Source organism: Erinaceus europaeus, unplaced genomic scaffold (genome assembly GCF_950295315.1).
Source record: "Erinaceus europaeus unplaced genomic scaffold, mEriEur2.1 scaffold_816, whole genome shotgun sequence".
Classification (NCBI taxonomy): Eukaryota; Metazoa; Chordata; class Mammalia; order Eulipotyphla; family Erinaceidae; genus Erinaceus; species Erinaceus europaeus.
Genome location: NW_026647481.1, coordinates 1 through 58024, shown reverse-complemented (window position 1 = coordinate 58024; position 58024 = coordinate 1). Strand labels below are relative to the sequence as shown.

General features: G+C 42.4%; 2 protein-coding genes across 2 annotated transcripts; both read right to left on the bottom strand.

Annotated features, from left to right (window-relative positions):
- Window positions 1–8840: 8840 nt before the first annotated feature.
- Window positions 8841–43190, bottom strand: ASB11 (ankyrin repeat and SOCS box containing 11). Its single transcript, XM_060184049.1, is given in 7 exon segments — window positions 8841–9295; window positions 12965–13099; window positions 16535–16682; window positions 25260–25367; window positions 32536–32615; window positions 42768–42839; window positions 43142–43190. Coding segments are annotated over 7 exon segments (819 nt in total). The 3' UTR covers window positions 8841–9068.
- Window positions 43191–48374: 5184 nt separating this feature from the next.
- LOC103128185 (phosphatidylinositol N-acetylglucosaminyltransferase subunit A) lies at window positions 48375–57634 on the bottom strand (the record flags this gene model as incomplete). Its single annotated transcript, XM_060184050.1, has 4 exons — window positions 48375–50962; window positions 55769–55975; window positions 56147–56279; window positions 57480–57634. Coding segments are annotated over 4 exons (759 nt in total), but the record flags the coding sequence as incomplete, so codon positions are not given.
- Window positions 57635–58024: the final 390 nt, after the last annotated feature.

The following is a 58024-nucleotide window of genomic DNA, read 5'->3' as shown; positions in this document are numbered from 1 at the left end:
GGGGCAAGGCCACAGGAGATCTCTGTCTCATTGCTGGCCACTGCTGTGAGGCCACAGTGACATCAATACAAATTTCAAGTTTTGAAAAAGGGGCTGTTCACTGAAAATCGAGATGAATGCCGTCAAATTGGCTGCATCTCTGTTTGCAAGAAGGCCGCGAACAGTCATACTTGTTTGTTCATGACTCCATCAAGAAAGATTTGGAAAGCAGTAAAACTTGCATTCAGCAGAGAGGGTGAAAGGTACTCCCAGCAAAGCTGGGCTGACAAGGAACAGAAAGCACCATGGAGCGGCTAGGTGCCATCCACCATTCTGCACCCACAGAACTGTCACAGCACAGCTCCTTTATTTACTTTAATTAAATTCTAAGAAGATTAGGTCTTTCCACAGTTCAATTTAAGAGTATTGTCTAAAATGACAATAAAGAAGATTTCTAGTTGTTGTCTTAGTATGGGGGGGGGGGATTAATCAGCTGTTAATCTCCTCATTGTATTTATAATGTGGATTAACACTTGTGAACTGGAAGAAGGGAAGTGTTTTTTTTTTTTTTTTTTTTTAACTACTGAAGGACAGTTCCAGTTGGGACTCAGAAAACCATCACAAGAGGAGTTTATACATTTGTAAGAATCTGTATGAGGATCTTGCCTAGTTTTTTTCTTTTCTGTTTGTTTGTTTGCCTCTAGGGTTATTGCTGGGGCTCAGTATCTGCACCATGAATCCACTGATCCTGGAGGCCACCCCCCCCTTGTTGCCCTTGTTGCCCTTGTTAAAGCCTTGTTGTGGTTATTATTGTTGTTGTCGTTCGTTGTTGGATAGGACAGAGAACTGGAGAGAGAACGGGAAGACAGAGAGGGGGAGAGAAAGAAAGACACCTGCAGACCTACTTCACCACCTGTGAAGCGACTCCCCTGCAGGTGGGGAGCCAGGGGCTCGAACAGGGATCCTTATGCCGGTCCTTGCGCCACGTGTGCTTAACCCGCTGCGCTACCGCCTGACCCCCCGGATATTGCCTAGTTTTATGTATATGAGCTGTGATTACAGATAAGAGAAGCAGGCTGGCTGACTTAGCATGATACTCAGAGACAATACTCAGAGCAATCTCAGCGACTCATAGGCAGTCTTGCATGTGTCTGTGTGTTCCAGAAACGTGGTCCAGTTTAAGGTAAGAAAAAGAATCATGTCCTGATGCAACCACAATCACTCAGTGCCTCTCTTCCACAGCTCACCTGGATGTTCACGAGTGATATCACTGATAGATCATGAGTCTCTTTCTCCCGAGGCCTTGTAGAGGCTTGAAAGTCACCTTGCATCAGTCAACACTGGACCCAGAAGCTGAAACTCCTTGCTATTCCAGCCAGCTATTTTTCCAGCACCAGATGCAGAAAACCTAGAAAATACAAATCCGTTCTGATCACATGGGATGGTCTACTTTTCCTACACAATTCTTCCCTGTGGCACTTGTTCACGCATAACTGGCTCTGTGTACTGAGGTAGCGGATGGGACTCCTTTGGAAAGCACTCATCTCACCCAGACAGTTGTGTGATAAAATTCAAACAAAAATATCTGGCACCGTGCAGGATTCTTTATCTGGCAAATCAAAATCAAAACTGAGAGGTGGCCTCCATCTACAAGGAGCTAAACTCTTTCCAAAAGATGTCTGTGGCATGCAAGACAGAAGTCTAGAGGGGATGACTTTCTAGAATAAAGGAGAATAAAGAAGGTTGGTAACTAAAAATGCTGGGTGAACCTTTATTGGATTCTGAACCAGATGGAGTGGGAGAAGAAAAGAAGACATGTATGTTATTTCTGCATGAAATCTTGACTGTGGATGGATATGGAAAATCATGTTACGTCCAAGTCCAGCTTCCGGCATGTGGTCACTATTCTCAGGAGATACACATGGATGTCCTTAGTTCAGAGCTAAATAAGAACAGGAAGTAAAGTGAGGAGAATGTGTCTCTATTATACATTTGGAACAACTAGAAGTTCATGTGGACTCACCAGTCAAAACACATGAGTTCTGATTGACATAATGCTAGAATTGCCTATCTGCTCACAAGTCATTACCATTCCTCATATACCCAACACGAACCTGGTTGCAAGCACTGTTCTCATTCTGCAAGAATGCAGGCTCGAGAAACCAACGACAATAGCCCATCTTGATGAGAACTGTGGAGAGTCTGGTCATCACAGACTTCTTCCCTCAGCCTTGCATTTTTAAATTATCACACTAGAGCATTTCTCCTGGTGCCTTCTCATAATTTTGGTCGCACTTGTCTCATTCTAACCCTAGTCCTGATGACAACCCAGAATGTTTGCCATTTACTCACAAGTGGTTCACTTGAAAAACCTCTGTGTGGGGGCTAGGCAGTGGCGCATCTGGTTAAGCGCATGCATTACAGTGCTCAAGGATACAGGTTCAAGCCCCTGGTCCCCACCTGCAGGGGGAAAGCCTCACAAGTGGTAAAGCTCCTGGTGTCTCTCTGTCTCCCTCCTTCTCTGTCTTCCCAGACCCCTTAATTTCTCTTTGTCTCTACCCAATAATAAATAAATAAATAAATAATGTTTTCAAAACCAGAAAGAAGGAAAAACCTGTGTGTTGAAGGGCCAGGTGGTGGCTCACCCACTTAAGTGCACATAGTACTAAGTGCAAAGAAGCACACAAGGATCCAGGTTTGAGCCCCTGGATCCCCACCTGTGGGGAAGATACTAGCACAGAGCCTCAGTTATAACCCTAGAGGCTAATAAACAAACAACCTGTGTGTTGACTAATCACACACACACACACACACACACACACACACACACTTCTCACATAAGTGTGTAGACACACATGCGTACACATGTTTACATACCTGTTCACACACACAAGTATGGCCAAATGCTGATAACTGAGGTGATGAATGTATACTTTTAAACTTTTTAAAATTTTAATTATCTTTATTTATTTGATAAAGGCAGCCAGAAACTAAGAGGGAAGGGGGTGACAGAGAGGGAGAGAGACAGAGAGACACCTGCATCATTGCTTCACCACTCGCGAAGCTTTCCCCCTGCAGGTGGGGACCGGGGGCTCGAACCTCGTCCTTGCGCACTGTTAATAAGTGCCTCAACCAGGTGCACCACCACCTGGCCCCGAACGTACACTTTTTCATAGTATTACCTTGCAACTTTTGTGTAAGCTGGAAAAACTTTGAATTATAACAGTGAGCAGGAAATAAAAATGAGATAAAAATAGAAAGCTGCTATAGCATTTTTACAAGCAAAGCTTGCATTAAAGTAGAAAGCTGCTACTGGGAGTGTGAATCATGTTTCTGCCCAAGTAGAGCTTCTGCTAAAGGAAGGAGTCGGTGGATTCCATATGCCACCTCTGTCTGGTGTAGCAGCAGCCCCTTGCTGAGATTTGCAAGGGGAGGGAATGCCAGGCCCTGCAGTCAATGCAGAGAGCAACCTCCCCCTGGCAACAGTCCCCCCACACCATGACAGCTGTAGGCTATGTTTCTGCTTTGTGCTAGGTGCATAGAATCTTCTCAGCAGTGAACACTGTGACTGGACAAAATTTTTTTTTAAAAAAGAATCATCTGAACAACTCAGGTGTGTTTGACATGGCAAAGTCAGCAGTGTCAGGGAGGAAGATTTCTTTTGGAGAAATGATTCTTTAATTAAATATGAACAAAAAAAAAACATGGAATGGTGAATGGCATACCTGGCCTCTTATATAGTTGAAAGGATTGTGACAGTTATAGTGGAAAGCTTCAAGCAACACAGGCAAACTTTTTTTTCCCCAATAATGAAGGTAGAGGATGGGTAGTCAGATAAATGATGGAAAGTTTTGATAGATAATAGATGACGGTCAGGAGATAACTACCTGGTAAAATGCACTGATCACGATGCTCAATAACTCAGGTTCTAGCACCACATAAGAGCACTGTGCACAGAGTAATCTTCATAAGTGGTAGAGCAGTACTGTGGTGTTGCTTTTTCTTTTGCCTCCAGGGTTATCACTGGGGTTTCGTGGTGGCACTATGAACCCACCGCTCCCCGCGGTAGTTTATTTTTTTATTTGATAGGACAGAGAGAAATTGAGAGGGCAGCAGGAGATACAGAGAGAAAGACTTCTGTAGACCTGCTTCACACTGGTGAAGCGTCCCCGCTGCTGGTGGGGAGCAGAGGTTCCAACCTGAGCCCTTGCACACAACCTTGTAATACTTTACACTCGCCCTCACACACATGCCACTTCCCAATAGGCCCTACTCACACAAGGGCAGTTATCTCATCTATCTTTTTCACAGTCTTGAACAGTGACTGGTCCAGAATAAACAGTGAGTAAAAATGCACTGAATGAATTAATCGAAAAGTTATCCGAGAACATGTTATATATGGCTGAAACTGAAAGGACAATATGCAGGGAGGGTCAGGTGGTAGCATACCTGGTTGAGTACATGTTACAGTGCACGAGGACCCGGGTTCAAGCCCCTGGCCCCCACCTGGAGGAGGGAAGCTTCACGAGTGGTGAAGCAGGGCAGCAGGTGTCTCTCTGTCTCTCTATCACCCCCTTCCTCTCAATTTCTGGCTATCTCTAGTAAATACAATAGTGGGAGAAAAAAGAAACACATTTTGAAAGAACAATATGCCAATTTGAAAATAAAATATCCCACACATTCTGTGAAGAAAAGAAATGATCTATTAGCGCTAAGAACCCTTGCCCCCAAGCAAGCAAGATAATCTCATATAAACCAGATGATTCGCCTGATGGGCTAATTATAGCTGGATGAAATGGAGGACTCGAAAGGAATTGAAATACTATCACGTGTCCAATCCCTACATCCACAAATCATAAGACATATGCCCAACATTCAGAATGTTGCCTCTTGTTCTACATCGTGATCCCACTTTCTCCTCTTTGATCTTTTTTTCCATGCTTCATACTGATTTAAAAGACGCCTTAGCCTTTTTAAAACCCATTCTTGGGTGGGGGAGATAGCATAATAGTTGTGCAAAGAAACTTTCATACCTAAAGTTCCAAGGTCCCAGGTTGAATCCCCTGCACCAGCATAAACCAGAGCTGAGCACTACTCTGGCTAAAAATTATATATATAAAGTAAATCCATTCTTTCTCCAAGTCACTGTCATTTTTCATCTTTCATATGACCATTTGTTTGTTTTTCTAATTATATTTCTTTATTTATTGGATAGAGACAGCCAGATATAGAGAGGGAAGGGGAAGGGAGAGAGGGACAGAAACAGACACCTGCAGCACTGCTTCACAACTCGTAAAGCTTTCCCCCTACAGGTGGGGACTGGGGCCTTGAACCTGGATCCTTGCACATTGTAACACATGCGCTCAACCAGGTGCGCCACCACCCGACCCCACGGTCTATTTGTATATTAACTTGCATAAGGCTTGGTTCTGGTGAGTGGTTTCTGGGGATCAGCATACTCCTAGCCCTACTCCCACCCACAAGCACACTTACCAGAGTTTCAAGGTCCGTACACTTGATTTGAGAAGTCCAGGCTCTGCAGTTTCAGAAAGAGGATGGAACAGCAGGACGGTCAAGTTCTTTGGGGGCATGGGCTGACTGAATATTCTAGGCCAGCCTGGGGCTTAACACAGACTACTCATTCAAAAGAACACTTGGAAGACAGAAAACCTTCAATTTCCTGAAAGTTCTTTTTTTTTGGGGGGGGGCGTTCCAGGGTTATCACTGGGATAGACACCTGCATATCTGCTTTATCACTTCTGAAGTGTCCCCACTGCAGGTGGGTAGTGGGGGCTCAAACCCAGGTCCTTGTACATCCTTGCACTTACTACTATACTCAGTACTATGTGCACTTAACCAGGTGCGCTACCACCAAGTCCTCCAAATCCTGAAAGTTCTATGCAAGGGAAAGGTACCTCCACTCTCTCCTCTGATTTTTCCATGTTTACTGACTGCAAAAGATGCCTGAGTCTTTTTCAACTCTATCCTTTCTTTCATTTCATTGTCCATTTTTAATAATTTTCTTATGGCTATTTACTTGCATGTCACTTTTTGGTACGTTTGCTACTCATTCTTCTTCCTAACTTTTCTATTTGTGACCCAATGTCACTCGTATTGATCTACAGATCAACTCTTCACATACTTAAATATGTCAACAGAGATTAATATTTGAGGAAGAATGAACTGTACCTTCTTCCATAAATTTAATTCCATGCCTTTCCCAAGATCTGTGAAAAAATGTCTTCCCAGGAAATCCATGAAAAACATAAAATCATCAGTTTATGTCATTCTGATCAGAACATCTCACCTAAAAACAGGTTAGCTGGGGAGTTGGGCGGTAGCGCAGCGGGTTAAGCGCACGTGGCGTGAAGTGCAAGGACCCGCTTAAGGATTCCAATTCGAGCCCCCAGTTCCCCACCTGCAGGGGAGTCGCTTCACAGGCAGTGAAGCAGGTCTGCAGGTATCTATCTTTCTCTCCCCCTCTCTGTCTTCCCCTCCTCTCTCTGTTTCTCTCTTTCCTATCTAATGACGACGACAACAACAATAATAACTACAACAACAATGAAAAAACAAGGGCAAAAAAAAGGGAAGTAAATAAATATAAAAACAGGTTAGCTTACTGTTTTGCTGCTACGTAATATAATCCACATCCTCTAGCATGTAGACACTGATTAATAATATAGACTTTTCCCTTCATATCGTCTTAAAATTCACAGGTTTCATATTATTTTAGACTTTATTGAGAGTTTGGGTAATGTTCATATTTTGCAAGCTATGACTCACACAACTGAAAATTGAATATTAAAATCCCTTTTTACTGAAAGAAAACTCAACAATTGTTCTCCGCCCTCTACTGGGAAAAGAGAAGCAACTGGGTTGTGAGTATCTCCATGGTCCTGGTGACACAGCTGGAATATTAATCGTCCACCCGCCCCTACATGTCACATTCTTCTATCCATTTTGCTTTGCCCTTTTGTTTCACGTACAGCTTTTTAGGAACAAAATTTTAATGTATTTAACTTTGTTCAATCCCCAGCACCACCAAAAGCCAGAGGTAAGTAGTGCTCTCGTCTGTATCTCTCTCCCTTTATTTCTATCACTCTCTGTATAACTCTCTCATTAAAATGAAATAAATCGGGGCCGGGTGGTGGCGCACCTGGTTGAGCACACACATTACAGTGTGCAAGGACCCGGGTTCGAGACCCTGCAGGGGGAAAGTTTTGCAAGTGGTGAATCAGTGTTTCAGGTGTCTCTCTACCTCTCTCCCTCTCTATCACCCTCTTCCCTCTTGATTTCTGGCTGTCTTTATCAAGTAAAGATAATAAAAAATTTAAAAAATGAAATAAAATAAAAAATATTTTTAAAAAGAGTGAATGTTCTGGGTTGGAGTGCTTAGCTCAAATCCTAGTTCTTCACAGAAGTCATATGAATATTTCCAAGCCAATCAATCTCCTTTTTAAAAACTTTATTTATTTATTCATGAGAAAGACCGGAGGAGAGAGAGAAAGAACTATACATCACTCTGGTACATGTACTGCTGAGGATGGAACTCAGGACCTCATGCTTGAGAGTCTAATGCTTTATCCACCATGCTACCTCCTGGACCACTCAATCAATCTCCTTATACTTATTTTTTTTTTATTTTTAAAATATTTATTTATTTTCCCTTTTGTTGCCCTTGTTATTTTTATTGTTGTTCAGTTATTATTGTTGTTGTTATTGATGTTGTTGTTAGATAGGACAGAGAGAAATGGAGAGGGGAGGGGGAGAGAAAGATAGACACCTGCAGACCTGCTTCACCACCTGTGAAGCACCCCCCCACACACAGGTGGGAAGCCAGGGCCTCGAACCAGGATCCTTATGCCGGTCCTTGCACTTCGCGCCATGTGCACTTAACCCACTGCACTACCGCCTGACTCCCTCTCCTTACGCTTATTCTGGTCAATTTACATAGGAGAAAGCACCAGACATTCTAAAGTTTTCACAACATTCAAGTTTTTAAGAATTTAGTGGGATGATTTATGTTTCAAATTCAGGCCAGCAGATGACACATGAAAAGCTGAATCATTCCTATTAACCCTTAACAGTCTCCCCAGCACATGAGTGACAACAGAAGCTGAGGGAACGTTCTCTTGCCTCCAGGGTTATCGCTGGGGTTGGGGCTCGGTGCCTGCACTACGAATCCACTGCTCCTGGAGGCTATTTTTTCCCTTTTATTGCCCTTGTTTATTGGTGTTGTTGTTATTGCTGTCATTCTTGTTGGATAGGACAGAGAGAAATGGAGAGAGGAGGCTAAGACAGAGAGGGGGAGAGAAAAATAGACACCTGCCCACCTGCTTCACCACCTGTGAAGCCACCCTGCCGCAGGTGGGGGCTGGGGGCGCGAACCAGGATCCTTGCGCCGGTCCTTGCGCTTCACATTATGTGCACTTCACCTGCCACTGCACTACCGCCTGGCCCCGGAACAGTAGCTTTCTGTGTGGACATAGCATGTTTCTCTTGTGAATGTGGAATGGGAGTATTCTAAAAGCCCACCTCTCCTTTCCCAGCATCTGCAGATGCTGGCAGTGGGAGTAAAGATGAGCAGCGCAGACTAGCCATAGGACAAACAGTTCATAGTACAAAACAGACTTTGATCTGCTCGATCCTGTGCTCACACCAGGACAGGAGTAATGCAAAGAGAGCTCTCTGATTGGTTTCTTGTTATGGAAAAAACGAAGCAACAGGCAGTTACGTGTGTGTGCTCTTTGGTTAAAAGTGACTGTACAGCAGCCTGGCAGGTAGTACAATGGATGAAAATGTCAGACTTTCAGACATGAGGTTCCAAGCTTAATCTCTGGCATCGTATCACATGTGCCAGAGTGATGCCTCGGCTATTGCTCCCTCTCTCTGCCATACATACATAAATAAATAAATAAATAAATAAATAAATCTTTTCCTAAAAAAAGTGTACAAAATCCCGTCTCAGTGAGGCTAGGTCTTGCTGCCTCCACAGTGGCATTCCCCAGTTAAAAAAAAAAATAATAATATAATATAACAAAGGTAGGGACGTCTGGGTAAGAGACAGGAAAGAGAACTAGCAGATGGGCTTATGGGAGAGAAACGGGTCCTGAGTCTTCCTTACCTTCCCGGAGCAGGAGTGCCTGCTCCACACTGCTTTCTGGAGCCGCCAGTTCAAGTGCACGTTTGCCCTGAGCATTTTTGCACTTGAGGTTAGCCCCGTAGTCCCTGAGCGGGTGGACGATTTCCACATTGGACTGTCTGGCCGCAGCATGAAGGGGGGTGTCCAGCCAGAGGCCATGGTCAACATTAGCTCCTAAACAAAGCAGATGGTCATAATATGACACTATGTGTCGATGCTGAAGCATCATGAGTCTAAAGTTCAGTGCCTGTGATAAAGACATCATAGGCGCCAGGAGAGAGCTCACCCCAGTAGACCTTGCCCCTTACTGTGCACGACACCCTGGGTTTCAGCCCCACATCACATGGAAGCAGCCTGGATGGCATCACCGAAAAGGGCCAAGAATAGTAGAGCGGTGCTATGATGTCTCTTCTCTAGCTGTTGATCTCTCTCTTCCACCTTTCCCTCCCTTTAAGTAAGTTCAAAAAATTTGTAATGGCCACAGAGGCTACTCAGCAGTGATACCCCACAGGCAGGAAGCCCTGAGTTCATTACCTGGAACTGAATAAGAAAAAAGGGGGGGGGGTATCTTAAAAACGCAGACTGTGGTTGGAAAATCTTTGAAACCATGTATTTTGAGCCTAGGACCTCAGTAACACCTACGAATACTGTTAAAAATATTTGAGGTCGGGGGTCGGCTGGTGGCGCAGTGGGTTAAGCGCATGTGGCACAAAGCGCAGGAACCGGCGTAAGGATCCCGGTTCGAGCCCCCGGCTCCCCACCTGCAGGGGAGTCGCTTCACAGGCGGTGAAGCAGGTCTGCAGGTGTCTATCTTTCTCTCCTCCTCTCTGTCTTCCCCTCCTCTCTCCATTTCTCTCTGTCCTGTCCAGCAACGAATTGCATCAACAAGGGTAATAATATTAACCACAACGAAGCTACAACAAGGGCAACAAAAGGGGGAAAAAATGGCCTCCAGGAGTGGTGGATTCATGGTGCAGGCACCAAGCCCAGCAATAACCCTGGAGGAAAAAAAAAAAAAAATATATATATATATATATATATATATATATATATATATATATATATACACATTTGAGGGCTGGCGGCCAAATAGCTCACTTAGATTATGCACTGCTTTGCCATGTGCATGCCCCAGGTTAGAGCCTGGTCCCACCACACTGAAGTAAGTTTCACTGCGGTGGTCTCTTTTACTCTCTGTTTCGATAAAAAACACTTTGATGAGAAAAATGAATAATGTTCAGCCATTTTAAATACTTGCCTTGCTTTCCCATTTGAAGTATGGGAAAGACAAAATGAAATCTTAGTAGTTCCTTTTTCATAGAGCTCTTTTGATTTTTTTTGTAAAAGATAAAGCTATGTTTATTGAGAAATTTATATTATTTCAGTTAAAAAATTTTCTGAACCACCACAGGGAGCAATGAATAATAGGAAATAAATGAGATAAAAACTTCCTGCAGCTGAACATTTTCATTTAAAGGTTCTCACTATAATCTCCTCCTCTATGTTAGCAGCTAGGTTTAAGGGCTCTTCAGCCAGATAAATTTCAAGGTATTTTACTGTTCCCTAAATTCTATATATGGCTTTTATAATAAAGATAAAATATAAATAGATGGTCAGGGATGATTCAATGTAAGCTCTGACTATTACAGTATTGTTTATCATAACTCAAGTTTGTCCTATTGAGAGATGATTGGATAAAGAAAGTGGGGTATTTGTTCTTCGTTTGTTTGTTGTAGCATTCAAGGCTTCACTGTTCTGGCTGACTTGCTTTTTTCTTTCCTTTTTTTTTTTATTTTCAAAGAGAAAGACAGACAGAAAGAAGGGAAGTGAAAAGCACCACATCGCTGAAGCTTTTCCAGCATAGAGGGGGTTGGCCTCGAACCTGAATCACAGACATGCAAAGCAGGCAGACTCCCAAGTGAGCTATTGTGCCAGTTGGTGCAGTCGTGCAGTGCATTCTTTCGTATAATTTAAAAAATATTTATTTATTTACTTTCCCTTTGGTTGCCCTTGTTTTTTTTTTATTGTTGTTGTAGTTATTATTGTTTTGCTGTCGTCATTGTTAGATAGGACAGAGAGAAATGGAGAGAGAAGGGGAAGACAGAGAAGGGAGAGAAAGACAGACACCTGCAGACCTGCTTCACCGCCTGTGAAGCGACTCCCCTGCAGGTGGGGAGCCGGGGGCTTGAACTGGGATCCTTAAGCCAGTCCTTGCGCTTTGTGCCACCTGCGCTTAACCCGCTGCGCTACTGCCCGACTCTCCATTTTTTTTTTTCTGCAATGAAATGCTATTCAACTGGGGTGAGAGTGTTTTGCAGAAAACTGAGTAGTTTTACACATGTGGCAACAACTGTATTTACTGTAAACCATTAATAGTCCCCAATAAAACAAAACAAACAAAAACTGAAAAAGCTCGAGAATTCTGTAGGGACAACGGAGACAGCATAACGGTGATGCGAGAAGCCTGAGGCTCTGAAGTCCCAGGTTCAGTACCCTACACCATGAGCCAGAGCTGAGCAGTGTTCTGGGAAAACAAACAAGGTGGTTTGCACCTAGGTGGTGGCGCACCTAGTTGAGCGCACATGTTATAACGTGCAAGGACCTAGGTTTGAGCCCCTGGTCCCCATCTGCAGGGGGGAAAGCTTTGTAAATGGTGAAGTCGGACTGCAGGCATCTCTCTTTCTCCCTATCTCCCCCTACCCTCTTGATTTCTGACTGTCTCTAACCAATAAATGAAGATAATAATAATAATAATAAACACAAAACAAAGAGGCTTCTGCAAAGGACAATAAGCTATCAAGGAAAAGACAAGTATTGGACAATTTCACCCATAGGTGCAACATAAGGGTAGATAATTGATAGACAAAACAAAGACAAACCAGTAGATGCTGAAAACAGAACTGAGGTTACCTGAGGAGGAGAGAGGACACAAGGTGGGAATATAAAAAAAATTGCAAGCTACAAAAACACATGAAAGCTACTTACATCTGACTATACCAGTCGCCTATATAGCAAAGAATATATGACACGTAAAGCTGTCCACGACAAATGTCTGTTGTCTTTACTATCCAGTGTCTTCCCAGTAGCCACGCTTAGATTTCTCTCTGAGAAACATCCCCTGGCTGCTAAATCAGGTGTTTCCAGAGAAGTCCACAACAGAAGTGTGTGCTGAAATCTAGCTCAATCAGTGCATTGCATTCCTCTGCTGGCTATGACTGAGATGAACGTGAACTCACAGTCAGTGAGACACAGCGCCCTAGCCCCTCATGGCTCATGGAAAAGAGATTTTTGGTTTCTCTTGTGACCATGAAGTCTATATCAAAGGATGTCAAAGAGAAATACACTTATGGGGGGGGGGGAATCAGGCAGTGGTGCACTTGGTAGAGCACATTATAGAGTATAAAGACTTAGTTTCCACCACCCCCCATCATTCTGGCCTAGGGAGAGAAGCTTCATGAACAGTGAAGCAGTGCTACAGCTATTTATCTGCCTCTCTCCTTCTCAATCTCCCCTTCCTTTCCCTCTCAATTTCTCTCTGTCTCTAGGAACAAAAAAAAGAAAAAGAAAAAAATTAAAAGAAAGAAAGAAAAAGAATACAAAATGAAAGGGGGGAATATGGCCACCAGGAGTAGTGGATTTGTGCAGGCACCAAACCCCAGTGATAAACCTGGTGGCAATTTTAAAATAAATGAAATATACTCATTTTCCTGGAGAGGTTCTGTGTTAAGCAAGCATCAAATACAGTCAGAATTTTCTTCATCCTGACAAGAACTTTGTCTTTGAAACCATGAGAAACCAATGCATTTGGTGGCTTCTTCTCATGATACGATTTCTGGAAGTTACCTAATTCTAGAAGTTTCTTCACACAGTCTACTCTCTGGTAGGTACAGGCCACATACAGAGGAGTTCCAAGCTGAGGCACTTCTTGGTCAATGTTGATGTTATTTGCCAGCAGAATCTCCATGCATTCTCTATAACCTGGTGGAACACGAGATAACCTCATTCAAGAGAGGGAAAAAATGGACTATTTGCAGCTGATCAGAACTGAACTTTAGAAATGACCTAGTTTTTGTTCAACAATTTGTTTGGCTTTGTATGTTAACTCTCTTTTTCCTTATAAGTAACATAGGAGGAAGTTACATCTCAGACCTGCTTGATGTATGACACAGTCTGAAATACGTAAAATAAGCATAACAGTCTACAAATAAGGATTCTGTAGGTTCAAGACATTTGTTCACATAAGTAAAGTTATACCTGGATTATAGCGCCAATATGTTATTGTTTTGACTCAAACTGACCTTGTTTGTCCACAGAGGCTGAAAGTTAGAAAATTCAGAAAATATGTCTATTCAGTATCTAAAACTCCCTGGTAAAGTAGGCATTTAATAAACATTTTTAAATAATTCTGATGACCTGGGAGATGGCACAGTGAACACAGCATTAAACTTAAAAGCATGATGTCCTGGGGCCAGGTGGTGGTGGACCTGGTTGAACACACATGTTACAATGTGCAAGGACCCAGGTTCGAGCCCTCGGTCCCCACATGCAGGTGGAAAGCTTTGTGAGTAGTAAGGCAGAGCTGCAGGTGTCTCTCTGTTTCTCTCCCTCTCTATCTCCCCCTTCCCTTTAGATTTCTGGCTGTCTCTATCCAATAAATAAAGATAATAAAAAACTTAAAAAAAAAAGCATGATGCCCTGAGTTCAATCCCCAGCATCGCATGTGCTAAAGTGGTACTTGGATGTGTTCTCTCTCCCTTTCTCTCTCTCTCTCCCTTTCTCTCTCTCTCTCTCTCTATATATATTTTTTTGTTTGTTTGTTTTTTATTTTTCTTTAATTTTTTAATATTTATTTATTTTTATTTTCCATTTTGTTGCCCTTGTTATTTAACATTGTTGTGGTTATTGATGCCGTTGTTATTGGATAGGACAGAAATGGAGAGAGGAGGGGAAGACAGAGAGGGGGAGAGAAAGACAGATAGCTGCAGACCTGCTTTGCAGACCTGCTTCACCGCTTGTGAAGCGACTCCCCTGCAGGTGGGGAGCCAGGGTCTTGATCCGAGATCCTTACCCCGGTCTTTGTGCTTTGCACCACGTGCGCTTAACCTGCTGCGCCACCACCCAACTCCCTGTTTTATTTTTTAACCAGAGAATTGCTCATCTCTGGTTTATGATAATGCAGGGGATTGAACATGGGACCTTAGAGCCTCAAGTATGAGAGTTTCTTTGCATAGCCACTATGCTATCTCTCCTACTCAAAAAATAAATAAATATCAGCATCCAGGAAAATTACTCCAGCTAGCTGAGTGGAGGGCCTGCATGCCTGAGGCTCTTGCCCTGCTTTGATTTCTGGTGCCATAGGTGCTGGAGTAGTGCTCTAGTCGGTCTATCTGTCTGTCTGTCTGTCTGTCTTTATCTGTCCTATGAATCTCTCTATCTCACAAATAATTTCTTTATTAGTGATTTAATATTGATTTACAGAATTATAAGACAATAGGGGTGTAATTCCACACCACTCCCACCACCAGATTTCTGGGTCCCCATTCCCTCTATTGGAAACTACAGTACTTCTGCCAACGTCACAGATATAACTTCAATTTATATCTATAACTATATATCTATAGCCCATTCTTTCTACAGTCCTACATTCATCATCTTTCTTTCTTTCTTTTCTTTTTCTTTTTTTCTTTTCTTTTTTTTTTTTTTTGCCTCCAGGGTTATAGCTGGGGGCTTGGTGCCAGCACTACAAATCCACTGCTCCTGTGGTCATTTTTTTTCTCCCTGTTTTATTGTACAGAACAGAGAGAAATTGAGAAGGGAGGGGAAGATAGAGAGGGAGAAAGAAAGATAGACACCTGCAGACCACCTTCATTACTCATTAAGCTTTCTCCCTGCAGATGGGGAATGGGAGCTTGAACCCAGATGGTTGCACTTCGTACTATGTGAGCTTTACCGGGTGCACCGCTGCCTGCCCCTCTCCACTTCCTTTATTTTCTTTCTTTATTTTTATTTATTTTACCAGAGTACTGCTCAGCTCTGGCTTATGGTAGTGCAGGGGATTGAACCTGGGATTTGGGAGCCTCAGGCATGAGAGTCTGTTCGCATAGCTATTATCCTATCTACCCCCACCCCTCCATTTCTAAGCCATACCAACACCTATTACGACCCTATTACAACTTCTACTCAGAAGTCACAGAAGAATGTCTGTGGACATTACCCCCTAAAATACTTTAATGATGCAGAAGAAAGATACAGACATACGAATTCACATACTTAAGATAACTTATTTACCATTCAAGCACTGAAGAATTACTTCAATTATTCAAACCAATTCTAGTATTTCTCCATTTTAGATGTTCCGATGAAAATACAAATAGATTAATTTCTACTTCATGTCAATAGTAAAATAATTTAAAGACATAACATTTCTGCACAACTTAAAGAATTTACATAAAGTTTAGGCACCAATTAACATCACTTATTAACCAACAATGTTTATTAAATTTGCACAGGAAATCAGGGGCTGGGGGAGATACATAACAATAACCCACAGGATTTGAATGCAAGAGGTCCCAAGTTCAATCCCCAGTACCAGCAATAGACAAAGCTGAGAAGTACTCTGGTCAAAACATGTATAGGAAATCAAAAACATAGATACAGTGAGATTTGGGTCTTTGGTATCACTTAAAGGAACCCATTGCAAAAAAAAATTTTTAAAAATTACCAAGTGAAATGTTCAATCAGCTAAGGTAAATCTTTTGACCTCTGACAAATAGCCTCGGCCTTTCAATAGTATCTGGTTCATGTGCAGCTTATGACTACAGTTTTCAAATTCCTTAAATATATACTTTCCTCCCATTTCAAAATTAACCGAGGACATAAGAGTCAAGAGTCAACTATAGCATTTCCACCACCAGGCTTTTAAAAATTGCAGTGCTTTCTTTTTCAGTAACTTTTAACCTTGAAGTCACCTAAAGTCAGTTACATTTAATTTTCTGTTGATGATACGATCAGTCTTCGTTTGAGCAATTCCTTTTATATTAGTGATGGGTGCTTCATGGGCTGTGGGGGAAGAGCTCTGTTGTTTGTCTAGGATAGTATGGCTTAGTCATCCCCATGGTCTGACTGAACCAGCCATCATGATGAAAACAACAGCAGAGGGCCTCAAGTAAGGCTTGCCAAGAGATTGTCCCCAAGCAAGGGACACGAGAGACAGAAAGCCACTTCCAGGTTAGAGGGAGCTTATTTGTGCTCCAGTGGACATTTTCTGAAGACTCTGGCAGAGCGGAGTGCTGCTGAACTATGGGCTACTTGAGCCCACACAGTCCACACAGGTGGAGGAGCTGGGGGATCCTTGTGGTCAGCCCACGGGAGGGAGCCCACTCCTGTTTCTGAGCAGTGGACCAGCTCACTCACCTCTCTTTGCTGCCTCGTGGATGGGGGAAGCCAGGTGCGCCTCAACCTGGGCCCTAGCCCCGAACTCCAACACATTGACACAGGCGGTACTGCCTCTGCAGCAGGCGTTGTAGAGGGGCGTGGCCCCGTGAACCATCACCCCATTGACCTGAAGAGGAGCAAGAGACACCCTGAGGATTTGCTGTTCTTCCTGTTATCTCCAAGTACGTATTCCTATTGCTAAAGAGCCCCAGACTGTCAAAGGTATCAGCCTGAAACCACTATCTTGGGCAACTGTGGGGGCCATGATGTCAGAGCCTGAGCTCCCACAGACCCTCCTACCCGCTCTCATAAATAAACTCAACTAGCAATCGAAGTGTTTTCTGGTATGGGCTTACTAAGAACCTCCTGTTTGAGTAACGGTTCTGTATGGTAGGTTAGAACATGACCTCTCAAATCATCAGCTTGGGTTCAAATCCCAACTCCCTTTTATCTGTTCAGAGGCCTTAACTGGGATACGAAGTGTTTGTGCTTCTCTCTCCTTATCTGTAAAATAAGGATCATAAAATAATTTACTTCGCAAGTTGTGGGGTGGATCAAGTCAGTTGCCATCTGTTAAACATTTAAAACACTGCCTGGTGTTCAAGAAACATTTGTGGGGAGTCGGGCTGTAGCGCAGCGTGTTAAGCGCAGGTGGCGCAAAGCACAAGGACCGACATAAGGATCCCGGTTCAAACCCCGGCTCCCCACCTGCAGGGGAGTCGCTTCACAGGCGGTGAAGCAGGTCTGCAGGTGTCTATCTTTCTCTCCCCCTCTGTCTTCCCCTCCTCTCTCCATTTCTCTCTGTCCTATCCAACAACGACAACAACAATAATAGCTACAACAGTAAAACAACAAGGGCAACAAAAGGGAATAAATAAAATAAATATTTTTAAAAAATTAAAAAAAAAGAAACATTTGCAACAATGATTATTTCCATTCTCTGTGAATGTGGAGTGAGCTTTCCTTCCCAATCACAGTAAACATGATAGGAAACAAAGGCACCAGAGAAACCAGCTAGGCTAAGGTCCCAAAGTTGGATCGCAAAAATTCTTTCCAGCAATTCTCCGAGTTTTTTTCTTTCTTATCATAAATTTTCTCTCTTCTTTTTCCTTCCTTCCTTCTTCCCTCCCTCCCTTCCTTCCTTTGTTATTCTTATTTTTTAATTAATTATTATTATTATTTTATTTTTACCAGAGCACTGCTCAGCTCTGGCTTATGGTGGTGCAGGGAATTGAACCTGGGACTTTGGAGCTCTTCTTCCTTTTGCCACCAGGATTATCATGGGGGCTCGGTGCCTGCACTACTGCTCCTGGTGGCCTTGTTTTGTTTGTCTGTTTTTATTTCATAGGACAGAGCGGAGCTGAGAGAGATGGGAAAGGCAGAGAGCAAGGGAGGCAGAGAGATGCCTGTAGTACCTGCTTCATTGTTCATCAAGCTCCCCCCCCCTTTGCAAATGCCCTTAACCAGGTATACTACTGCCCAGCCCCATCACAATTTTTTTGGTCTACTACAGCCCAAACAAATCACCTATGCTGGGAGTCAGGCGGTTGCGCAGTGGGTTAAGCACACGTGGCACAAAGCGCAAGGACCGGAGTAAGGATCCCAGTTCGAGCCCCGGCTCCCCACCTGCAGGGGAGTCGCTTCACAAGCAGTGAAGCAGGTCCGCAGGTGTCTATCTTTCTCTCCCCCTCTCTGTCTTCCCCTCTTCTCTCCATTTCTCTCTGTCCTATCCAACAACAACGACATCAATAACAACAATAACTACAACAACAATAAAAAACAGCAAGGGCAACAAAAGGAAAATAAATAAAAAATAAACCAAATTGCCTATGCCAGCAATGACAGTGAGATGATGAACAAGCCAAAGATATGCAGCAGTTAGACTGACAGGTCCCTGCAGTCCCGTAACAGAGAGTGATCTTGTTAATTCCACCACCCCCCCTTTTGGTGTAACTTCCCTTATTCCTTCCCCCTCCCGGTAAGCCAAATCTTTCATTTGTACTGCAGCCTGGAACTCCTTTCTGTCTGCTCTTCATAGATTCAGTGGTGCCCAAATGCCAAATCAGTGAACACACCCAGTAAAACTTCTTTAAAGTCGGTCAGGAGATGGCTCACCCGGTAGAGCATACACCTTGCCACACATGAGGGGCTGGGCTTGAGCTCTGCCACTGTGAGAACCCTGTGGACAGCACCTACTGGGAGAAGGGAATCATGTAGGTGTGAAGTGCCAGCACCAAGTGAAAAAAATGTTTTAAAAAATGGTCTAGGCAGTGGCACACCCAGCTGAACAGACATACTGCAGTGCTCAACGATCTGGGTTCAAGTCCCTGATCCCCACCTGCGGGGGGAAGCTTCACAAGTGGTGAAGCAGTGCTGCCGGTGTCTTTCTGTCTCTCCCTCCCTATATCCCTCTCCCTTTTTAATTTCTCTCTATCTCTCTCCCAAACACCTAATTCTGGTTGGGAACAACAAATGATACTCAACGCTGAAACAACTGGGAGAAAGTCTAAGGTCATCAGATAAAGAGAGGACTACGATAGTTGAATAAAGGCAAGAGACTGGCTCACATAATGGCCTTTTTGATCAGCACCATACTACCCCATCATCTGGGGCCCTAGTCAGGGAGTCTTTGGATTCCCACACAAATATAGTGGCCCTAGACCTCTAATGGATCCCTCTCTCCACCATCAATGGTCACTTCCATCAGGGACATCATCATAAGCCCTCTTACAGGCCTTCCCAGGACCTTGACCTCAACATAAAGCAGCAATGGCGGAGACAGCCCCAGTCTCTGAAAGGAGGCTGGGGTATCCTGCCCTGTCACTCTTGGAAGACTGGTCCTGAAATGAGTGCAGCCTGCAATGTTCCCAGCTGTGACCGTGAGCTGCAAGCGCAGACCAATAGGGACACACAAGTTACACAGGCTCTGGTGTTAAACATAAATATATATGGGCCCTGGATCGGGTGGATGGAGATAAGTAGTTAATTTTATTCATAGATATTTTTTTCCAGAATGGGAGCTACTCTCTGCCCTAATAGAACTTTTTAGCCCTTTCCTCTACTCTGACATCATCTTCTCAGAGAATATTTGTGTCCAACTCCATGTTAGCTATCAAACTCAAGCAAAACTACAATAGTTGTGGGCCCTTTGGAACACGCCTAGAATATTCCTAGCTTCTTTCCACCTGAAGATCCCTCTTCTCATCTGCTGTACTCCTACTTATTGTTTCCTGTTCATAAATCATTCTGTTGCACTTTGTATCTTGCTGCCCTTCAGTCACCAACTTGGAGACAGACAGATTCCATCCTGAATTCCCTGGGCAGGCGACCTCACCGATGTGTCTTGGAAACTCACTGATTCAGAGCCCTGCCCCACTAGGGAAAGACAGAAGCAGGCAGAGGGGATGAATCTACCTACCAACACTCACATCCAGCACAGAAGCAATTACAGAAGCCACAACTCCCACCTTCTGCACCCCCAAAATAATTTTGATCCATACTCTCAGTGGGGGAGAAATGATAGGGGAAAGATGGTCAGAGGGGGCTCTGAACTCCAACTCCATCAGGACCCGGAGAGAGAGGAGGGGAGATGAAGGGACATTTGGATGTAGTAATAGGTGTATGTGCGACTTGGGAGAGGAAGAGGAGATGGCTCCTATATAAAAAATTCAAATATATACAAATACAGAGAGTTATAGAAATAATAGTTAACCTCTATTTGCAACCTTGGGAGAACTGCTGTAGCTTACAACGGAGGAATTGGGGATCCAGAACTCTGGTGGTGGGAACATTATCTTGTAATTTTGTCAATCAATATTAACTCACTAATATAAAAATTCGCCCACAACATCTAGATATGGACGAGGGCCCAAGAGACAGAGAACATGTACACACATGCACACGAATCTATAAGTTAGGGGAAAATATAGACCTTTAAGCAAAAGTGCACAATAGCTTACAGTGACCCATTAAGTGCAGCAAGCAAGTAGAAAGACCTAAAAAGACAATATAAAGTAGTTAATCAAATAGGTTCTATTTAGACCTAGATTCTCTCCTCACCTACTTCCTCTTTTACCTCCCTTAATCACTCCAAGACTAACCTTGTCAGACAAAGTAAGGACTACAAAAGCTGGATAAGGGCAGGAGACCAACATGCTTTAATGATGGCTCTTTTGGTTACTACCAGGCCACCTCATCTCCCAGGGCCCTAGTCAGAGAATCCTGGGACTCCCACACAGACATGGTGGGCCTAGACTTCTAACAGATTCCTCTTACCACTGTCAATGGTCATCTCCATCAGGAACAACAGAATGGACCCTTTGTGGACCCTTAAGAGGACCTTGACCTTAATGTGGATCAACAATGGTAGGGACTCCCTTGCCCCCATTCTCTGAACGGAGGATGGGTCAACATACTCTTAACACTCAAGGAAGATGGGTCCAGCAATGGGTGCAGCCTAGAATATTCCTAGCTATGACCACAGACTGTGAGCTCAAACCTACAGGGATGCAAAGGTTACACAGGCTCCTGCATTGAACATAGGCCCCAGATCAAATCGATGGGGTTTATAGTTAACAGTATCTATATGCTTTTCTCATATTTGGGAGCTACTCTCTGTCCTGATCCAGCTTTCTAAGCCTATTTCTAACTCTGACACCATCTCCCCAGACCATACCTTTGGTCCACCTGCATGTTAGCTGTCAGGCTCAGGCAAAAATTAGTAAAGTCACGGGCCCATTAGGATATACCTAAAATAGACCTACTAGCTTTTTCCAAAATGGAGACCCCAAATCTCATCTGCTATATTCTTGCCTTTAGGTTCCTGAATATTTAACAATTTGTTCTGCTTTATATCTTAATGCTTTTTCAGACATCAGTTTGCAGATGCTACGATGATGCCAACCTGACTTCCCTGAGCAGACAACCCCACCAATGTACCCTGGAACCCCACCTCTCCAGAGCCCTGCCTCACTAGGGAAAAAGAGAGACAGGTTGGGAGTATGGATCGACCTGCCAACGCCCATGTTCAGTGGAGAAGCAATTCCAGAAACCAGACCTTCCACCTTCTGCGCCCTATAAAGACCCTGGGTCCATGATCCCAGAGGGATAAAGAATAGGAAAGCATTCAAGGGAGGGGGTGGGATACAGAACTCTGGTAGTGGGAACTGTGTGGAACTGTACCCTTCTTATGTTATTGTCTTTTAGATACTTTTATATTTTTAACATATATATATATATATATATATATATATATATATATATATATATGTAGTAAAGTTGCAGCACTATCAGAGGGGAGAATAGTATTGTACTTATTTACAATGCATATTTTTATTTCTCAAAAAATTCATATTTTAAGTTATTTTTATTGTAGCTAAGGGACTCCTCACACGTGATTTCACCACTTCTGCCTTGTTTTTGTTTCTAGCTAGAGAGCGAGAGAAAGAGAGAGAGAAGGGGGGAGAGAGAGAGAGAGATTAGAATGCCAAAGCTTTCTCTGACTCCATGGCACCTTTCACTTAGTGCATGACAAGTCATGCTCCCTCCCTAGTAAACGAACTCCCCAGCCTCTTAGATTTGGTTTTTTCCCAAGGGTACAAGTTACTAAAAAGCATGATGACCATGATAATGTTTACTCTCTGACTCTCATGGTTTAGAATTAGGATGAAAGAGGATGGTCCATAGAAGAGGTTAAGAAAACACTTATATTTTTAGTAATAGACAGCATAGCCTTGGAAGAATATGGGATCAGACCAATGTCAAAAAGACTTCAGTTTAAATTTGGTAGAATTTATCATTTTGTTGACTAAATAGAAAACTTGGTAGAGGGGGATTTAAAAGATAAATCAGGGCAGGGGTAGACAGCATAATAGTTATGCAAACAGACTCCCATGCCTGAGGCTCCAAAGTCCCAGGTTCAATCCCCTGCACCACCATGAACCAGAGCTGAGCAGTATTCTGGTTAAAAAAAAAAAAAAACAAGATAAATCACAGGTTACTTACACTTGGGGTTATTAATAAGGTGGGGGGACAACTGTGAATGATAGAATTCCTTTTATCTTGGGTTTTTTCACAGTTAGGTTACTAGAGATTTTTCCCAAACAGTAACGCTGAGATTAACCCAACTACATTATCCAAGAATTGATAAAAGTCGTTCATCTTTTTTATGTTACAACTGTAAGATGTTTTTGTGATCTCCAGACACTGCTTCAATCTTTCTCTCAAGATTCTTTTCTGCAGCCCATAGTGCTTGTCTTTCACGACTTAGTTCTGCTTCACTGACTTTTCACGTATCAATGAATCCAGACAACTTTATAACAACCAAAAGGTAACTTATAAAAATGTTCAAGAGATCTAATCTGAAAGTCAACAAGCTGAAAAAGAAAAAAGTACAAGGAAGGCCTTCTTTATTATATCTTGCTATCCTCTTTCAAACTCTCCTTTTTCTTCTTACTTCCTCTTTTGCCATTTTAGAAAGATAAAATGACTTTTCCCATGGTATTCAAATACTGATTTAGGGTAAATTTTAAAGAGTGAAAGAAAAGCAGAATGATATTTCAATATTTTTTAATCTTGGAAGCCTTGGATAACTATTAACACAGAGTGAGCAGACACTAATATTCTCCAAAAAAGCACTTTGATAATTGTGTGCCTTTTTGTGGTTGCAGATAATCCGTAGCATATGGTTCGTTCTCTTAAAAAATCCAATGGGGGGAGTTGGGCTGTAGCGCAGTGGGTTAAGTGCAGGTGGCGCAAAGCGCAAGGACTGGCATAAGGATCCCGGTTCAAGCCCCCGGCTCCCTACCTTCAGGGGAGTTCCTTCACAGGCGGTGAAGCAGGTCTGCAGTTGTCTATCTTTCTCTCCCCCTCTCTCTCTTCCCCTCCTCTCTCCATTTCTCTCTGTCCTATCCAACGACGACGACAACAGCAATAAAACAACAAGGGCAACAAAAGGGAATAAATAAATATTTTAAAAAATTCAATAGGACTTTGATAGAAATTTCATTGAATCTATATACCTTCCTAGGTGGGATATTCAGATGTCCAGCAGTATGAATAAAACTGCTCATAATCATGAATTATTATTAAAGAAATGTCCATCAAAACAACAAGTACCACCTCACACCTGAGAATCTCATGTATCAAAAAGGACAGAATAACAAGGGTTGGTGCAGATGTGGTAAAAAAGAACTTCTACACTATTGGTGGGAATGCAAACTGATCCAACCCCTGTGGAAAATGGTATGAAGACTTCCCAAAGTACTAAAGACGAACTTAGCATGTGATCTAGCAATTTCTCTTTTGTATATTTATCTAAAGAACTTAAAAACAGCTATATAAAAAGATCTATGTGCATTTATGCCCATGGCAGTATTATTTGTAGCAGCCAAAATCTGAAACCAACACCAATGCCTGATAATAAATGAATGGTTAAGAAATTGTATTATATATTCACAACAGATGGCACTTAGCAGTTAAGGAATGATGGGTTTTTCTCTTTTACTAAATTTTGGCTGGCACTGGAAGGGATAATATAAAATGAAATAAGCCAAAAGGTGAAGAGGATATCACTCATAGTTAGGACTTAAGAAATAAAGAAAGGAAAAATCCAGGGTGAAAAGTGAAATAGCTGTGGTTGATAGCAGAGATTCTATGAACTCTAAGATGGTGGTGGTGGCAGGAGGGAGTTGAGATGGGGTGGGGATCCAATATCCTATGTTAAAGTAAATGACAAGTTTGTAGAGCTTGTGGCATGCTGGCATCTATCATGGAGGATATGAAGTTGTATACTTGTATATTTGTATATGAAGTTGTATCCTATGGCCTTGTAAATCATCTTTTGATCCAATAAAGTGTTCTAAGAATAAAAAAAAAAACTGTCTCTATGCAATCTATCAGTCAAATTCACTTTTTGAATTTTGTTAACAGAATTTTCTTCTTTTCTTTTCTTTCTTTCTTTCTTTCTTTCTTTTTTTTTTTTTTTTTTTTTTTTTTGCCTCCAGGGTTATTGCTGGGGCTCAGTGCCTGCACCATGAATCCACTGCTCGTGGAGGCCATTTTTTCCCCTTTTTGTTGCCCTTATTGTGGTTATTATTGTTGTTGTTGATGTCATTTGCTGTTGGATAGGACAAAGAGAAATGGAGAGAGGAGGGGAAGACAGAGAGGGGGAGAGAAAGACAGACACCTGCAGACCTGCTCCACCGCCTGTGAAGAGACTCCCCTGCAGGTGGGGAGCTGGGGGCTCGAACCAGGATCCTTGAGCTGGTCCTTGCGCTTTGCGCCACGTGCACTGCGCTACCGCCCGACCCCCTTATTTTCATTTTTTAAAATATTTACTGCATTATTACTAGAGTACTACTCAACTCTGGCTTATGGTGGTGCTGAGGATTGAACCTGGGACCTTTGGTGCCTCAGGCATGTCAGTCTTTTTGCTGTTATGCTATCTCCTCAGCCCTAAGAGATTTTTTTATTTTGATGGACTATTAGAAATGACCTCATCTGAATGTTCCCATTTGGGCAGTGAGGCTAAAGAGAGGGACAAGCAGTGTCTTCCTGACAATTAATGACCGTGGATGTGAAGGGACAGTTCTGCCTACACGCCCACCATAGGGATATTAGTGAAGCAGTGGAACGTACGGTTGCTTTAGATCTTAATGTTCTTCAACTGAGCAAACAGGCCCGCAGGGGCAGGGGCAGAACTCACATGCGCGCCGTTTTCCAGCAAGGCTTCTGCACAGGCGACGTGTCCTCCAAGGCAAGCCTCATGGAGAGAGGAGACCCGGTTGATTGTCACGAGGTTCACACTGACACCCTGGTATTTGGAGAGAAGTGGGTTAAAGGCTGCAACGGCAGTAGGAATGAAAACAACGTTGCCAGGCAGAAGCCATTAGGTCCCTTCTTTTCCTTCTGAACTGAGTCCTGTTTTGGGTCTGCTACATGGCAACTGAACTGCTGAAATCTTCCCAGACTTAGTGCATGACCTTGAACCTCAAAACCCAAACTAGGTAACCACGGACTCCTGCCAGGGCTCTGTGGTGCGGGATGCAGTGCTGCTGTGAACTGCCCCTTTATCTTAGGCCTAGCTCTGTAGGCCTCCTAGGTCTGGCTGCTTTCATTTGTTGAAGACGATGCCACTACTTGGGAGCTGTGCTGTACCCTGAAAATTAGGTTATCTAGTGCAATTAGAGAAGTCTGTTTGTGATAAAGCAGGTCTGCAGGTCTCTCTCTTTCTCCCTTTCTATCTCTGTCCTATCAAATCAAACCAATATGAATATAAAATAGTATAAATATAAAACTTTCTTACAAGGACAGAAAGGGAAGACACACAGAGGAAAACTCGGACTGGGTGTGGTGTGGTGTATTTCATCACAGCCAAGAACTCTGGAGAAAGAGGGAAGAGAAAGAATGGAAGGGCATTGGCCTACTGGTGCATGGTGGCGGAAAAGGTGCCCTAAGTATGGAGTGAGAGTGCTTTTGCAGACACCTATCACAGGGAGGTGAGAAATTGTACCCATGTGTCAACAGCTGTACTGTAACGCATTAAGCCCTTCCACCAATAAAATGATTTGAAGAAAAAAAAAACAAACACTGTAAAAGAAAGGAGGAGGAGAATGGGAAGAAGAAGGTAGGAAGAAAAAAAAATCCTGCGGAGGGTAGATAGCATAATGGTTATGCAAACAGACTCTCATGCCTGAGGCTCCAAAGTCCCAGGTTCAGTCCCCCCCCCCCCCCCCCCCCCGCACTACCGTAAGCCAGAGCTAAACAGTGCTCTGGTAAAAAAGAAATTTCCCATGAGTGGTCATCCCACTTCCAGTTATCTTGTCCATCTCCAAAACTCTCTCCCTTTACACTGTCTGAACTGGAAGACGCTTTGAAGAGGGTTAAACCGGGAACAGCTGCTGGCTATGATAACATCACCCCAGAACTCATTCTTAACCTGGGCCCCGCAGCAAAGAAGTGGCTCACTATATTCCTGTCCCACATCTTGGAATCTGAGTCTATGCCCAAAGTTTGGCGTCGTGCGAAGATTATAGCGGTTTTGAAACCAAAGAAAGACCCAACACTGGCCGCCAGCTATAGACCAATTTCTCTCCTCTCCACGTGTTACAAACTCCTTGAGAGGCTGCTTCTTTCACGAATTTCTCATCTTACAGAGAAATTCCTATCACCCGCCCAAGCTGGTTTCCGCCCAGGAAGATCTACCTGCGAACAAGCCCTGGCCCTCTCAACTTACATTGAAAAGGGATTCCAGAAGAATTTAAAGATGGGTGCTGTCTTTGTTGATCTCACAGCAGTCTATGACACGGTCTGGCACCGTGGTCTCCTAGTCAAGATCTCAAGATGCCTGCCTCCATGGGTGGCCAACACTATATCGTTTCTTCTCCAAAACAGAAGATTCTGGGTGCATCTGGGTGACAAGTCTAGCAGATGGAGACTTGCCTCAAGTGGCCTCCCCCAGGGCTCTGTTCTGGCTCCTAACGCTATTGAATATTTACATCGATGACCTCCCAGAAACTTTTTCAAGGAAGTTCATCTACGCCGATGACATCTGCTGTGCAACTCAGGCATCCAAGTTCGACATCCTCGAGGAAACACTCACAAAAGACATGTCTCTGATATCTGATTACTGTAAAAAATGGCGATTAATCCCTAGCACTGCAAAAATGGTATCATCTGTTTTCCATCTACACCATGCCTTTGCCTCGCGTGAGCTAAATGTGCAGCTTGGCGATACAAGAATCCGGCATGAAGCCCAGCCAGTCTATCTTGGCGTTACTCTCGATCGCACTCTGTCATTTCACGAACATCTCATAAAAACTGCAGCAAAGGTGGGCGCGAGGAATCACATCATTGCAAGACTGGCCAGCTCCTCATGGGGCGCGAGCGCTTCCACACTACGATCATCCTCTCTGGCATTATGCTATTCCACTGCAGAATACTGTGCCCCAGGATGGCTCCGCAGCCCCCATGTCCACTGGGTCAATTCCAAATTATATTCCTCCATGAGGATCATTTCTGGAACCATCCGTTCCACCCCGGTCCCATGGCTGCCAGTTCTTAGCAACATCGCCCCGCCAGATATTCGTCGGGATGCGGCATCATCTGAGTTCATTTCCCACGTCTACGCTCGACCGGACCTGCCAATATACGCGGATATCTTCGCCCACCCTGTCCAACGCTTGACGTCTCGTCACCCAATCTGGTCCCCTATGCCTACACTGAACTTCTCTGTTCCAGACTCTTGGAAACAGAGTTGGCAGTCAGCTGAGGTAAAGAACAAACACCTCATCACAGACCCCTGCAAGTGTCAACCTGGCTTTGACCTAGCACGTTATGATCGGGCCCTCCTCCATCGCTATCGAACAGGCCATGGCCGGTGCGCCGCTATGTTCCATCGCTGGGGAGCCAGAGACGACCCGAACTGCCCCTGCGGCTCCAGACAGACTATGACCCACATAGTCAACGACTGCCACCTCTCCAGATTCAAAGGAGGTCTCAAAACTTTACATCAGGCTCAACCTGACACTGTTGACTGGCTATGGAAGAAGGGCAAACGCTAGAAGAAGAAGAACTGAGCAACACCCCTAGCCAAAGGTGTTCACTTTTAAACCCCAAAGGTAAAAATAATTTTCCACACTTATTTTGCTACCGCAGCCTAGAAACATTGGGTACACCAAGCAGTAGCTACTATGACACTTCCAAAACCTTTTCCCTGTACTATATATAGGCTACGTATTTATCACATCATTCCTATGTTTATTGTATGTCAGAATTACCTTGGGTTCTGTGTGCTACTTAATATGACTTGGGAGTTTGAAAAAAAAAAAAAAAAGCCTATGCTATCCTTTCTCCCAGGATTTCAAGAAAGCAAGCAAAATCAGGCAAGTCCACAAGGTGGCAGCAATGCATTGCAAACATTTGATTCCTGCACTCAATCTCAAGAATCACAGAAACCTAATTCCCTACAAGCCAGAAGGCCATCCAAGGTGGAGTCACCTTTGTGAAGGAAACAAAGGAGAAGCTGAAACTTCACAGCAGTGATAAGACTTGAGGCTCCCTTACTGCTAGTAACAGCCAGCTTGAGAACCGGGAGTTTGAGCATGGCTTAGTGAAGAGACACAACACTATCGCAATGTGAAATCAAGTCAAAGACAAAACAGAAAAATGCCCTTTTTTGCTAATGTGGGAGGGTAAAAGAAGTAGGGGTGTGATGAGGAAAAACTGAACTTCTCAATATCCAGGGCTCCTTAGAGATCAGAATCCGGCATGTTCATAAAGTGGAGTAAGAAATGAAGAAGTGGTGGGAGCCAAGAGCTAGCTCCCCCAGTAGAGTACGCAGTTCACCATGAATGAGGACCCAGGTTCAAGCCCTCAGCACCACCTGGCAGCACCATGCACGACAGATGCTTGTCTCTCCTCTCTCTTTGTCTCCTCCTCTCTGTTCCTTTCTCCCTTTTTGTCTGTTTCTATCTTAAGTTTTAAAAGAAGGAGAGAGTTCATGGGAGGGGTGGAATAGTGCAGGTGAAAAACCACAATACACCAAAAAAAAAAAAAAAAAAAAAGCAAGAGAGTGCTAAGTGCAGTGTGGCATCTTGGTTTGGGCCCAGGAAGAGAAAGGGGACTCCAGTGGTAGACTTGGTGAAATCCCAACAAGCTACAGTTCCGTCAATGGTACTGCTCCATTATTCGCTTCTATTTTTGACTAATGTATCATGGTTATGTACAATATTAACTTTATGGAGAGCTGTGTGGAGTCTGTATGGAAACTGTATTATTTTTACAACTCTTCTTTCAAATTATTCCTAAATTAAAAGTTGATTAAAAATACTAATCAGTCTGTCTGTATTTATCTTTATTTGATAAAGATAATATAAAAAATCTTTTACAGAATAAAACATTTAAAAAAAACTAATCAAGGGGGCTGGGCAGTGGTAAACCCGGTTAAGCACATAATACTAAGTGCAAGGACCTGCACAAGGATCTGGGTTCGAGTCCCTGGCTCCCCACATGTAGGAGGAATGCTTCACAATGGTCTACAGGTGTCTACCTTTCTCTCTCCCTTTCCATATTCCTTCCCCTCTCAATTTCTTTGTTCTAGTCAATAAGAATGAAAAAAAAAAGGCCACCAGAAGCAGCTGATTCATAGTGTGGTCACTGAGCCCCACTGATAACCCTGGAGGGGAAAAAATTACTAATCAGGGCTGGGGAGACAGCATCATGGTTCTGCAAAGGACTTTCATGCCTGGGGCTCTGAGCTCCCAGGTTCAATCCCCAGCACCACCACAAGCCAGAGCTGAGCAGTGCATTGGTCTCTCTGTGTACCTTTTTAATCTCTCTTTCATTGAAAAACAATAAAATATTAAAATATACTAATCAAGCCATTGAAGTGGAAGCCTAGAAAGGAGGTGATGAAGGCAAGACTTCACTGTATCTCTGTTAGTCACTGTCATTTTGGAACTATATGAACATATTGAAAATACATCAAATACTGGGTGGGAAAGCAGCAGAATGGTTAAACAAATTACCTTCATGCCTGAATTTCTGGGCGCTCAGGTTCAACTCCCACTACCACCATAAAACAGAGCTAAGCAGTATTCTAGTGATGATTAATAAATAAAAAGGAATGAATGAATAAAATCCAACTTTTAGTGCTTAAAAATCAGCAAGCCCTCCGTCACTGGTCACTTCCATCAGGAACATCATCATAAGTTCTCTTGTGGGCTTCTCCATTCAAGATGAGGTGAAGAAGGTGAAATCACCATTATTATTTATTTATTTATTTACTGGGAGATTAAGGCTTTATAGTTGACAGTAAATACAATAGCTTGTACATGCATACCATTTCTCAGTTTTAAACATAACAATACAACCCCCAGTAGGTCCTCTGCCATCCTGTTCCAGGACCTGAACTCTCCCCCCACCCACCCCAGAGTCTTTTACTTTGGTGCAACACACCAACTCCAGTCCAAGTTCTGCTGAGTGTTTTCTCTTCTGATCTTGTTTTTCAACCTCTGCCTGTGAGTGAAATAATCCCATATTCATTCTGCTAGACTGTCATTCAGACTAGATGGAGGCATCAAAACCTTCTCAGACAAGCAACAGTTGAAAGAATCAACTATCACCAAGCTTGCCCTGAAAGAAGTTCTGAAAGTTCTCCTTTAAACAGTCAGACCACCAAAAATATGCCATCTTTCAGAACACTCTAAAAATCTACAAGAATGGCGTTAAAATATCTTCAATCTTTGATATCAATAAATGTCAATGGCCTGAATGCACCTATTAAAAGGCACAGAGTAGGAAGATGGATCAGAAAACACAACCCAACAATATGCTGTCTACAGGAAACCCACCTAACTCAATAAGATCAACACAGACTCAAAGTGAAAGGATGGAAAACTATCATACAGGCCAATGGCCCACAAAAAAGGACAGGGACAGCTATTCTCATATCTGACATGATAGACTTTAAAATCAATAAAATTTAAAGAGATAGGGATGGACATTACTTAATGCTCAGAGGATCAGTCAATCAAGAGGACTTAACAATTATTAACATCTATGCACCCAATGAGAAGCCATCCAAATACATCAAACATCTACTGAAAGAGCTACAGTAATATATCAACACAGTCATAGTAGGGGACTTCAACATCCGACTCTCACAACTTGACAGATCATCCAGGCAGAAGATCAATAAACACATGAGGGAGCTAAATGAGGAGATAGATAAACTAGAACTTTTGGACATTTTCAGAGTCATCCATCCCAAGAAACTGGAATACACATTCTACTCAAGTCCACATGGGTCATTCTCAAGGATAGACCATATGTTAGGTCATAAAGACAGCATCAGCAAATTCAAGAGCACTGAAATCATCCCAAGCATCTTCTCAGGCCACAGTGGAATTAAACTAACACTTAACAATCAACAAAAGATTAATAATAGTCCCAAAATGTGGAAGCTTAACAGTACACTACTTAGCAGCACAATTTGTAATAGCCAAAACCTGGAAGCACCCCAGGTGTCCAACAACAGATGAGTGGCTGAGCAAGTTGTGGTATATATACACAATGGAATACTACTCTGCTATTAAAAATGGTGACTTCACTGTTTTCAGCCGATCATGGACGGACTTTGAAAAAATCATGTTAAGTGAAATAAGTCAGAAACAGAAGAATGAATATGGGTTGATCACTCTCAGGAAGAAGCTGAAAAACAAGATCAGAAGACAAAACACAAGTAGAACCTCAACTGGAATTGGTGTATTGCACCAAAGTAAAAGACACTGGGGTGGGGGGAGGAATACAGGTCCAAGAAGGATGACAGAGGACCTAGTGGGGGTTGTGTTGTTATATGGAAAACTGGGGAATGTTATGCATGTACAAACTATTGTATTTACTGTTGAATGTAAAACATTAATTTCCCAATAAAGAAATTAAAAAAAAATTCAGCAAGCAATAAAAATCAGAAGCGAAGGTCATGTGATCATTTGTGTCAGATGGTTTTTCTTTTTGCCTCTGCTTCTCCTTCTCTTCCTGCTTCTGCTTCTTTTTTTTTTTTTTTTCTTCCTGTGTTATCACTGGGGCTTGGTGCCAGCACCATGAATCCACTGTTCCTGGCATACACACACACGCGCACACACACACACACACACACACACACACACACACACATACACACACACAATATGCCCAGTTGAAATTAAAAATAGCAAGGACACCAGAAGCTGTGGCAGGTGGGATCTGGAAAAAGGACATGGTTCACCTCCTCTGTACCATACAGACTCAAAAAGAAAGCAGACAGCTCTCCCAGAAAGGCGAGGGAGGGGGAATGATGAATTGGGAGAGGAGACATACACCATGCCTAGGTAGGCCATCAGAAGCTCAACGGGTTGATTAGGACCTCTGCCACAGCCCCAGCTGACAAAGAATGATGGGGACAGCAGAAGCATAGAGAAACGAAACTTTAGTCTACTTACTTGCTCGATTCAAGTTTTAAGGGCCAGTAAGCATCCCTGGGCTGCAGCTTCATGAAGTGGGGATCGATCGGTCCAGCAATCTGAAAGAGAAATTGAGCTTGAGTCAAGCTCTGCCATCCTCTTCCTCAGCCCGCTCATGCTGCACCCACCCACCATGAGAGGAGGCTGGACGTGGGGTGGGGGTCACTTCTAGGGTGACAAGGCTCTGAGGATACAGTATTGGTTTGATGGTGTGTGCAGAGAGGAAGCATTAGAAATTTCTCAGATTGGGGCACAGTTTGAATAAGCAACAGGTTTAGTTCAAGCAAACGCTGCCTCGTGCTCGCATCTGGCAACCTGAGACAAAAGTGGGGTGAAGGACACGTGGGGCCAGGAGCTTTCCCATGGCAGCCCCGGCCCTGCCTCTCGCCCTCACCTTGGCCCTCAAGACTTAGCATCCTCACACCATGAGGAGGCTCAAATGGGTGGGGGAAATGATGGTTTTTGTTCCACATGCCTTAGGTAATTGTCCATTTCATGTTGGTAATGAAACCTAACTATATGATGCAGAAGGTCATTTTCCTTTTACTTAATATTTATTTATTTAATTTGGGTAGAGACTGAGAGAAACTGAAAGGGCAGGGGGAGAGAGAGGAAAAAAACACCTGCAGTTCTGCGTAACCACTCGTGAAAGCTTCTCCCCCTACAGGTGGGGACTGGGGGCTTGAACTGGGGCCTTGCACCCTGTAATGTGTGCACTCAACCAGGTGTGCCATTACCCAACCCCACAGAAGGTCATTTCTCAGGTGACTTAATCTTCTGAGAAATTTTTCTGTGAGCAGTTTGGGTGAGGTGGCTGGCCAAGCATGCAGCCTCAAGGCCTGAACTCAAGTCCTCTTTCACCACATTCGCTGCCAAGACAGACAAGTCACTAAACGTACTTGAAACTCAGCGTCCTGTCCTGTAAAATGGAAGGCAGTCATCCACTATTTGGTTTCTATGTGAGGCAATAAAAACACACCCCTAATTTTAGGGACTTAGGCAATTTCATTAACAAATACACATGGCAGAGCAGTACTATTAAGAAGCACGCGTACACACACTTTATTGGACAACTAACTGCTTGCCAGTAAACCAGGCTGGCCAGTTAAAATGAATACTTGAGAAGCGACCCTATACTAAGCGTGCAATGGGGTGATCATTTGGGAAGAAAACGTGGGCATTCTTCAAATCGTAGCTGTGCTCTTCATATACTGAGGCACACAAATAATTTGGGTTTAACACAAAAGGTCCATTTTATCCACCTTCTCCTGGTGAACCTGATGCTGCTAAGAATTCAGGCTTTCCTGGACCTGCGACCCCAGTAAAAGTAAGTACAGCAAAGGTGAAATTATATCAGCCTGAAATAGCTCCAGATCTCAAGGAATGAAGTCTTCTAATAGATGGGAGCCAGGGCCATACACATTTCTATTAATCTGCTTTTTTTCCCCCTTTTTGTTGCCCTAGTTGTTGCAGCCTCGTTGCAGTTATTATTATTGCCATTGTTGACGTTGCTTTGTTGTTGGATAGGACAGAGAGAAATGGAGAGAGGAGGGAAAGACAGAGAGAGGGGGAGAGAAAGACAGACACCTGCAGACCTGCTTCACCACCTGTGAAGCGACCCCCCTGCAGGTGGGGAGCCGGGGGCTCGAACCGGGATCCTTACGCCGGTCCCTGCGCTTTGCGCCACGTGCGCTTAACCCACTGCGCCACCGCCCGACCCCCAATCTGCTTTTTTTGAAAGCTGATTTCTTTTTATTTTTATTTCTCTGAGCCTTTGGGTTATGAGAAAGAGAAAGCAAAAATGAGAGCTACAGTGTTGGAGTGAAATTGGAGTAATTTAACAAAATATATATATGTGTGTGTGTGCATGTGCGTGTGCGTGTGCGTGGGTGTGGGTGTAGCACCTTGTACTGGGAAAATCTAAACCAGAAATCCTTGGAGAGATGGTTGACTCCAGGGAGGCTGGGCCAGGAAAAATGTAAGAAGGTTCTCAAACACCTTACCAAGAAGTAAGAAAATGATAGGGAATGTCCAAAAGACACAGAAAATGGCTTGGGCAATGTGAGCCTCAAAAGCAACAATGAGGGACCATCTAGATGGTGGTGCACCTGGTTGACCGCACACATTGCCATGTGGAAAGACCCGGGTTCAAGTGTCTGTTCTCACCTGCGGGGGAGAAGCTTTACGAATGGTAAAGCTGTGCAGCTCTTGTCTTTCTTTCCCTCTTTCTCTCTGATCTCTCTTACCTCTCTCTCTCTATCCAATTTCTCTGTCTGTACCCAATAAATAAAATATTTTTTAAAAAGAAGTAATGATAGGAAGAGATCATCCCCAATCAGACAAAACTGTAATCACAAAAAACACTCAATATTATCAACAGGGAGAAGAGAAAGCTCTTCCTCATAGTAGACCCAACTTAGAAATATAGATGAAATAGCAGGTATTACAGAATTTTGCCTCAAATCACCTCCCCACAAAACAAACACCAGTTATCTGTAACTGTAGCGCAAACCTCCTGGCCTAATGGGGGGGGGGGGCAGGCTACCTAACACCAGAAGGGAGGGAAGCGAGCTGCAAGGACATAGTGCCCTTTGGATGGAACTTGATAAACATCTTGTACTCTTCCACTGGCGTGTGATGAAAAACAACACCGCTCTGGGATAGTGCTCTCCGAACATATGACCCAAATCTAATCATGAGAACACTGAGCACCGACTTCAAATAAGGAGCAGTCTACAAAACAAACAACCTACGAAATAAAGGACTGAGGCAGTGGTCCAGACTGAAGAAAGCAGATGAGACAAGACAGAGTGTCCAAAGGCAAGTGTGTTCCTGGATGGATGCTGTGGAGATATGAAGTGGGATCTGGGAGAGAAGAGAAATGGGGATTCTTCGTTCTGCTCTGGTAACTTTTCTGTTTCTTTAAAATTGCCTCCCACATAAAAAGGGAGGGGATTTCACAGTATTTCTCCTGATATGACAGTACAATGCTTTCAGAATTAAGGAAAAATGCATTTTAAACATGAAAACACATGTTCTCTATTTGTGTCTCCACTTGCTCCTGAGTCAGTCAGACGTTGAGTCAGTCAGAGTGGGATATCTGTAAGCCTCTTTGGAAGTCTGTGATTTGCATAAGTCAGGTGTGAGAATGTAAGCATACAATTCCCAACTAGTAGGCTTGGTTTTCTTTGTGTCTCCAGCTTGCTCATTATGAAGTACATGCTCTACATGTATGGCTCTGAGGTTTGCAAGGGACAGTCTTTAGACAAAGAAAAGGAGGGTCACCTCACGCTCCAATATCCACAATGCTCCCCTCATGCTGTGGTACTCCCACATGGGGCCAGTGCGTGAGCTATCTCCCAGTACTCTAGCCGAAGTTCACCTCCAAGTGGACTGTAGTGTTTTCTTCTTGGAAGAAGACACTGGAACCTCACCTTCATCCTATTGCTGGTCACTTCCTGTCACTCATCATTCCCATAAAGCCCACTCTATCACCATAACCTGGGTAGATCTCACAACCTGCACGGAAAGGAAGCCAGACACAAAAGCACCTAGACTACTGTGTGACCCAGTTCCAGGAAGTAAAAAAGGTGGGGTGAAATACAGCCAGGATGCCAGGAGTCCGCAGCACCCCAAGGAAAGGCAAGGAAGGGTTGCCTGGAATATAGCTTGGCAGGGGCCTCGTTGAGAATGCAGTTGCATGCTCTCCGGAGCTGGGCCCTGATGGTACTGGCTTTGTGAAAGCGCCTCTACCTCTCTGCTTAGGATCTGTGCTCTTAGCCTTACAACATGTCCTTTGACGTGGAGACTCCGAAGTCTACTCTTAAGGTAGACTAGTGGTCTACTTTAAGCTCATCTTCACTCCTTCTCCATTCTCAGAGCAGGACACAGATGTCCACACAGCTGGAGGCAGATCAGCAAGTTCTACACATGTCCTCCTGGTTCTCCCTCCTAGGTGCCAACTCCATGGCGGCCTCTGAGGTGGGGCAAAGCAAGGACAGTGTCTTGACTCCCCAAGTAGCTTCATGGCTTCCCCCACTCTGACTGCAGGCTTGCCTTTCCCACCTGAGCTCAAAGGTGCCATTCTTATGCATGGGGATGTAGCCCCCTGTCCCAGTGCCCTCCCAGACCCCATTAGGGCAGATTCCTGATGCGCCTGCCCAAGCCCAGCTTCAAACCCCTAGGAGTGCAAGCAAGCCTCTGGCACCATCTTTTGTTCCACCAAGAGGTGGTTGTCCTGGGACTCGCCTTCAACACGCACCCCCACTTTCTCTATCTGAGTAGTTCTTGGAGTTGTCTCAGCCGATTTTCAAGAATGAAGTGTCAGGCTCCCCTCCTTTCAGGCATCCCTTATCTAAATTGGCCTTTTCTTTGGAGCCCCATCTTTTGACTTTCAAGACAGGAGGGAAGAGCTTGCTTCATGAACCAGAACCCAAAAATGCATGACAACCTCTCTGCCCCACATGAAGAAATCTTGTTTCTAGTAAGTGGCTGAAAATACTGAAATCTTAAGTTTCTGAGACTTCAGAACACACCCTGTTCTGGTTTTGAAAATAACTGGGTTTTAAATTTGGCCCATCTTTGAAGTGATTTATCTGGGATGTTTTGCTAGATCCACCTTACCTCTAAAAAATAGTGTGAATTCAGTTACATCACCTTAAATGTAGAGATCATTTTTGTTTCCCATATGCAGGCAAAGCTACTGTTAAAGAAGCGACTTTTAGCAGCCTAGTGGTGGCAAAGTGGACAAGGCATTGGACCATCAGATATAAGGTTCCAAGTGCAGTTTCAGACATATGTGCTCTGGTTCTCTTCCTCTCTGATAAATAAATCAATCTTTTAAAAGGTAACTTTTCCAGTTACACCGTGAACCACTTGTTTCAAAGGAACTTGATTTTTTTTTTTTTTTTTACACAAAACCCTTTTCTGAAGACTCCACCAAGAAGGGCTCTCTTGTTTTCTAATTCCACTCTCATTCTTATCATTCTTGTTTTGCAAATTGTTGCTAATTGTGAGAAATTAAGGGTCATAGTTATTTGGCAGCTAGGGAGTTTTTCCATTCTTTTCAGGAAATATGTAACTAAGCTTTCCCAATAAAAGAAAGCTTAAGCAGGAATCAATCATTCTCTTCGAAGACAGTCTATTTTTAGTTATTTGGCAAGCTGCCTGTGTCACAGGGTTGCAAGCATTATAAAGATAGTTTACTCCACAAATATGTTGCCTTGCTCCTGATGAAGTGTCCAGGAAATGTCTGAGGACTTTTTCACCCCGTTTTTGACTTTTCTCAGAATGTGACTTCTATCTCTAGGCCTCAGACTCCCAGACTAACAGTTTCATGACAACATTGAAAACTATCGATTTCAGTAAGAAAAGTGATTCCAATGAAATACAGTTATCTGAGTTCCAAGTATTTAAGATAATAAATTATTAGTTTATTGTAACTTTTTCCTTCTGAATTCTGAAAGCATTTGAAATGACTGGTTGCTTTTTTTTTAACCCAATTAACTGGTTATAATCTCTAGTATGCCTGGAACAATTTTTATTCTCTTCATTTACATTCTGAAATCATATGAAACAATATCTTCTGTAGCACTTATCAAAGAAAAGGAAATTCAAAAGGACTTCCAATTTGGAAGCAAAATTTAGGCTAAAGCCTAGCAGAATTAACAATATCCTCAGGACAATTAAGGTAGTTGTGGGGAAGTATAACTTACATTTTTTATTACATTTAGAATATTGTATTTATTTTAATGAGACACAGAAAAAGAAAGGATGAGGGAGAGAGAGAACACAGCCCTAGTCAGCTCTGGCTTATGGTAGTGATGGGGCTTGCACTTGGGGCTTCAGAGCCGCAGGCATGAAGGTCTTTTTTTAAAAAAAAATTTATAGGGGGTCAGGCGGTGGCGCAGTGGGTTAAGCGCATGTGGCGCAAAGCGCAGGGACCGGCGTAAGGATCCCGGTTCGAGCCCCCGGCTCCCCACCTGCAGGGGAGTCACTTCACAGGCGGTGAAGCGGGTCTGCAGGTGTCCATCTTTCTCTCCCCCTCTCTGTCTTCCCCTCCTCTCTCCATTTCTCTCTGTCCTATCCAACAACGAATAGTGTCAACAATGGCAATAATAATAGCCACAAGGAGGCTACAACAAGGGCAGCAAAAGGGGGGCAAAATGCCCTCCAGGAGCAGTGGATTCATGGTGCAGGCACCGAGCCCAGCAATAACCCTGGAGGAAAAAAAATTTTTATTTATTTATTAATGAGGAAGATAGGAGGAGAGAGAAAGAACCAGACATCACTCTGGCACATGTGCTGCTGGGGCTCGGACTCAGGACCTCATGCTTGAGAGTCCAAAGCCTTTATCACTGCGCCACCTCCTGGACCACATGCAGGTCTTTTTTAAATTAAATTTTTAATTCCTGAAGATATGAGCATCTGATCCCCATATGGGAGCACCAAGCTTAGGGAAAGTTTCACAAGCCATGGAACGATGCTGTGATACTTCTCTTCTGTCTCTCCCAATTTAGCTGGTATTGAAAAGAAAAGTCTGCGGGAATAGTAAAATCATGCGGATGTCAAAAAATACTCAGTTCTGATCAGGAGTTGAAACGCTGTGAAGTAATAGCTCTGGGGAAATATTAGAAGGCTCCTTTGGGGGAGTCCGGCGGTAGCGCAGCGGGTTAAGCGCAGGTGGCGCAAAGCACCAAGAACCGACCTAAGGATCCCGGTTCGAGCCCCGGGCTCCCCTCCTGCAGGGGGGGGCCACTTCACAAGTGGTGAAGCAGGTCTGCAGGTGTCTTTCTCTCCTCCTCTCTGTCTTCCCCTCCTCTCTCCATTTCTCTCTGTCCTACCCAACAACAACAATAATAACTACAACAGTAAAACAAGGGCAACAAAAGAGAATAAAGAAAAAATTAAAAGTCTTTTTTTAAAAAAAGGCTCCTTTGAATATCGTAGAAGCAAGTGAGCTGAGCTAAGGGTGACAGAAGCCTGGTGGGCAACTGAGAAAGCCAGCACAGAGAAGCACTCAAGGGGATGGGTGGACCACCAAGGTGAGACTGAACAAACGTAAAAGGCTAGGCGGAGGATTGCTAAGAACGGCAGGGAAATCTGGCTGGAATGGAATGGATGGGAAAAGGAGTTAAGAGCATGAGACAGGCAGAGGAGTGGTTGTCAAGCCCAAGCCAGGTCTTGGAATTTAAAACGACAAAGACTGTAACTGAATTTAAGTGTAACACTTAAGAGTAGAACTCATCTTTCTGATACAACTGGTCCACAGTCTCTTATCTGCAATTGTAACCCCCTCCAAATCTGAACCCCCCCCCCCCGCCAGTTTGATACAAAATCTTAGGCAGCAAAAACTTTGTCAGGACTCCGATGTGAAGTGAAGTCTTGCTTTGACTTTCCTTTCATGTAGTGTGTCTGTATAGTTACCGCAGAAATATCAGAAAGCTTGATTACGGGAGGCAGCTCCAGTGACCCTGCTAGGGGCGTGGAGTGATGCCGGCTACACACTGCATGTTTCCTTATTTATTTATTTAATTTTTAAAATTATTTATTTATTCCCTCTTGTTGCCCTTGTTGTTTTATTGTTGTAGTTATTACTGTTGTTATTGATGTCGTCGTTGTTGGATAGGACAGAGAGAAATGGAGAGAGGAGGGGAAAACAGAGAGGGGGAAAGATAGACACCTGCAGACCTGCTTCACTGCCTGTGAAGCGACTCCCCTGCAGGTGGGGAGCTGGGTGCTCGAACCGGGTTCCTTTCGCTGGTCCCTGCGCTTAACCCGATGTGCTACCACCTGATTCCCCACAATGCATGCTTTCTAACAGCCCCTAACTCCTGAGCGCCAAAGCAACACTCTAAAGGGTTGTGGATAACAGATCCTTAACAGGTTTTTCTTTTTTAAAAGACTTTTAAAACATTATATATATATTATTAATATATATTAATATATACATTAATATATATAATAATATATACATTATTAATATATATTAATATTTATTCCCTTTTGTTGCCCTTGTTTTATTGTTGTTGTTATTGATGTCATTGTTGGTGGATAGGACAGAGACAAATGGAGAGAGGAGGGGAAGTCAGGGGGAGAGAAAGATAGACACCTGCAGACCTACTTCACCCCTTGTGAAGTGACGCCCCTGCAGGTGGGGGACCTGGGGACTCGAACCGGGATCCTTAAGCCGGTCCTTGCGCTTCGAGCCATGTGCGCTTAACCCACTGTGCTACCGCCCAACTCCCAACAGGTATATTTAAAAAAAAAAATTATATTTATTTATTTTCCCTTTTGTTACCCTTGTTATTTTTTTATTGTTGTAGTTATTAATTGTTGTTATTGGTGTTGTCGTTGTTAGATAGGACAGAGAGAAATGGAGAGAGGAGGGGAAGACAGAGAGGGGGAGAGGAGGGGAAAACAGAGAGGGGGAGAGAAAGATAAACACCTGCAGACCTGCTTCACCGCCTGTGAAGTGACTCCCCTGCAGGTGGGGAGCCAGGGGCTCAAACCGGGACCAACAAGTATTTTTATTCAAATTTAATCATCAAGTCACCATATAAATATAGCTTCAATTCTGCCCATGAAATTAGCAACAGTCGAGAAATCATGTAGTCTGTCTTTGCAAAGCAACTGCCTACAGAAATATCTATGGGTGGCAGATAGAGCCCTGTGATCTAGCTAGTGACCTAGATATAACATCTAGTCCAATTATCAAATACTTCAAACACGGAAATACTCAAAGCCCAAAAGATCAAAACTACTAACAGTCATAGCTTAACTCAAATCTGATGAGTCACCCATCTACAAATGGAATGGTTTGAACCAGAAAGACATATTCAATGATGTATTATAGAATATGAAATTCCAGGATAAAAAAAGATTTTATAGCTTAAAGATGATATTTAATGATATTTAATATAGTGCTAGGTACAACTTCCAAGAGAGAACAAGAGAGGGAGAAATAGAATGAAAAAAAATTATATATATATATGCTTGTGACCTATGACAAGCTAAGTTTCCTGGATAAGTTTCAGATTACCTTTCTCTTGCTTCTGACAGCATCGAGAATTTACAGGAACACAACATGATATTGAAATCAAGAAGTCTAACCTTCAGTGGAGTCTTCAGTAAGTCAGTTAGCTAACTTAATAATTAAATGTCACCTATATCCCCAGAATTATGTCTTCCCAACATGCATTCTTAATTTTTCACATAGCTAGCTTTAAGTATATAGTATCTGTTAACAGTGGCAAAAGAAAAAGCTGCAGTCAGAATCATGTAAAAGTCACTGCTATTGGCATGTGACTACCTACATTATTACAGAAAGCCTTACTTACCAACACTGGGAAATACTCTATTATAAATGTGCATGGGTGTACCTGCACTTCCTCATCCACACAACCACACAGAAAGGAAATCAAACTCAGAAATTAACATGCACCATTCTTCTCCACCTTTTGGTAGTAACTGAAAAAATACAATTCTTAACACTGTAGTATTGGTATTTACAAATTCAATTATTCTAAGAATTTGAACAAATAGACATTTGAGCTCAAGTAAATAAGCTCTATTTTACAGATTTGTTTTATGGCTCCAGATTTGAATTCAGACCACTATTGCATGGTTTTTTTTTTTTTTTTTTTTTTTACTATTCTATTTTTCAAGAGAATACTTAAGGCCCACAAAGACAGAAATAATTATTACAAGTGCCAGGAGAGAGAAAACATTTTCCCCAGTAGGGTTATTGCTGGGGCTCTGCACCAGTGCTCCAAATCCACTGCTCCAGGTTGCTATTTCCATCCTTCTTCCCCCCCCTTTTCTTTGTCTATCTTTTTAATTTGATAGGACAGAGAGAAAAGAGAGGGACAGTGACAGAGATACCTGCAGATCTGTTTCAGCACTCATGAAGTTTCCCCCGTGCAGGTGGGAAGCGGGGGCTTGAACCCATGTCTTTGCACATGGTAAGATAGGCACTCCAGTGGGTGCACCACTGCCCAGTCTCTGAGAGAAAGCATTTTTAAAGCACTCTTACCAAGACTTTGTTAGCTATTACCATATTTAAACCAGGAGGGTCATGCATCTATGAAAACATCAGAACTGCATTACTGAAACCTTTAGAAAGCTTCTACACGGATTCACAGAAACTAAAAAAGACCTTTTCAGCTCATACTTATCTTGAAACTAAAGACAAAGCAGCCTAAGTGACATACCTCCCTGGAACGTGTGACAAATGTCATCTCCAAAAGAAATCTCCTTCCACTGTCCAGGTCTTCTGACACTTGCTGAGATTTCTTTTTTTTTTTTTTTAATATTTATTTTATTTTATTCCCTTTTGTTGCCCTTATTGTTTTATTGTTGTAGTTATTATTGTTGTTGTCGTTGTTGGATAGGACAGAGAGAAATGGAGAGAGGAGGGGAAGACAGAGAGGAGGAGAGAAAGGCAGACACCTGCAGACCTGCTTCACCACCTGTGAAGCGACTCCCCTGCAGGTGGGGAGCCGGGGTTCGAACCGGGATCCTTATGCCGGTCCTTGTGCTTTGTGCCACCTGCGCTTAACCCGCTGCACTACAGCCCGACTCCCACTTGCTGAGATTTCAAGGTTGTCCGCATTCCCCCCAGTTAACTGAAGCATTCTGATGCTTCGCCTTTGGAGGGCTTGTTAATTTGGATAATACTGTTGCTGTCTAGCGTCTGCAGCGTTGTTTAGTGTATTACAATCACACAGCATTAAATCTATTTTTTTTTGTTGCCCTAGTTGTTGCAGCCTCGTTGCGGTTATTATTGCCATTGTTGACGTTGCTTTGTTGTTGGATAGGACAGAGAGAAATGGAGAGAGGAGGGGAAGACAGAGAGAGAGGGGAGAGAAAGATAGACACCTGCAGACCTGCTTCACCGCCCGTGAAGCGACTCCCCTGCAGGTGGGGAGCCGGGGGCTCGAACCGGGATCCTTACTCTGGTCCCTGCGCTTTGCGCCACCTGCGCTTAACCCACTGCGCCACCGCCCGACTCCCAACATTAAATCTATTTTGAAAGAGAGTCGTGGATGCAAACTGAAATGGATACTAGATAAAGCGTGATGCAATCCTGGAACGCCTATGAGCACCAAAAATACATAGGGAAAATCTGAACTCTGTTTACAAAGAAACACTCCTGTACTAAGTAAAAATCCCAGTCATGAGAAGGATATTTGATTCACGGATTTTTCATGTGGCATCCCATTACAATTAAGATAGTTTCTTGAAAGAAATGAAGATTGATTTTCAGAGCACAACACTTTAAAGAATTTTACTCAAAAGGAGGCATTTTATATTATATTAATCAGTGTTTATAGTGCTTTCTGTGGTGCGGTTCCTACATGGCATTAGTGAAGGCTACTAAATTTGAATCACAGGTGGCAGCTCCAAATATATACAGCATGCCACATAACTGCTTTAAATCAAATGCATCTGTCATTCTATTTCCTCTGCAAACTTAAGTCTTGCTACAATGTATAATTAAAGTTAGATTAAAAACATCAAAGGCAGGTAATTCCTTGGGCCAATAGACTGGAAGTTTCTCAAAATACTCTTAGAAAGCCACTATTCTATTTACTTCTTAAATAGTAACTGCTAGTAGAGATAGTAACTTGCAAAAATTAAAGCTGAAAATCTTTTACAAGCTGGTATAGTCCACATACTTTGCTACTTTCAATTGTTTATTCATTCAAAATTGAAATATAAAGAAAATCTGGGAGTCAGGCGGTAGCGCAGCGGGTTAAGCGCACGTGGCGCAAAGCTCAAGGATCGGCTTAAGGATCCCAGTTCGAGCCCCCGGCTCCCTACCTGCAGGGGAGTCACTTCACAGGCGGTGAAGCAGGTCTGCAGGTGACTATCTTTCTCTCCCCCTCTCTGTCTTCCCCTCCTCTTACCATTCCTCTCTGTCCTATCCAACAATGATGACAATAATAACTACAACAATAAAACAAGGGCAACAAAAGGGAATAAGTAAATATAGACAAAAAAATTAAAAAGGAAAGAAAATCTGTCTCTTAGAAATACCTATACAAATTTTCTAGCAGGATTTTTTTTTTTTTTTTTTTTTAGTATCAGGAACAAATTCATGTATTTTTACCTGAAATTCCACCATAGATTTCTTCTGCTATCCTAGCCGCTTCTTTTCTATTTCTATATAGAAATATTTTCTATATTTTCTATATTTTATATATTTATATATTTTTATATATTTCTATATTTTATATCTATATTTTCTATATTTTCTATATAGAAATGGGTTAGGAGAGCCAAAAATACTTTAATTAAAAGCTTGAAAAAGAAAAAAGTAGCGAACATTGTAATAAAAATGTTTTTAAAGCCATAGAAGATAGGAACGTCCTCCATTTTGGCTTGCTCTCGGTATAGGTTCTCAGGACTGCAAAATTTCACGGAGTTACAATTGGTATCATATGATGTCTATTTAAAACCTCTAGTCCTTGGCGCTCCTATTACGGAGAACCCAGTTTGTAGACTCTAAGGCAGTTGTGACTCGGCAAAACTGTATGTGTTGTTATTCATGACAATTTAAATGAACTAAAGAAACCTAACTAGAAAATACCTAAATGTTCTAGACCTAGACCCTTCAGTTCACTCGTCAGCAAACAGATTTATTCCCGTTTTTTAAATTTTTTTTTATTCCTAAACACCCATTTTTGTTACACTACGTTGAAAGGCAGGATTGGAAAGATGAACTTCTCAGATTCCACAGGGACCTGAAGTTTTTTGAAGTTCTTATAAAAAGCGCAAGTATATCCATATCTTCTTGGTAGGAAGTAACCCCTGGAACATTTCATTTCTTCTTCATTCATTTATTTGAAATATAAGCAGGAAAAAAAAAAAAAGACCATTTACTAAAAGGCAGTGTTTCATGAAAGGTGCATGTTGGATGTCTCTCCAAGCAGAAGCATCAGACTAGAAACATGAGATCACTTACTGTAGTAGTTTCATCTGGTGACAAGGTTCCCTTGCTAAGATCCTGATTACTAATGCCCCATTTCAAGTGCCAGTAAAAGTGGTGCCTCTTTCTGGAAAACGTGGGCTCTTTGATTATGGAAGATTCACAATGAAATGGATAGAAAAGATGTCTTAGATTCTGTGTGAAATATCCAAAGGTCCTATAAATCAGTATCTTTCCTGATTGGATATTTTTTTATATCCCTAAACTGTTCAACATGCATCAGCTGGCCAATACACGAGACTGATTTGTAATTTTCCTTACCTAGGTAAGTTAGGTGAGGAAAAATCTAGGTCTCCTTTTACATTCTTGGCTATATTAGATTTTTCTGCTTCTATAACCTATTGAAAAAGACAAGCCAGAATAAAATTATAAGAGGAAAATTAATGTTTCTTTCCTTTTAACACTGCTCAGTTGTGGTTTATGATGGTGCCAGGGTTTGAACCTGGGACATGAGACCCTCAGGCACTAGTCTCTTTGCAATAACCACTAAATTGTCTCCCAAGTCCACTAAATAAGTCTTTAAAAAAAATTCTGCAAGTACTTTGTTTTATCTGATGAGAGAAACTGAGAGGAGGGAGCGACAGAGAGACACCTAACAGCACTGCTCCACCACTCGTGAAGCTTCCCCTGCAGGTGGGGGGGGGAGGCTGGGGGTTTGAACCTAGGCCCTGGCATTTGGTGACATGTGTGCTCAACCGGGTGTGCCACTGGCCAGCCCTTCACTAAATAAGTTTTATTTAGTAAGTACTTGATTAAAAATATGGGAGGTTCTCCCATATGCAGGCAAGTTAGCATGAAAGAATCATGTAAGAATCATTCCTCTATACTCAGCTCACAGGCCGAGGCAGAATAGTGTTGGCGCTGCAATGCACAGCATATCCATTTACATACCTCTGTACCATAGAGATCCTGTATTGCTTCAAGTCTCAAGAACATGCATTAACCCAGAGCATTTACTTTAACAAGTCTAAAGTATTGGTACAGTGCTAATGTTTGAAAAGATCTGGATGAATAACAAGTACTTTACCCCTTTTCGTGTCTTCAGCTGGATACTAAGGCGACAATCACTTACTCATGTCAGTCCACTGATGTAGACCGTATTGTGCAACATTGTTCGATCTTGCTTTGATCTCTACATTTTCACTTTTAAACATGACTGTCCTTCCCATGACTTACATACCAGAAAAGCTTCACTTCTTCAAAGTTCAAATAGACATTATAGTACTTCTGAGAGACCACTTCTATTCCATTTGAGCACTGTGTTTCACTGATATGGGTGTGCTATTCAAATGAGGAATTTGTTCACAATAACTTTTACAGAAGATGAGATCACTTACAGCACCAGTTCTCAGCCTCAGTACTATGGCATTTTAGGTCAGATAATTCTTTGTTGTGGGATTTTGTGTGTGTGTGTGTGTGTGTGTGTTCAGGACCTATTTTTATTTAACTCCCAGAAACACTTGCAGCAGGCCTGGAACCAGCCTTTTTCTGTTATGGGATTTCCCCCAAAGCATTGTAGGATATTTAGCAACAATTCTGACCTCTATCCATTTGATGTCACTTCCTTCCTTTGATCCAATTATAGCGATCCGAAATATCTCCAGATATTGCCCAATGTCCCACAGGAGACAAAATTGTTACCCTCGTTCACACACAAACACCACACCCCTAGATCTATATACGCGAGAATTACTGAGCCATCACCAAATACAAATGGTAAAGAATAAAAGAAAAGCAATTCTTCAAAGTATGGTTGAGTACAAATCATTTGAAAATCATAATTTTCTGAATTTCATATAAAAATTCAGTCACAGAATGATGCATCAAGCCAGATCTGGAATACCGAGGCCTGTAAAATTCTCTCTCTCTGCCTCTGATTCAGTCTATAAATAAACACTTTACAAAAGTAGATACAGAGACCCATGATACTATGACTTTGCCAAAGGTAAATTTTCATATAAGATGCATCAAAGCATATCAACTAAGATGACTACTTTCTACAAAAGGGACAGAAGAAGCTATGCTTCTGGAAATTAAAATTCAAATCTCTCGTAAAATAGTTCACAAGATAGGGAGTATAGTTGTATAAGTCACATGCGTAGTGGCTTATATGAATAGGTGCATTCATTTGCCTCACCTGCTAACTCTAATGTAGCGAAAAACAAAAGTTTGTTTAGAGTTGGAAACAAAGACACAATTGAACTTATTCCATGAGTAAAACAGAATATATTCTAGAAAGAAGAAATGACAGAGTCATTTATTGTCTGAAAGACATTTCCTGCTTTACAAACAGATTGAACAAAAACATCCAATTGTATCAAAAGTGTGTGGGGAATCCTGTTCAACTAACAAATCATACTGGTTTCCCATTAGATGAAAAGAAGTGTCCATATGAAACCATTTATAGCTCAACCATTTGGTATAAAACACAAAAGCAGATTTACATGGAAAATTTTTTGAGTGTTTGCAGACACCTCTAGGACAACCTAGCAAATAACACACAACCCCCCAAATGTCAGTAACATATAGTATAAAAACTATGATAAATACATAGCCTGTATAAAGTGGTTCCTGGTGAAGGAGCTTGGTGACACCATTCTGAATATTCAGGTGCATGATGCTTCTAGAACTGCTGAAATACAAATACTGAATGCTGCTCTCACTTGTCACCTTTTGTTGAAAACATGAAATTCCTTTTCAGATTTCTTTTAGTTAGGGAAAAAGAGGTGCTAATGTGAGTCTTTTGTAAAAGTGAAATGGCGTAACGCAAACTTAAAAAGCAGGGAATACACATATTCTGTTCATAAAGCAAGACAGACTCAGAAAATTGTCAAAATGTCATTTTGGTCTTTATTTTTGAGCATGTAGTATGTTCTCACAAATCAGTTTTATGTGTGCTACTTCTTGCAACATCAAACAGAAATATATTTTTCATAAATTCCTCATCACTGTAAGTTTACTTTTAGATAAGTGTAAGTAGCAGGGTAGAACAGTATGTTTCTACATGTTGTGCAGTGCAACACTGACAGTTACAATTAAGGTATCCAGGAAGCCTGAAAATGAAGACTTATTAGAACAAGCAAATTTACTTTCATTTGCTTAAAAAAATACAAGGAAAATAACTTTTATTTGCAAATCACTTATTATACATGCAAGAGCAACTTTCAATCCTATTTCCAATGGATAGAAACCACTAAAAAAAAAAATCACTTCAATAATCAAATAAAAATTTTGAGGAAATGCCAAGTAACACAAAATTACCAAACCAAACAAAAAAACAAAAACCCCAGCAGTATGCCATAAAAAAAAATGGTGAACGGAGTAAATAAAACGTTAGTGTCTCGCTTTATCATGAATACTGGCACTGTTTGCTTCATATGTATGTTAATTTCCATGCATAAAAGTTCCAAAAAGTATTAATGATTGTAGTCAATTATTTAACAAAAGAACCCCTAACTTTTATATTTTAAAAATTGCACTCTTGCACAGCGGGTTAAGCACACATGGCGCAAAGCACAAGGACCTGCATGAGGATCCCGGTTCGAGCCATGGGCTCCCCACTTGCAGGGGAGTCGCTCATAAGCAGTGAAGCAGGTCTGCTATCTTTCTCTCCCCGTCTTCTCTTCCTCTCTCCATTTCTCTCTGTCCTATCCAAGAACAACATCAACAAGAATAACTACAACAATAAAACAAGGGCAACAAAAGAGAAATAAATATTAAAAAAAATTGCACTCTTGCATTTGTGTTTTAATAAAACACAAATATTTCACATATATATGTGTATATATATATGTATATATATATATATATATGTATCAGTGGCAACAGTGAAGAGGCATGTTAAGATACTTATTAAAAGTAAGAAGTCCTATGAATGTTGTAATTTTAAAAAATCCTGTACAGATTCACAATACTTCGTCATTTGTTTTCACAGTCCTTTATCACAAAAACTTACTCTAAGGAGTCCAAAGAATTACTAATACACACCATGTGGAAAGTTGGGGTTTGAAAACCCATGGCTCTGGGTAACAACAATTACAGTTTAAAACATCCATTTGCAGACTGTGCTCCTAAACTGTTCAGACTCAATTTACTCTAAATAAAATATTCTGTAGGTAAAGACTTTTGCATACTGACAATACTCCGACATGAGCTAGGCCACAAGTGAAGGGAATGACTTCTATCAAAGGTACAGGGTAGCAGCTGATTTGGAGATGATGTACCTCATACATTCTGCTCGGGTAACACGAAGGCATTTACAGAGGACTAAATTAAGTACTAAAAGAAATGAAGGGTTTCTCCGAACTAGCATCAACAGTGATCTCGGTCCCTAGTATTAAAAAAGCAAAAAAGTGTTTGAACCAACACAACTGAAGAGGACAGCTCTACCTAGGAGGAAGCAAACAACGGGACTGAGGAAGTACTCAGAACACGATGGCAATTTTTTTCCTGGCACTGAAAGCATGAATGTTTTTGGCATGTTGGATATTTTACGATTTTGTGTCAACTGTAACTACATGAAGCGAGCCATCTGAGTGAGAGTGAATGTGCCCCTGGTCCTTAATGGCGGGAAGTACCTAGCTCAACATTCTATACATAGCAGGTGCTTCAAACATGCTGGTAACTGGCCATCTTAATGAAGAAATCTGACCACATGTAACAATTACTGAGTGTACTCTTAATAAATGCTGTAGGTAAATGTGAGTGAAGATGACTTAAGTAGTCCATTTAGTCGCAGCACTTCCCTAAAGAATACTTGTAAACATCTGGTGAGTGACTAGTTAATGGAAGAATATTTAAAATTGGCCAAAAAAATGCCCAGAGAAAAGTTTGGCCTTTAAGCACCCAAAGCTCCCAAAATATAATGTAAAATTATTTCTGCTAGAGGGATTTCAGTAATATGAAAAACTTTATACCTGAGTGGCTTAAAATGTCCTCTCCTAAATTTTAAGTAAGTGCAAGGAGTTTCTACACTCAGGAATTGCATAAGTTTTTTTTTTTTAATTTGTCCTCAAAATAAAATATTGAATGGTATATAGAGGTAGCATAACTTACTAAATTAAATTAAAGAAGAAAGGAACACACGGTGACTTTTCCAAGTCTTAATAGGACCATTACAAGTGTCTTGAATCTTACAACCCAGATTTCCTTCTACCTGGGATTAGACGTCTCATCCTCCTCATCCTCTGCTTCACTGGAAGAATCTGGAGTCCAGGCACTATTCGGGCCTGTGGCATCAATTGCAACATCAATGAGAGAATCTGGAGTCATCCATCTCAGGAAAACGAGGAAGAGGAAGTTGAATACAGCCAACAAAGCAAAAATGCAGCCTGTTACCGGGCCGCAGCAAGAGATGAGTCTCTCCACTCTCTTGTTTATGGGTAGCACAGCTTCCTTTACCACACAGTCATACACCTGGTGGGAGAAAAGTCGAGAATGAGCGCTCCTGAACTCTGCCCAGGTGATGACTTGCACAGGCCAGAAACATGTTAAGATGGAAACAGAGGTCATTTTTGTTGTTGCTATAGTAATATAGTAAGCATGCTTCATTAGTTTTAACAGTGAGAGTCACTGGATCCAGCGCTTTACGGGGTGCTTATTCTGGGGCAAAAACTGGGCTACATACTGTGTGCCCTAAACACAAGTGAATCTCAGTTCCTGCCCACTTGGGAATTACCATCAATTTCAACTGACTACAAGAAATCCAAAGTCTTGGGGAGTTAGGGAACTGCTTTGGGGGCTAGCTCTGTACAACCTGTATTTATCGAATTGTCAAGAAAGCCATGACTCCTTTTTGCTTAGGAAAACCAGAAAAATACGCCATGACTGTTTCAACAACCCAGTAATCCAACACTGTCTCCCTAAAGCAGAACCAGCTGCCAAGATCCCTTAACTTGATGGAAGCAGCATTCACGGTTACCTGCTGACACCTATAATTAAAGAGCTACATTTAGAGCTTCTGGAGACAGAGCCTCTTCCTTCCACAAGCAGCAAGGCACACGCACACTCACATGCGCACACACACACACACACACACACACACACACACACACACACACACGCACACTTCCTAGATTCTAAGCTTAGTCATTCATCACTCAGCAATGGGGATACTTTCCGAGAAATGTGCTGCTAGTCAAGTTCATTGTGCAAACATCGTGGAATATAATTCATAAGCCAAGATGAATTAACCTATTCCACACTTAGGCTATATGCTACTGTTTGTTGGGACCATCTTCATGTATGTTGACCAAAATATCATTAAATGATGCATGCTAGGTAAGGGAGGAAAAGAGTTAAAGGGCATTTTAGTAGATGGAACAGGTCAGATACTTGCACACCATAAAGTTTACTGCTGAGAACTGGGTTTAGAAAATGTTGTTCACCACTTTTTAAAGCAGTATTAGGCACTAAACTCTGAAATAAAATAATAAAGCCTAGGGCCAGCAAAACAGCTTACCTGGACCATTAACGTTTATTGTATTTGACCTTTTTTTTTTTTTTTTTTTCCCTTCCTAGAGCACTGCTCAGCTCAGGCTTATGGTAGTGATGGGATTGAACCTAGGATCTCTGGTGCTTCAGGTATGAACGTCTGTATTGCATAATCATTATGCTATCTATCTCCCCAGCCCCTACATTTAATCATTCTTGTGCTTGCTTTCTTTGTTGTTGTTGTTGTTTTTAAGACAGAGATAAGAGAGCCAGAGGCAGGAAAAGAGAATAAAAGAGAACACAATGCTGAAGGCCTGAACCTGAGTCGCTCACATGGACAGCAATGTACTAGCCAGCTGAGTTATTTCACCGGCCTGCTTGAGCTTTTTCTCAGACACCTGTAAGCCATCTCTTTGTGCAGTCAAATGCTCTACCACTGCCATCTCTTTTTGAACTCAAGACAGTTACATTAGCAGAGCAAGTTCTCGAGAACAATTGCCTTTTTGAGATATAATGTTTTCATCCATCTATTCTATTCTATTCTCACAATAATCAGAATTTCCCATGACTGGCAAATTACAACTGAAAAAAAAAGTGTTTCTTACATTTAATTTCTTGATCCAGCTTCTAAGAAGCACAGTTTCTAATGAGGAGGAGTTGAAAAGGATCAAATGCCCAGTGTTGAGCAGAAAAAATTCAAAAACTATGAACTACTTTTAGATTCATTAATTCATAATCTTAAGTGACAAAACAACTCACTGCTACAAAGAGAATGTCAGAGATGAGTATCCCCTAACAAACAAGGATTAAGTGATTTCTGAATACATACCAGAAATCATCATCAAGCATAAAATGCAAAGACAAAGGTCCTACTGTTACACTGTAACATAACTAGATGAAGATTCATAGCTAAAACTCAGAAGGCTGGGCGTTAGCGCAGCAGGTCAAGCGCATATGGCACAAAAGCGCAAGGACTGGTCTAAGGAAACTGGTTCGAGCTCCTGGCTCCCCACCTGCAGGGGGGGTCGCTTGTACAAACAGTGAAGCAGGTCTGCAGGTGTCTATCTTTCTCTCCCCCTCCTCTCTCCATTTCTCTCTGTCCTAGCCAACAGGACAACAAAATGGGGGAAATGGCCTCCAGGAGCAGCAGATTCGTAGTGCAGGCACAGTGATAATCCTGGAGGCAAAAGAGAAAAAAAGTTTAAAAAAAAACAAAACTCACTAGTTCTTTTAATATATGTGGACCCACCTCTTTTACTCTTACTGTCTATAATGGTATGATGTCTGTCAAGGTGAAGTCACAACTTTCAGAGCAGTGGTTCCCAACTGGGGTTGGGTAGAGGGTATCACTCACAAAACATCCCTGCCAACCATTCCCAAACCCCACTTCTACTCCCAAAGGGTGACATCACAACCAGAGGCAGGGGGATAGGGAAATGGAGTCCCTGGATGCTGAGAAGACAGCCCAGGCCACTCTGCCGCTCTTCCCAGTGATCAGGATAGACTCCCAGTGGCAGAGGAGAAGCCCTTCACTGCATACGGGTGGAGACACTGCAACTTTTAGAAATCATGTGTCCAGTAAGCAGGCTGTGTCTTAACTAAAATGTCTTATATTTCAAGGGGAAGATGCATCATACACAGTAATTTTTAGAGGCTTTTTTTGTTGTTGTTGTTTTTGTACTTTCAACTACAGGATCTAAATGAATTTACAACTTAAACTAACAAGAAAGGCTTAGAAGTTATTCTACTTAACTCCCTCTTGGTCTCTACTGTAGACCAGGCCCTGCTCTGCTGAAGACAAGGATGCCATAAGGTTCTAATGTAAACCGTGTTCTCCATGTTCCGGAATGACTATCTTTCTTAGTTGTCTTCTGCTTTGATTGGTGAGCAGGTTTCCATTGGGGCTCCACCACTGCCAGTCAACTCTTTGTTTGTTTCTTCAGATGGAGGGTCAAAGAAGGAGAGGGAGAATTCTGTCCTGCCTCATATCTTACTGTCTTTCAGCCACCAAGCTGCAGATGCTACTATGATTCCATCCTGACCTCCCTGGGCAGATGACCTCACCAATGTGCCCTGGAAGCTCACCTCCCCAGAGTCTTGCCCCACTAGAGAAAGATAGAAACGGGCTGGGGGTGTGGATCCACCTACCAGTGCCCATGTCCGGTGGTGAAGCAATTACAGAAACCAGAGCTCCCACCTTCTGCCCCCCCAAAAGAATTTTAGTCCATACTCCCAGTGGGGGAGAAATGTTAGGGGAAGATGATTAGAGTGCTCTGAAACCCAGTTCCATCAGCACCCAGAGAAAATAGAGGGGAAAAAAAGGAAAGACATTAGGAAGTCTAATAGGGGTAAGTGTGACTTAGACAGAAAGAGAAAAAAGTGGGCAAAAATATACATAGACAGAGAGTTACAGAAATAACAGTCAACCCAAGTTCTCCAAGTGACCTCTGGAGAACCACTGCACTTGCCAATGAAGGGAATGGGGACACAGAACGCTGGCAGTGGGAACTGTGTGGAATTGTACTCGTTATCTTGTGATTTTGTGAATTAATATTAAATCGCTAACAAAAAATACAAAGAAGAAAAAGAGAGGGAGAGAAAAAGAAGGAGCCACAGAGCTGTTGCACTGCTTGTGAAACTTGCCCTTTTTACATGGTGCCCCCACGTGGTGGCGGGGTTGAGTTCCAGTCTGGGCCCGCAACCATGCTGATCTGTATGTTCTCCTGGGTAAGCCCCGTCTCCTCAAATGACTAACTCGCAGAGTTCTTTCCATCTAGCTTGTTACAAGTAATAAGAAGCATAAGGCAGACAAGTAATGAGTGACGCCCGAAGGACAAACTGAGGGCCAAGGAGACAGAGCCATTGGTAGTGTGACAGCATGAGGCACTGAGTGTTTCAGGTCAAATCTGCACCACCATAAGCCAGAGCTGAGCAGTGCTCTGGTCAGCATACATACATGCATAAAGGAAACAAATGAAATGGCTAAACTTGAAACCAGGAAGCAGTTCCCACCAGTGTCCTCTCCCACCTAAGGGTATAAAATCTAGGCACTAGGCCTCTTCTGGAATTTCTCTAGTGCTGCTCTTTGTGGCCATTTGCCCCCATATCTGTCATGTGCACTTTGAATTCAAACTCATAGGCTCTCAATCAGCTCAAAGTTAAAAATAATAATAATAATAGTAGTCCTTTTTCTTCAGAAAAATCAAAGTAGTTAGCAAAAGTGATGCGAGAGATTTAAGTAGCAGCCTGAATTTAAACATGTACAAGTTGTGCAACTGGGGTGAAAATGTATTACTAACACAGAAAACAGGAGGGGAAGCCAGAGCGTCACCCTGGCGCATGTGATGCCAGGGGTTGAGTTCAGGACCTCATTCTCGAAGTTCAAGGCTCCAGCCACTGTGTCACCTCCTGAGCTACCAAGTCCAAATATTTTCTAACAGACCTACTTGTTCTAAAAACAGTATTGAGAAGAAGTCTAAGATTGCATGTTACTATGAGTTCTGCCTCTAACTGCTGTGACTCCTAGAACATTTTGCAACTTCATGGCCAGTTTAATGAGGGGTTCATTCTGGATTACTGCTATCTTTGAAGATGAAATACAGTAATTTAACTGGACATGAGCCAGTGTGTAGCAAAAAGAACACCTAGTTCACTTCTCTTCATTTGTAAGAAGCCATCAACTTAAACAGTAGAGCAGAATGTCTAACCTACCTACAGAAAAGCAAATAGCACTTTCAGCAAGAATTCTGACCCGGTCTTCCCACGCCCCTTCCTTCCTATGTGACATACTTTTTCGGTTCTCTCTGCAACATTTCTCCAAGTGTAGAAAGTCTTTACTATGTTATGGATGCTTTCAGGATCCAGCAGTGCTCCTGCCTTCAGTTGCAAAATAGTTTTTTCCAATCCTTCACACAGAGATTTTACAGAAGGCTCACATAAAATGATAAGATTTTCTGGAAGTACCTCAGGAATGCCACCAACCCTGGTACTCACAACCTTAAAAAGAAATAAAGAATACGTGATCCACCGTTATTGATAATGCAGGTAAATAAGCAAAACCAAACTAGAAAAATTATTAGAGAACGTGTCCGATGATTTTTCAGAGTACAATTACAGAAACCCCAGTAGTATAAACCCTCAAAACTTTTTTATTTTATTTTTTTTTACCTGTAAACCACAACTGGCTGCCTCCACAATTGCCATGCAGAATGCTTCAGTAAGGGAAGTATTAAGGAAAATATGTCCTTGAACTAAGACATTTCTAACATCCTTGTGTTCTAAGGCTCCCAAGAGACGCACTCTAATTTTTGAAATAAGACAAGAGGGGAGTGAAAAGCACGTTACAAAACAAATACAATTTTTAGTCCAAGTGTATCACTGATATTATACTTAGGTTCTTATTGGTTCTAATGGTTTCCATTATAAAAGATTAGCATTACCAGACTCTATATAATCTCAAGGAAACAGCCTGATCCAGTTGTTGGATTAAAAACAAAATTGTTAACTTTTCTCATGCTTACCAAATTCTGTCTTCTCCAGAACTAGTTTGCATTTAATAAAAATATTAATATATTTGATGAGTCAATGCTGACATCATGTCTAAGTAAGAAATGCCCCCCTTAAACCAGTGCTTATCCACACACGTACCTCACACAGTATGTAAATTACTGAGGAAAAGAAATGTCTGACTATCCATGTGCTGAGCAATTTATATGACTTGAGACACACTTTTAAAGTCACAATACACGAGTGCTGGTTGGTGATGCACCCAGTAGACTGCACATGCTACCATACACAAAGACCAGGGTTCAAGTCCCTGGTCCCCACATGCAGGAGGGAAGCTTAACAAGCAGTGAAGCAGTGCTGTAGGTGTCTCACTGCTCCCTCACTAACTCCCTCTCTCTAAATTCCTCTATCAAACAAAGAAAACAAAATGGGGAGGCAGGAGAGGTGGCCACTGGTCGCAGTGGATTCGCCATCCAGGCTCTGAGCCCCAGTGATAACCCTGGTGGCAAGTGAAAATCTCACAGCAGAATGGCTTGAAAATCTACAGATTTCTAATCACAGGAGGCTTTATTTACTTGTCTTTGTTGCCGCCAGGAAACCTCTAAGTACTGTTCCCTAAAGTCAGATAATATTGAACTGATGGAAAAGTAAAAGAAGATTCTGAGTTTTTTGGCTAGGACTTCCATTTTATGTTGTTGTTGTTGTTTTAATAGGCTTTGAAGGGCCAGATGGTGGCATATCTGGTTACAGTACATGAGGACTTAGGTTCAAGTCTCCAATGGCCACTTGAGCAGTAAAGCAGTGCTGCATATCTCTCTCTCTCTCTCTCTCCCCCCCTCTTAACTTAGCTGTCTCTCCCCAAAATAAATAAAGATAAAAGAGTTCTTTAAATAGGCTTTGCATCAGATATATATGAAGGAGACCACTTAATGCAGACATGTAGTAAAATGTAGGTAACTGATGTTTTCACACCCAATATGGAATCCATCAATACCTGTCATGGAGCTGGTATTTTTCCCGTACTTCTTCCAAAATGACTCGCTTTGGTCCCTCTCCTCCAATTATGAAATTTAAATCTGGATATTTCTGACAAAGCTCAGGTATTATACCACTAAGTAAATCGGTCCCTGAAAATACAAAATAAAAGTTTCATGTTGGAGATCTTAATATTTAAACTGAAGTTCATCAGAACTACTGACATCACTGAATTTTTTGAAAATAAAGGCAGCAAGGCAGAGAGCACTGAAGCTTCCTCCAGTGTGGTGGAGGCCGGGCTCAAACCTGGGGTATGCACATGGCGAAGCAGCACATTGTAAAAGTGAGCTATTCTGCTGGCCCTCACTATGAAGATATTAGCTGTGTCTTTCTACAGACAAGACCAAGGTCCGGCCCCAGCCTTTTTTATGAGCAGGCTCTTTGACCCTGGTAAAGTGCCCTGATAAAGAAATGAAATGAGAGACAGCTCCGCCTAGGACTTGCATGCTGAAGGTGCCCTGCGTGATTGATAGTGCTCGCGTCCCCTGCCTCATGTGAAACACT